General features: G+C 34.7%; 2 protein-coding genes and 1 long non-coding RNA gene across 11 annotated transcripts; all 3 read right to left on the bottom strand.

The window, feature by feature from the left end:
* Positions 1 to 23,214: 23,214 nt before the first annotated feature.
* Positions 23,215 to 28,461, bottom strand: LOC134847630 (uncharacterized). 5 transcript variants are annotated; one of them, XR_010162868.1, is made up of 9 exons: positions 28,113 to 28,461; positions 27,544 to 27,801; positions 26,976 to 27,233; positions 26,424 to 26,666; positions 25,858 to 26,101; positions 25,290 to 25,533; positions 24,724 to 24,967; positions 23,831 to 24,399; positions 23,215 to 23,553 (listed from the first exon to the last, which is right to left on the bottom strand). It is a non-coding gene; the product is annotated as an uncharacterized LOC134847630 (long non-coding RNA). The 5 variants fall into 5 exon arrangements; XR_010162864.1 differs by having other exon boundaries at positions 23,215 to 24,399; XR_010162865.1 differs by having other exon boundaries at positions 23,215 to 24,399; positions 26,990 to 27,233.
* A 5,182-nt stretch (positions 28,462 to 33,643) lies between these two features.
* LOC134848861 (enolase-phosphatase E1-like) lies at positions 33,644 to 56,922 on the bottom strand. 5 transcript variants are annotated; one of them, XM_063866370.1, is made up of 8 exons: positions 56,839 to 56,922; positions 48,937 to 49,165; positions 46,670 to 47,050; positions 45,843 to 46,375; positions 39,442 to 39,681; positions 35,845 to 36,053; positions 35,270 to 35,366; positions 33,644 to 34,733 (listed from the first exon to the last, which is right to left on the bottom strand). In XM_063866370.1, the coding sequence occupies exons 1-8, from the start codon at positions 56,917 to 56,919 to the stop codon at positions 34,668 to 34,670; spliced, it is 1,836 nt and encodes a 611-aa protein (XP_063722440.1). In that variant the 5' UTR covers positions 56,920 to 56,922; the 3' UTR covers positions 33,644 to 34,667. The 5 variants fall into 5 exon arrangements, with proteins under 5 accessions (XP_063722440.1, XP_063722443.1, XP_063722444.1 ...); XM_063866373.1 differs by lacking the exon at positions 56,839 to 56,922 and adding an exon at positions 49,451 to 49,698; XM_063866374.1 differs by lacking the exons at positions 48,937 to 49,165; positions 56,839 to 56,922 and adding an exon at positions 47,419 to 47,724.
* An 11,350-nt stretch (positions 56,923 to 68,272) lies between these two features.
* Positions 68,273 to 71,860, bottom strand: LOC134848341 (endonuclease III-like protein 1). Its single transcript, XM_063865744.1, has one exon. The coding sequence runs from the start codon at positions 71,477 to 71,479 to the stop codon at positions 70,688 to 70,690; it is 792 nt and encodes a 263-aa protein (XP_063721814.1). The 5' UTR covers positions 71,480 to 71,860; the 3' UTR covers positions 68,273 to 70,687.
* Between the last annotated feature and the right edge of the window lie 229 nt (positions 71,861 to 72,089).

The raw sequence follows: 72,089 nt of genomic DNA, 5'->3' as shown, positions 1-72,089 counted from the left end.
TTCAGTTATTAGATATTTGTCAATCCACAATTCTTAATGAAGAATTATCCATAAATAATATAAAAAGCAATGAAAAAAGAAATACAGATTATTTCACAAAAACCCCATATTTCAAACCTACATTCAACATAAACAACTATACAGAGAATCAACAGAAATTTTTAACAATGTTTAACTTCCAACATTCACAAATAACACAAGACGAATTTGATAAGTTAGCCAAACAGCTAATAAAATATTCATCAGTCTATGCAACATCCAAATTTGATGTTGGCAAAATCAGCTCATCACTACATCTCCCATTAAAACCTGACGCAGTTTTCAAAAAACAAAGAGCAAGTAAAGTACCAATTCATTTACACGATAAATTGAACAGATTACTCGATATTTTAGAACAATACAAAATTATCTCACCGGTAAACAAAGAAGAACAACCAAAAGGTAACACATTTATCAACCCTGTTATCATCCTAGCAAAAGGAGAATCATTAAAAATAGTTCTAGACGCTAGATATCTTAATTCACTGATAGATGAATCAAAATGCAATTGGCCTATTGAACCAATACAAGTTATTTTAACAAAAATAAACGGAAAATACTTTACAACCGCAGATATGAATAGTGCATATAATCAAATGCCACTAGATGAACAATCGCGACGCTTAACACAATTTGTTATTGGAAATCAGCAATATGAATTCAACCGCCTATTCTATGGAATATCCATAGGACCAGCAGCATTTTCAGCTTTTATGAGTAAAATTTTTAGACCACTAATACTCAAGAAAAACGCAATCACCTATTTAGACGATGTTTTTATGCAATCACAGACAAAAGAAGAAATGTTCCATGTTTTAGAACACTATCACAAAATACTTCAGAACGAAAATCTGAAGGCCGCCCCCGATAAATCACACTTCTTTTTAACAAGAGTTAAATTCTTAGGACATAATATAGAAAGAAAAACAATCACTCCATTAAAATCACGCATTGATGCTATTCAAAAGCTCCAACCACCAACAAACAAAAAGAAAATCCAAGAATTCCTTGGAATGTTAAATTTTTTAAGCAAATATGTGTATAAAATGCAATTATACCTAAGACCATTCTATAATACACTTAGACAACAAAATAATTTTGAATGGAACACAGAACATCAAGCACGATTTGAAGAAATTAAAAAACTTTTAACTGAACAAATTTCGAATAAAATTCCAGATCCAAATCAACCATTCTATGCAATGTGCGATGCTTCGAATTTTGGCATCGGCGCAGCATTATTACAATCACACAATGGTACAAACAAAATGAACCTTATATCAGCAAATTCTCGACTATTCACTCAAGCAGAGCTACGACTCTCAACTCTAATGAGAGAATGTACAGCCATAATATATACACTAAAAGAATATGAATTTCTGCTACTTGGATCAAAACATCCAACAGTTCTATTTACAGATCACAAACCAATCATTTTTCTCTTTACACAAAAATCCAACCCAAATTACCGAGTTTATAGATTTCAATTAATTCTAATGAAATTCCCAAACTTACATATAGTTTGGACAGCAGGAAAGAATCTTGCATTACCAGACACTTTAAGTCGAAATACACCACTTGAATTACTTACACGTAAAAATACAGTTGAAATACCCAAAAATATAAAATTTTACCTTGCAGAAAACGAAACATCACCCCGACTAGAATGCAAATATGCAGTAAAAACTGACGTTGAACAATCACAAATAAATAATCTACAACACTTCCCACTTTATTTAGATTGCCAAAACAACCACTACGAAGTTGATCTACTTGGAACATCAACTTTTAAACCAATTCCATATTCACAATGGATAAAAAATAACACCCAACAAAAAAGAGATAAACAACACCCGCATAAAAAAGACCTTTTTCCATTAATTGAAAAAGAAAATCTAAGTGATAAAATAAATTTATCAGGACCGCAAACAAACGATTCAAAATACACAGTAAATCAAGTTTTTGACCTCCATGACCCACTTGATACAATTCCTTTATCTAAATTAGAAAAAGAAAACATTTTTCTCCCCCCAACAGATAAAATTACAATTAATACCTTGAAAAATATCAAAATCTTGACCCAATAATTCGACAACTAAAATCATGGCACAAATATAAAACTAAACCCGTAAAGGCAGATACAACAATATTAGGAAACAAAACACTCCTCCGATATTTTCGAAAATTTAATAATACAACAATTAATGAAAACACAGACCTTCTAGAATACCAATTAAATGAATCTACAGTTCCCTGTCTCCCTTTAAGTATGATTCTCATAGCTTTTAATATCTCACATACACAAAACATTAAAGGACACTCTGGATCAGAGAAAACATATTCAAATTTCATACAAAACTTTTATTTTCTCAATTGCACCAATTTGGATAAAAGTACTATGCAATGATTGTATAGTATGTCAGCTAAATAAACCTTATCCAAATCAAAAACATATAGCACAAAAACAAGACTTTAAAGGACAAAGTTTGTACTTTAACCACCGTATTTCATTTGATACAAAAGGACCAATTTCCCCATCATCCGAAGGAAATTCCTACATTATGGTAATTGTTGACGCATTTACACATTATGTAGCACTTAACCCAGTACCACATTGTAACGCTTATTACGCTTACACAACACTTTATGAACACTGGATAGCCAAATTCGGACTACCAGAAATTTTAGTTACAGACAACGGTACGGAATTCATAAATAATGAAATCATCACACTATGTCATTTATATAACATCAAACACAAACCACGTACATCTCACGCACCTTGGACAAACGGCTTAGTCGAAGGTATGAACCGTTCACTACAAGAATATCTTAGATGTATCATCAATGGAAATGATACAAAATACACCGAATGGTCAGCAGATGTAAAACTATTTCCCTTAGCATATAATTCACAAACCACGACAACTTTAGGAATGTCACCATATGAAATGGTTTTTAATCAAAAGCCACGCAAACCAATTATGTTTACAGCAAACTCTCATAAAAATGCACAAAGTCATTGCCAACCGAATAAAGACTCAATTTGTTATAACCTACCTTTACACACACACGATGAAGATCATTTTCATCACCCACAAATTCTTAAATTAGCCTCCGGTACACACACCGAATGGATTTTAAACAGAGATAAAAAAACACAATGAAATTTACCAAAAAGTAACAAAGAATGTTACAAAGGCAAAACATTAATGAACAAAAAAATTCACGCTTTACACCAGCCTCCGATTTAAAAATTGAAACATTTGTTTTAATACCCAATTTTAACACTCAAAAAGGAATCTCTAAAAATTACAACCCCTTCGTAAAGGACCATACCAAATAATTGCCAAGCCCACTGATGTCACATATAAAATCACCGACTCAGACAAAAAAGAAATTGTTCAACATCGAAACAACCTATTACCTTATTATCCAAAAGAATACGCACTACGCGAACTAACTCAATTATATTCTTTCACAGGTTTAAAAGTTATTCAAAATAACCCACATACGGAGAATAAAACAAAGGAACAACATGACATTCACCTCGAAAACCAAAATAAAAAATCAACTATAACAAAAAAAAATACAAAAAAGCTAGATCAAAATATACCTCAAAAAGAAAGAAAAAATAGAAAATTGACAAAAAAAATAATACCTCAAGAACAAATTGACAAATCAGAACATAGAGAGTCATCACGACTTAGAAATCAACCACGTAAAAACTATAAAACATTCATTCCACAATCTAAAATATTAAAGAAAGTCGAATTTCAAAAACAGCTTTAAGTTTATATTTCATAATCTTTGCACCTCTGAAATATTTTGAACTTTCATTTTTCAAAATAACATGCTGACAAACACGCAGCGATTCTAGTTCATAATTAGCCAATAGGATTCATCCAATCCGTCACTTTCTCTAACTCTAACACAGATCAACTAGACGAACGATATAAAACTCCAGGCATATCTATAACTATAACTTTGCGACCTCCAGGTCAAAAATAAGCAAACCACTCCAACTTGACAACTAAAATAAATATCACCATAATATCATAACCCTCCCTTATCTAATAACCCAAAGATCAACAATATTTCCCCAACTCCGATCTCAAATACCCCCCAAACAAATATGTTAAATTAGCCTAAAGCAAAAGAACGACCATTTTAATTAGCCTAAAGTATAAAAATCTCAAAAATACCCCAGATCATTTGACAAATAACAATAAAGAAAAAGAAGACCTCCCAATCACCATAAAATTTGCCCCCAACAATTTTTCACAAAACTCCACCCACTTGTCAAAAAACCAATAAATAATCCGACCACACTTGAAAATTGCCTCAAACAACAAAAAATATTCGATCGAGAAGCCATTTTTTAAATGCTCTTCTCTTGACCAGTCAACATAATTCTCAACATTCTCATAAACTTTTTAACGATATTTAAACTTTTAATCATATTTCTTTTTGATACCTTTGAATCTTTTGTAATAATCTTAATCATTTTTTGCAATATTTTTTAAATTTTCTATTCCATATTTGAACTATACCTCCAACTTTCGAAAGCTATTGACTATATCCACAGGTACGATTCACAAAACTTATCTAAATGATACGAACCATTTTTAGTAGAACAGATATTTTTTTACTATTTGTAATTTTTATAACATTTCTATCATCCCTCATCTTGACAATATGCAAATGTATGAAGAAAGCAATCATCACATTCGCCCTAGCAACAATCCTCCTAATTCTTTTTCTAGAAGAATACTATAATAAACATAAATTTTTCCACTAAAAGAATAAATAAAAAACCATCAAAAATTGCTAACCAACAATCACTCAGTCAGTCTTCACCGACATCATCCCAAGATAACCCAACACCATCTTCAACTACCCAAAACCCCCAAACATCTACACGAATTTCCTTCCAAGATAACCCATATACCTTTGAAGAACGACACGCTCGCTTATCTGAACCGCTAGAACCAGTTCAACGACAAGCACCTCTAAGCGAACCAACATATAACTTATACCCAACACTACCACAAGAATTAAGTAGAATACGAAATCCTAGTCAAAACCAAAACACAGTCGAAATAAGTAGACAAATTATACATCCTCGACGAAACAGAAATTTTCAAACTCCCCGAGTTCATTTTGATATACCTCAATCCCCATCACAAAGTACTCCAGAAAACCCCATTGGTATATTACCAGAAACCCCTACGCTTCTTTCACAACGTAGCACCTCAAGCCTACCCTCAGATTACTTAGGTTCAACACCAACATCTGAACAAATACGTGAAAATCCCTTTAACCCTGCAAACCAAACATCACGACTACCATATTGGACAACACATTCAATCACACAAGGTGAACCCAATTTAATCAATGATCCAATAGATATTTCTACGGATACAACAACATCCTCATCACTACCAGAAACATTATCACTACCATCAACACCATCAATCAGTCAGATTTCACCACCGCCTTTTAACTTAAATTTTCCAAATAACCTCGACGCTAGATACCGAGAACAATCATCAACAAATATTCCTTTAAGACTAGACTGGAATACATTCACAGCACCTCCACCATTATTTGGACAACACCCAGAAAGTAACCGACACCACAACTGGGCACTAAATAGACTACAATATCGACAAGACATCCACGAAGACATTCGTGATCATAACATCCAAATACTCCAACAAAATAGTCTACAATTAAAATTTGAAATCACGGTTAAACTAAACAACATTACTCAACATCCCTACCCATTAAACCCACCAAATATAACAGCTCAATCACTACCACCACCATTTATAACAACTGAAGTAATATACAAATACGACAGATATACAAAAAAGACAATTGGTTACATCACATTTTATAACCCATACTCAGGATTATCATACACATGTATATTCCAAAAATTTTAATTTTTCTCCAACTCCTTTTTCTAGTAACCTCCAATGAAAACATAAACCCTTCCCCCCGCACAGGACCCCAAGATTTATTAGTAACACGTTACGATTGTGAGAAACGAACAAAAAACACTACACAAATATGCAATAAATCAAGTATCACAATGCGAAACAGAACCACAAGCTATTGAAACAACAAATGTAATAGCGACACTTTATTCAAAAGCCCGAGCAACAACAGTCACAGGATATAAATTCACAGCCACATTTTTTGAAAAGAAAGTACATTGTTCACAAGTCTCAAATGGAAATAAAAACCGACTTGACCACGAATCATTCTACCAGAGTAATATCGAACGACTTTTACATCTCAATCCCGAAGATTGTAAAAACGAGTTACTCAGACTAAATATCACAAGAAATAAAAACACAGATAGAAAATTAGTATATTTCCAAGTTTTTGCAGATTCTGTACATCAAGCAGAACTTGAAAGATATCAAGGACATATAAAACTAGATTAAAAATACCCATACAACGGCGCACACGGAAGATTAACTTATGACATACACGATAAACACTGGATACCACACATTGGTATAAATGACCCATCAAATTGCAAAGCAGACACAAAAAATAAAGGATATCAAGAAATCATGTTTTTCGATTGGAAAATACAACTCGAAAAAATACAACTCACACGCGATTTATCTGACAACACAATGATCTATCAAGGAATTAAAATAACACCCAACAAAAAAGAGTTAAACAACACCCGCATAAAAAAGACCTTTTTCCATTAATTGAAAAAGAAAATCTAACTGATAAAATAAATTTATCAGGACCGCAAACAAACGATTCAAAATACACAATAAATCAAGTTTTTGACCTCCATGACCCACTTGATACAATTCCTTTATCTAAATTAGAAAAAGAAAACATTTTTCTCCCCCCAACAGATAAAATTACAATTAATACCTTGAAAAAATATCAAAATCTTGACCCAATAATTCGACAACTACAATCATGGCACAAATATAAAACTAAACCCGTAAAGGCAGATACAACAATATTAGGAAACAAAACACTCCTCCGATATTTTCGAAAGTTTAATAATACAACAATTAATGAAAACACAGACCTTCTAGAATACCAATTAAATGAATCTACAGTTCCCTGTCTCCCTTTAAGTATGATTCTCATAGCTTTTAATATCTCACATACACAAAACATTAAAGGACACTCTGGATCAGAGAAAACATATTCAAATTTCATACAAAACTTTTATTTTCCAAATGCACCAATTTGGATAAAAGTACTATGCAATGATTGTATAGTATGTCAGCTAAATAAACCTTATCCAAATCAAAAACAAATAGCACAAAAACAAGACTTTAAAGGACAAAGTTTGTACTTTAACCACCGTATTTCATTTGATACAAAAGGACCAATTTCCCCATCATCCGAAGGAAATTCCTACATTATGGTAATTGTTGACGCATTTACACATTATGTAGCACTTAACCCAGTACCACATTGTAACGCTTATTACGCTTACACAACACTTTATGAACACTGGATAGCCAAATTCGGACTACCAGAAATTTTAGTTACAGACAACGGTACGGAATTCATAAATAATGAAATCATCACACTATGTCATTTATATAACATCAAACACAAACCACGTACATCTCACGCACCTTGGACAAACGGCTTAGTCGAAGGTATGAACCGTTCACTACAAGAATATCTTAGATGTATCATCAATGGAAATGATACAAAATACACCGAATGGTCAGCAGATGTAAAACTATTTCCCTTAGCATATAATTCACAAACCACGACAACTTTAGGAATGTCACCATATGAAATGGTTTTTAATCAAAAGCCACGCAAACCAATTATGTTTACAGCAAACTCTCATAAAAATGCACAAAGTCATTGCCAACCGAATAAAGACTCAATTTGTTATAACCTACCTTTACACACACACGATGAAGATCATTTTCATCACCCACAAATTCTTAAATTAGCCTCCGGTACACACACCGAATGGATTTTAAACAGAGATAAAAAAACACAATGAAATTTACCAAAAAGTAACAAAGAATGTTACAAAGGCAAAACATTAATGAACAAATAAATTCACGCTTTACACCAGCCTCCGATTTAAAAATTGAAACATTTGTTTTAATACCCAATTTTAACACTCAAAAAGGAATCTCTAAAAATTACAACCCCTTCGTAAAGGACCATACCAAATAATTGCCAAGCCCACTGATGTCACATATAAAATCACCGACTCAGACAAAAAAGAAATTGTTCAACATCGAAACAACCTATTACCTTATTATCCAAAAGAATACGCACTACGCGAACTAACTCAATTATATTCTTTCACAGGTTTAAAAGTTATTCAAAATAACCCACATACGGAGAATAAAACAAAGGAACAACATGACATTCACCTCGAAAACCAAAATAAAAAATCAACTATAACAAAAAAAATACAAAAAAGCTAGATCAAAATATACCTCAAAAAGAAAGAAAAAATAGAAAATTGACAGAAAAAATAATACCTCAAGAACAAATCGACAAATCAGAACATAGAGAGTCATCACGACTTAGAAATCAACCACGTAAAAACTATAAAACATTCATTCCACAATCTAAAATATTAAAGAAAGTCGAATTTCAAAAACAGCTTTAAGTTTATATTTCATAATCTTTGCACCTCTGAAATATTTTGAACTTTCATTTTTCAAAATAACATGCTGACAAACACGCAGCGATTCTAGTTCATAATTAGCCAATAGGATTCATCCAATCCGTCACTTTCTCTAACTCTAACACAGATCAACTAGACGAACGATATAAAACTCCAGGCATATCTATAACTATAACTTTGCGACCTCCAGGTCAAAAATAAGCAAACCGCTCCAACTTGACAACTAAAATAAATATCACCATAATATCATAACCCTCCCTTATCTAATAACCCAAAGATCAACAATATTTCCCCAACTCCGATCTCAAATACCCCCCAAACAAATATGTTAAATTAGCCTAAAGCAAAAGAACGACCATTTTAGTTAGCCTAAAGTATAAAAATCTCAAAAATACCCCAGATCATTTGACAAATAACAATAAAGAAAAAGAAGACCTCCCAATCACCATAAAATTTGCCCCCAACAATTTTTCACAAAACTCCACCCACTTGTCAAAAAACCAATAAATAATCTGACCACACTTGAAAATTGCCTCAAACAACAAAAAATATTCGATCGAGAAGCCATTTTTTAAATGCTCTTCTCTCGACCAGTCAACATAATTCTTAACATTCTCATAAACTTTTTAACGATATTTAAACTTTTAATCATATTTCTTTTTGATACCTTTGAATCTTTTGTAATAATCTTAATCATTTTTTGCAATATTTTTTAAATTTTCTATTCCATATTTGAACTATACCTCCAACTTTCGAAAGCTATTGACTATATCCACAGGTACGATTCACAAAACTTATCTAAATGATACGAACCATTTTTAGTAGAACAGATATTTTTTTACTATTTGTAATTTTTATAACATTTCTATCATCCCTCATCTTGACAATATGCAAATGTATGAAGAAAGCAATCATCACATTCGCCCTAGCAACAATCCTCCTAATTCTTTTTCTAGAAGAATACTATAATAAACATAAATTTTTCCACTAAAAGAATAAATAAAAAACCATCAAAAATTGCTAACCAACAATCACTCAGTCAGTCTTCACCGACATCATCCCAAGATAACCCAACACCATCTTCAACTACCCAAAACCCCCAAACATCTACACGAATTTCCTTCCAAGATAACCCATATACCTTTGGAGAACGACACGCTCGCTTATCTGAACCGCTAGAACCAGTTCAACGACAAGCACCTCTAAGCGAACCAACATATAACTTATACCCAACACTACCACAAGAATTAAGTAGAATACGAAATCCTAGTCAAAACCAAAACACAGTCGAAATAAGTAGACAAATTATACATCCTCGACGAAACAGAAATTTTCAAACTCCCCGAGTTCATTTTGATATACCTCAATCCCCATCACAAAGTACTCCAGAAAACCCCATTGGTATATTACCAGAAACCCCTACGCTTCTTTCACAACGTAGCACCTCAAGCCTACCCTCAGATTACTAAGGTTCAACACCAACATCTGAACAAATACGTGAAAATCCCTTTAACCCTGCAAACCAAACATCACGACTACCATATTGGACAACACATTCATTCACACAAGGTGAACCCAATTTAATCAATGATCCAATAGATATTTCTACGGATACAACAACATCCTCATCACTACCAGAAACATTATCACTACCATCAACACCATCAATCAGTCAGATTTCACCACCGCCTTTTAACTTAAATTTTCCAAATAACCTCGACGCTAGATACCGAGAACAATCATCAACAAATATTCCTTTAAGACTAGACTGGAATACATTCACAGCACCTCCACCATTATTTGGACAACACCCAGAAAGTAACCGACACCACAACTGGGCACTAAATAGACTACAATATCGACAAGACATCCACGAAGACATTCGTGATCATAACATCCAAATACTCCAACAAAATAGTCTACAATTAAAATTTGAAATCACGGTTAAACTAAACAACATTACTCAACATCCCTACCCATTAAACCCACCAAATATAACAGCTCAATCACTACCACCACCATTTATAACAACTGAAGTAATATAAAAATACGACAGATATACAAAAAAGACAATTGGTTACATCACATTTTATAACCCATACTCAGGATAATCATACACATGTATATTCTAAAAATTTTAATTTTTCTCCAACTCCTTTTTCTAGTAACCTCCAATGAAAACATAAACCCTTCCCCCCGCACAGGACCCCAAGGTTTATTAGTAACACATTACGATTGTGAGAAACGAACAAAAAACACTACACAAATATGCAATAAATCAAGTATCACAATGCGAAACAGAACCACAAGCTATTGAAACAACAAATGTAATAGCGACACTTTATTCAAAAGCCCGAGCAACAACAGTCACAGGATATAAATTCACAGCCACATTTTTTGAAAAGAAAGTACATTGTTCACAAGTCTCAAATGGAAATAAAAACCGACTTGACCACGAATCATTCTACCAGAGTAATATCGAACGACTTTTACATCTCAATCCCGAAGATTGTAAAAACGAGTTACTCAGACTAAATATCACAAGAAATAAAAACACAGATAGAAAATTAGTATATTTCCAAGTTTTTGCAGATTCTGTACATCAAGCAGAACTTGAAAGATATCAAGGACATATAAAACTAGATTAAAAATACCCATACAACGGCGCACACGGAAGATTAACTTATGACACACACGATAAACACTGGATACCACACATTGGTATAAATGACCCATCAAATTGCAAAGCAGACACAAAAATTAAAGGATATCAAGAAATCATGTTTTTCGATTGGAAAATACAACTCGAAAAAATACAACTCACACGCGATTTATCTGACAACACAATGATCTATCAAGGAATTAGATTACCCTGTAAAAACGATCAAGGCTATTGTGACCCTCAACACGAACACAAGCAACAATTGTTTGGTTCCCCGAAGACACATGTACAACATTTCAAGTAGCAAAAATACACGCTCGTATGATAAAATTTCACGAAAAATATTTTATACAATCAATTCCATATGAACAAGTCCATCCATCACGAAAACAAAGTTCTAATTTTAGAAACATATACAATATAGAAAATAAATTGACAAGTTTTCAAATATATCAAGAAACAGAACTTGCATGTAAATACAGAAATCCACTTCACAAAACACAATACTCCGAGATATTAGTTGAATACGAAAAAGGATTCGACATGACCACTGGAAAAGTAAAAATCGACCCATACGCCACAGGTCACCCTATAAACGAAGGAACATCATATATACCAGTTGATTTTCAAAAAAGCAAAGGTCAACCTGGTGGACATCTAAAGCCCCATGACACTAGAAGCACACGTTTACAAGAACTATCACTAATGAATAGTACATATTTTGGTAATATCCACTATGATATTCACTTAGATATGAAATTAGACTACACAATTAGCCGCATTTTTCAAGAAATGTCACTCGCTGAATTAGAAACACTTCACCAATTATGCGAATTAGAAAGGACACAAATCCTACAATCACTTGCACTAGCAGTATTAAAAATACCCTACGCAGGATATTTACTATCAGGAAATAGATCAAATTTTTTAGACTATGAAGGAAACATTTTATGGTTTTATACCTGTACCAAAAAAGTATCACCACTATATGTTTTTGAAGATAAACGATGCTATAAAAGAATCCCTATCTTTTATAAGAATAAAGTACATTTCGTTGACACGCTTTCAAGACGAACCTATTTTTGGGATACCGCAGTCCCATGTGGATCAGAAAATAGCCACAATGTAGTACAACTGAACCCTGATGAAGATAAATATTACCTTCTTACCCCATATCCCACATTAATGCAATCACTCAAAAAATTTTCACCTGAAAGCATAAGAGCTATTGCTCGAAACCCAAATATTGACCTACAGTCAATTGGAATATATTCAAAATCCGATATCCAACATCACATTAGAACACAACAATTCCAAGAATTATTAACACAAATGGACACTATACAAAGACAATCAATTGACCAAAACTTACGCAAACTTGCCGAAACCGCAGGATTTGCAGATATTTATACACAAGACTATAGCGGATATTTTAAAGACATTAAAGACTATATATATCTAAACGGTGAAAAATACCGACCACAAGATATCTCACCTATAAATATTTTTAGCTTTGTTACACTCAAAAATGAAATTCTTGATTTTCTAGGATGGCCCTATTACATCTTAGAAAAATTAACTATTTTATACGCAATGTTTAACTTTATAGGATTTCTTTTTTCACTTTTAAAAGGAATCTATAATACATGCGCTATACACATACAAGTAAATAGACAAGCAAGTGTAGCACGCATACTATTTGCAGGGATTTTTTGGAATTTTTTAATCATCAATAAACAAAATTCTTTTAGACGCACAAATAAAAGAATACAACACAAAAATAGCAACAAGACAGAACACATATGACGAAGAACATAACAATGTAGACATAACGCCTACAGCACCACAGTTACCACCCCTACCACATAACCATCCATTATCCCTAGCCCCACGAAATTTTCGAAATTTAGCAATAACACATAATCCAAATTTTAGACCAACCATATCACAAAGTCCCATGCAAGATATAATGACACATCATTCACTAGATGAAAATACATATGAACAAATTATAGAACAACCCCATACCACCGCTTTACAATCTCAAAATAATAATTTTTTTAGCCCACGATGAGCCGACAACTTGGATCCCTACACCGCTCAAATTCCCATCCAACCAACCTCAACACTCCAATTACAATAATTCCACTTTTTGCTTTCCCGCCACCCGATTTCCCAACCAATAATGTAACATCAGGCATGAATTCAGACACTAATTCCCATATCTCAGTTTTATACTCCATTTCACAACTCAATAACCCAAATATTGAAACCCCTGATGAATTTGCAGATTCTGAACCATCTCCATCCAATAATTTTCAAACCAACTCCTCAGTTTTTTCAAAACCCCCTTTTCAACCAATCCCACCAAATAACCCACTCCCATCCATTTCTACACCCTCTTATGCTTCACAAGTCACCCCAACCTACTCTTCATTTCATTCAGATCGATCATCCAATTCTCCAGATACTCCCCAAATCTCCCAGGAACTAGATAATTTTATCACCCTACAACAATAACCCTTCCACCTTGAAAACCCCACTAAAAACCAGATTTCATCCACAATAGAATCATCAAACCCACCTACCCCTACACCCTCTTCAGCTTATACCGCATCATTAGCACCATCATCCACATCCACCGAATCATCAATTAGCACTAATTGAGCTTACCGCACTTTCAAAAAAAAATTCCCAAACCATCCATTTCCAACAAAACCAGGAACAGCCCGTGAATATATTAATCATCCAAATCACACTAACACAAAAGATTTTTTAGCCATCACCTTACCCTCATTTCCACAGTATACTTTGAATACCCCTAACGACACTAACGACACACGTAGTTTTGTAGATGAACAAGTTTTAATGCCTACAATTCATTGGACATCATATTATCATTTTACTAACCCCCTTTGCCTACCTTTATCTAATACTCACATCGATATAGAAAGAAATCAAGATAGGCTATATCGACTCACCACACCACTAACACATAGACAATTTACTTATATAGGATATAAAAAGTCACTAAAAACATACACTGCACCCCGAGCTAACGAATATACGCTAGAATATTACGATCATAACATCATCCGAGCTAACCAAGACCAATTTTTAGATGATGACCGTTTCGCTAACCCACAAATCACAGAAAAATTCTTCATCAAAACACCATATGTATTTACACTCAATATATTTGATCGCAAACTCGATCACATCATTTCTGAAGCACTAACCGACACACAAGCTTACGAAAGTTTTAAAGAAAAATTTCAATTATTTTCACTAACCTTTCATTTCCTTGCACCACATGAACGAGATTTGCACTGCTCACACGACATTATGTTACGCACTAAACAAACCCACACATACACATATTATCGCTTTATACAAAATCACTTTGATCTACACACTCCATCAAGACAACCACACCACCGTTTTCAATTTATTAACTCTAAGTACACTTCACCATTTTTTCTTAACTTCACATATTGCATCAAAGATACTAACCTTCACGGTATTCTTCGCAATTATGATCCCATAACCCAAAAGTATATTTTTTGTCCCATCACGAAGACCTTCAACGCAGAAGAATCCAGACCCTTCCTTATCCCACATGAATTTGTCCAACCTATAGAAATCCCGATATTAGAATTCATTCACAACACTAAATACAATCACAAATTATATAATCTCATCCAAAACACACCTTATGATTTTGCAGTTGGCACTGAAGAACTAAAAACCATTAAAGCACTTCAATTGCTTTGGCCACTGCTTTAAACTAAAAACATCATTCGCATACTAGCAAAATTACTAACAAATTCCGACATAAAACACGACATCTTCCCCCACGGTTTTTTCCCCGACGACTAACAGGTAAGTATAATTTATACTATTCTTAACTAATAAATTCAAATTGAAAAACTAACCATTCTTAATCCATGTCTCATTTAGATTTTTAGTCTTCATCTCACGATCATCTGCAAAATACACAAAAGAAAAATAAAAAATAGAAAATTTCTTCAAATTGTTCAAAACTCTAATAATCTTTTGCACCAGCTAAATTCAATAAAATTCATACCAATGTAGTAAATTAATTTATAAATTATTTCCCTAAAAGCAGTAATTCTAATAATGATGAAAATTTGTAACTTAATTTTTCCCCAAAACTAGCAGTAAAATTGAAATTCTATATAGTAAATTGATAAAACGAAAATGCAGTACTAACCTTTTTTTTATTATTTTCATTCACTCGCACAAGAATTCTATCCAAACTCGCACAGCTCGCCCACGAAGAATTGTTTAAATAATGAATTTCAGTTTCAAGCTTTCACACTCAACAACTCTAACACACGATAACAAGTTTCAAACTTTCCTTTAACCCGGTTGGAAAGGAATTATATACTAAACAAAACTAACCAACGCAGCTTACTAAACACCACAACACATAGAATAACAGCATGACTAAGAAAAGGAAACCAACGGTACCCAAACCGGATTAACCCAGTTTAAAACTGGATAATTTATTCTTTTGAAGACTATTATAAAGTCTAAGAAAGAAATAATAAAACACAAAAAAGTCAAAAGACAAACCCATACCAAAAACAATTTGATTTTTGAAAAAAGGACACAACCAACGAAACATAAGAAAAACCACAATAAACCCAACATAAAAAGTTATCACATAACAGGACCTCTCACAGAAACTGCACGAAATCATACTCCCACTCCTGGCCTAACCCACCAGAGAGGACGTCCTGAGCATGCTCTATAGCCGGCCTAACCCACCGCGCTACATCCACGCTTTGTGACCACACTTCTATTTTTAATAAGAGATACTCAAGGGTGAGTAACTCTTCAAAATAACCGAACTAAAACAAAAAGCTTTTGTGAAAACAACTAATCAAAATCATAATTAAAACAATAAACTAATAAAAATTTTATAAAATGTAAAACATACTTTGCAGTATATAGATCAGCATACAACACCAAAGACGAACATCCAAAGACAAAAGGACACCACTACACTCTAAAAAATATGGCCAACCACAATCAATATGCCGTCCACAATCACAACTCAAAGGATTTAGAGTACAACTTGACTTCGCAGAAAAAGACTTCATTGAACTAGACCAATGACCACCTCGATGTTCAAGTATACGTACAGATCCGAGTAACCAGGCATCCCCTCCACGCACAATCTCCACGCCATTCCCAGACTAGGTTGAACACAAAAGAAGTTCTCTACATGAAACAGAAAAACCTGTCATAGCCAACCATTCTGAAATCAGATTTGAGTTTGTTGCGAAAACCCAGTCGTTGTCATGAGAAGACACAGCGATTGAACCTGGAACTTCTCTCACAAGAAAACCCAGAAGAAATATGATGTTCGCCAAATACCAACGTCCATCATCCATCCTTTGAATTGCAGAAAGACTATTCTAAAAAACTCTGTAAAACCCGGATGGGTGGAACCTGATCCAAACTACATTTTATGATTGGATAAATTGGATATTTTACCACTGTAAAGTATTTAATATTAACCAATCATGATCCATCAAACTAACAACCCACTTATTTGTAAGTGCTGAAATTACTTGTAATTTCAGCACCAGAGAGATTTGAATTTAACTTAGAAATTAGTTGCCTCTCCATGAGAACTTCAGCAGCCGCAATAAACCAGTATACCCTAGATCTATTGAGCCTAGCAGAGACTAGTTAAACAACCTGAGACTAGATAGTATAAGAGCAAGATTAGGATCGGTATTAGACTAAGAAGTTGCACGAATCTATCCGGCCGAAAATAAGATAGCGTGACGAGCAGACGGTGTACCCTATCCGAAATTACTCTATGAGTTAACCACATCGGTCATAACTCAACTTTTGTTTCAACTTTTGTACAGAAGGTTCAAGATTGACTGATATGTTTTTGATTACAATTTTTATCACAAATGTGTTCTAGAAAAACTAGCTTTTTCATCTAAATTTTAGTTAACTTTTACGGACCACTACAAGCTGAACTGTTAAAGCCCGAATGTTGGCCCTAATATTGTTAAAAATCTAACTTTTTTTGCTCTTGAACTGCGATTTATTTTTTTTATTGAAAAAAATTTATAAAGATGAAGAGGAGAGATCCGACTTCCGAAAGTTAAACCCCATCCTCTCAGAAATTCCACCCCTTACCGCCCAAAGATTCTTCTAAGTTTTTAGTTCTAGCTTACATAAATTTATGTTCGACTGTTTCTAATACTTATCTACTGGTTCGGAGCTGATATTTGCCCAGCTATTCTGTATATCAAGGTGTATCAATCTACTTTTGTTTGTCGCCTAATCTAAAGCCCCGGCTCTTTCAAATTTTCGTCTTCTCCAAACTGTAAATTGTTGCCCGTTTCAAACTGTAGCCTCACATGATTTTTATCACGAGACACCACGTGACACCATATCACGTGACATCATAAGTTATCCAGCTGCCATTTTTTTCGTTTCAAAAATTTTAGACCAAATAATTCAATAGATTTTGGAAAATCTACCTCCATAACAAAGTAGAATCGGAAAAAAATATAAAAATTGATGGTCATCATTGAGATAACACCGATAGTTGCCTTTTCATAAATTTGTTTTGTCCGGAAGTTTCAACTCATCTGGCTCACGTGTTTTACGCGTAGCGCTGAACAAATTTATCTGATTATAGAAAAGAAAGAGAAGAGGTGAGGTCTAAGGGGAGTCTTTATCCCCCTTTTCCTCGGACATTTGACCCCTGACTACCCAAAGAGTCCGCTATTTCTCTAGTATTAGCCTAATTCAATTTTTATTCAACCAGTACAATTTATTTTCTAAATGTGTTTTTGCTAAATTTGAGGTGCACCAACAAAACACTTTTCTTTGCTAAAATTATTTGTTTTTTGAATTTTTTTGAAACTTTTTTAAAATTCCACTTATAGGAAACACAGTAACAAAGTTTCAAAACTCTAAATGTTTCTGCAGTTTTTATCCTTTACTGAGAGACTGGCAGGTTGGGCGGGGCTCAAGAAATTTTGCCTCATTTATTTACTCTTTTGTGCACAATTATGAAGTCGAAAAATGATTTTTTTTGCAACTTCGAAGTTTTTATCATACAGTTACGTTGAGTGGAAAAAATGTTTCTCATACAATTCCACTGAATAGGAAAAAGTTAATAATACAATTTCTTTGAATGAAAAAATGCTAGTCATATCATTTTTATACGATTCTTTTGTTTCTTTGGAATGGTATCGAATTCTATGATAAGCATTTTTTCCATGTTATAGAATTGTCTGAGATGCATTTTGTGTCAACCAGGTTTCTCATTCGAGAGACCTTATATCCACCTCGAGGAGGAGGATATTAGTTTGATATGTTTATGACTAGGTTGGCCTGATTCAAAAGTTTATCTGCAGACACATTCCACAAAACTTTCAGATAAATTTTGAACTTGTGCAGCAATTTCCGGTGGTGCATCAACGTGCCGAAAGATCAGTTTGCCTAAATTTTTTAAAAGCAGAAAAAAAACAGATTCAAACGTAAATTCACGAAACAATTGAAATAACTTTCAATTAATACCTTACAATTTTACTAATAAAATTAGGTTATTTCAGCAAAACAGAGACAAGACTAACATAGAGTGAGACAAAACTCGTTTCGTTTGCCTAAGTTCCCGCCGAAAATAATTAAAACAATGTCAAGCCAGAAAGGTTTTGCTTTATTTCCCGTTTTTTAACCGCAGGCTGTTATTTCGGGGCGTTCATTTTTCACCAATAACCCTTATCAAAAAATTTGATTTTAAAATAACTGTTTTTTGAAGTGTTTGCCCGCTTACATTCCAGTGTGTTGGAATCAGGGCTGTCATATTGTTATGTATTTGAAAAAAACGGAGGAAAATTGAGGGTGCACGACAAAAGAGCGCGTATCAAAAGAGCGCACATTTAAATGCCAAAAGAGCGCGTACCATAAGAGCGCGTTTTAGTACCAAAAGAGCGCACTTTCAAGTACCAAAAGACCGATTGAATATGCTTTAGTGTTGATCAAAGATTGTTAGAAATTCTTTTTATTATGTAATAAGATCAGCACCATTATTTGCTTTGCAACGATCCGACATTAAATCTAGACACGATCCGTATAGTCGATCCGAGATTAATTGGTATTTTTTCTTTTTGTGTTTTTGTTCATTCATTCAAAATAATCAGCGTTAAAATTGAAAATTGTTTATCCCGCCTTTAACAGATTTGGTTGTACAAAAATTTTGGTACCTATTTTGCAATCTCCCTTCTGATTTTTCTTAAAAATCAATTTTGACTTTCGTGTGATGTAATTTTAAAAAATTCTATAAAATAATAACTAGCGCAAAAATCTTCTAAAAATTCTTCCAATAGATCAAGTGATCAGAACTTAGGTTATTTCAGCAAAACAGAGACAAGACTAACATAGAGTGAGACAATACTCGTTTCGTTTGCCTAAGTTCCCGCCGAAAATAATTAAAACAATGTCAAGCCAGAAAGGTTTTGCTTTATTTCTGAGTGGGTATACTCATTATGCATGGCTAGATCTGTACGTGAAGTTTTTCTAAGATTTGTATAATTTTGGTAAATTTATCCAAAAAAACGAAAGTTGAGTTAAAAGATCAAAAATCTTGTATGTGATGGTTATGTCTAGGTTTTGGTTTACGTTTATTGCAACAGTTTTCCCATTTCAGCTAATATCTACAGAACTTCTAACTAACACGGTCGAAAAAAAAACAAGATCAATTTTTCCTTACAACCACGGTTGCTCAACACACTTACGCTTTAGCTGGTTTATGGTGAGTTTTTTTCAGGGTTAAATTGAATGTTTATTTAGTCTTAGGGGCTAAAATGAGGATAAGATAAACCTCATAATTGTCTAATATAAAAACTGTGTCTTGTCCTACAAACATGAGGGATAAAATACTGTTTTCTTGAAGCCAAAAAAAATTCTGAATTTTTTTTGGCTTCTGAATTTAATCTGAATTCAAAAAAAATTGCATTCTGAATTTAAGCTGAACATAAATTAGATCATGTTTAAAGTTTAAAACCATTAACAAAAATGCGAACTGATATGAATTCCAATATGATTTGAAAATAAAACAAATAATACTTTCGAAACGAATTTACAGTTTAAAACCCAAAATCCCTTGGCTTCGTTGCATGAGCAGGTAAGGGGCTTGAGCAGGCAGGTTGGTTGTATTGTCGGTGATTCTGGTAGGGTTGGCTATACTGTCGTCGAGCCAGGCAAGATTGAGCAGAGTCAAGGTTGGCTGTTCTGTTGCTGTTTCTGGCAAAGTTTGGCGATTCCGTCGGTGATTCTGGCAAGGTTGGCTGCAGTGTACCGAGCTTTTGAAAGGAATCTGAAAAGACTATGTCCCACTCCTCTTCTCTCGCCAGAGATCTATTCCAGTGTTCTGTTGCAACTAGGCTTTCCAAGAAAATTGGTCAACTAAAATTTCGGCCAAGTGCACGCCGATCAAAAAAGAATTTTGGTTAAAACATAAAAGTTTTAAAAAATGATTAATCAAGGAATATCGTTAAAAACATAAAAGCTAAATCAAAAGATGAACAAAGTTGCTCAAATAACACTTGAGCAACCTTGTCTCCTTATTCAAAGCGCAGTTGATTGAAAAGTAGATTGTCTCTCCTGGCTTTTAAGGTGACTATTCTTACACCTATACCGTAAAAGACAACTTCTTTTTTACGGCATACGGCAACCAGTTTCATATTGGCCTCGTTTTTCTTCTGGATGGCGTAGTTCGCTAAACAACCCACTGAAAATTCCACTTATGAATTGGGCAATCCTCATTTGAAGCGTCGATCAATCGACTAGGACGATCCGCAACTTCCGATATGTATTCAATAAAAAATCCTGGTTTGAGGCAGTGCTGGTCGGCATTGATTTTGGTGACTCACCACCGCTCTTTCTTGAATGATTGCAAATCAATCAAATCTACTAAAAAATATATTCATTTTTTTGATTCAAAAATGAATTTTTATTATGATATACTTATTGAGTCATTTAAATTATAAGTACCTCTTCCAAAGACGAGAAATTTGACATCACATATGCCGACCTAGCTCTGGCTCAATACACGACTCTGCAACTCTTCCTGAACCTCATATGAAAAAAATTTTGTCGTTGGCGGTAAGTTTCAGGCTTCTGGATTTCTCAAGTAGCAGCAACTTTCTCTTTGATCCATCATTGAGCATTTTGATCACATGGTCAGCCTTTAGGTCATGGGTTGCATTTTGCTTCATGTAAAAGTTTGTAAGTGTACTCGAAAACTCATGAGATGTCATCTACAGAACGAAAATCTGTGGAAGCTGCCCCTGGCGAACGTAACGTTGAGAATCCTGTCGGGATTGCACTGCCAGCAGAACCTCCTCGTACGTGTATCCGTTCAATTTCTGTTGAACTTCTGAAGCTTGCTCCTTCAGCTTCTCCATCTCGAACGTAGGGTTCGTAGACAAAGGCATACGCTTTTCAAATTTACTTGTGAGAGAGCGCTTCGGCTGTTCCAGATTTATAAAAATGCTGATCTATAAAAATTGACTATGGTTACATGAAATTCCATGTCGGTTTCCATTATGATAAATAAATCTTTTTGGAAGAATTATAAAGTTTATATTGATCTACTTGGGGTTTGAATTAATCGATAAGTGGATCCCCAAAACAGCGCGTTCTTAAGTTATTTGGCCGATAACAGTTGAGTCGTCACCAAATTTTTGGTGTCCCGAGAAGACCGCTGAATAAAATAACTCATACTGCTCATCTTCAAATGGGGTCTGGCCCCATATAGTACAATATCATAACCTTTACAAGCCAGACTGGAATTCTGTGGGAGACGCGAGAAGTTGACAATATAAATTAGGTAATCAAATTGAGTCATCAGTATTTATTTTTATCAAATCAATATTTTAGATTTAAAAAGTTACCAAGAGGCTGATAGTTCTATGCTCAGCTCAACGGTAATGTGTTAGTTGCTTTTTTCCTCTATTTTGACAAACACCTGGACGACAGCCTGCACCGTGGTTTTGGTGATCATTTTTTGAGTGTCCCTGTGCATGTGAACATAAATGTGACAAGGGCCCTGAACAATGTCAATTGTTCTGTGTGGGTCAAGGTAACCGTTTCTCATGTCGGCGCAGTCTTGTCGACAGTCTGTAGAATGGTTTTTTGGGAATCTCTTTTGTTATCGGGTTTTTGGCTCGGGAGATTTTTCCAAGTTACGAAAATTAATATGTTTTAGTTTCGATATTTATTTTACCAAAATCTTTTATGCTTGTATAACGTGTTTAGTTTTGAAAATACTTCTTAAGCTTTCTATTTTGCCTACCCTATCTGGTTCTGCCTGACACTTTTGCTGCATGACTCATAAATATTTAGACCGTACGGCCGAATATTTTTTTATGAGTTTGAATCAACTAATTGAACTGTTTACTGTTTGTTGTTGTGAGTGCTTGTTATTAATTGAGCTCTTTAAATTAACCTTAATTTGCATCACTCATTTTACTGTATGCAGTTGTATTATGGTCTGAAAAACATAACGGCCCGCCAATGTTGCTCATAGAGAGTAAATCATCTGTTTAAAGTAATTTGTTCTTAGGTAGTAATTTATTTAGGGAAGTAATTTAAAAATTCGTTTTAGATAAAAATTAACAAAACTTGAACTACTACAGCCAAAAAAAAATGTATTTCCTTCAAAAACAAAATTATGTTCCTGAAAAGATTGATTTATCAAATTATATGTTCGCAATTTGAAAATACTTGAAAAAAGCTAAATATAAATATTTTTATTTCAATTGAAATGATTGAAATGAACTGTTAAATTTAGATGAGTTTACTTCATAGTTTGTTCAATATGTTCAATTTGCAGGAACTCAGATTGATGGCAAGAACTGAGATCATATTTGGGTTGACAGGAATTGAGATCAAATTGAGGTTGATGGCAGGAATTGAGATCAAAATTGGGTTGACAGGAATTGAGATCGAAGTGGTATCGGAATTGAGATCGAAGTTTGGTATGTTTGACAGGAATTGAAATCGAAGTTAGGTTACAGGAATTGAGATCGAAGTCAATTTGACAAGAATTGAGGTTGACAGGTGTTTCGACTGGTAGCTGATCAACGTAGTATTTGAGATTGAACTTGCTGGTGACCACCTATAATTAAAAGACATAATTTAAAACGTTACTACATGTAAACATATATGTAAAGGGAATACCCAAACAAAATGCGGATAACATTTATAATTGGCGGATTCCATTTACAATTTGAGGATTCCACTTACAGTTGCGGAATCCGCAACAGCTCAATTTAACCATACAAATGCCTTATTATTTGTTTGTGGAGTCCACAACTTGTTCTGGATTCCGCAAATACAGTTTTAGGTATTTCACTGTGGAATCGAAAACAGCAGAAAAGATCAACAAAAAGTACCAATGTTGCTGATTCAGCGACAAATCTGATTTGACTTGTTGGGGATTCTTCTTACTATGCACAGAATGCACAGTTCGGCATCGTAATGTCCGCAATAGTAAACAGGGGACTTTAATTAAATTGACATAATACCAAAGTTGAATGTTTTGATTATGCCTAGGCAATAGTAGGTAAATCACATTTGTAGTCATGCAGATCAAAAACTATGTAATGGCAAAAAACTTCTAAGAGGTTGTTTAGTCTACAAAAATAATCTAAACAAGTTTGTTGCGAAATACTAGAGGAAAAGGTGAAGTTGAGGTAAAATTGAATTTGAGAATGATTTTCATTTCCTAAACTTAGATCGCTTTCCGTCACCATAGTTGTAATAAGGTAGTCGCTTTGACGTTAAGCTGTTTTTGATTTCACAATTGGAGGACAGCATAGTGGGTTCAATTGTCGAGGGTAATTCGAGTCTGTACAGATAGTTGGGGTTCCATGTCAGTTGGGATCCAATCGAAGATCTCTTCAACTCCAATAGTATTATCTGCCAGACACCAGTTTCCTCTTGGCAACTCCCCATGGCCAATCTAGTAGAGCATTGGCTTGTAGTAATTGACTTTGCAAAATTTGACTTCACAAAATGTAGTTCTTGACTTTGCAATTCTTCCCGCATTCTGTTCGATTGCGGGAAGAATACTTGACATCCACAAGTGGGATCCAACAGATAAAAAGAGGAAGTGGTTTATTTCCTAAAGGTCAAAGTGTGGACTTTGTGAACATGAAGAGGGCTCCTGGCCATCAACTGCACAAAAAAGTTCAAAAATTTAAAAAGAAAAAAGCAGATTTGAAGTAGAACATTCAGATTTTTTCAAGTTTTGTACGTCAAGAACTACAAACCAATGCTATACTACAATTTTTTCAATGACCATAAAGCATCAAAAGAGGTAAGTAGACCAAAGATATTCATTAATAATCCTTAAAGCAATTTTAAAAATTATTAATGATTGCAGTAATCAGCCCACACTCCTCCGAAACACGAGTCTGTACAGATAGTTGTGGTTCCCTTTCAGTTGAGATCCAATCAAAGATCTCTTCAATTCCAATAGTACCATCTGCCAGACAGCACTTTCCTCTTGGCAACTCCCCATAGCCAATCTAGTAGAGCATTGACTTGTAGTAATTGACTTTGCAAACATTGATTTTATAAGATGTAGTTCTTGGTTTGCAATTCTTCCCGCATTCTGTTCGATTGCGGAAGAATACTTGATATCGACAAGTGAAATCCAACAGATAAAGAAAGGAAGTGGTTTATTTTTTTAAGGTCAAATTGTGGACTTTGTGAACATGGAGAGGGCTCTTGGCCATCAACTCCACAAAAGAATTCAAAATTTCAAAATGAAAAAAGCAGATGTGAAGTAGAACATTCAGATTTTTTCAAGTTTTGTACGTCAAGAACTACAAACCAATGCTGTACTACCATTTTTTCAATGACCATAAAGCTTCAAAAGATGTAAGTAGACCAAACATAATCATTTATAATCTTTCAAACAGTTTTAGAGATTGTTAATGAACGCAGTAATCAGCCCACACTCCTCCGAAACACGAGTATGTACAGATAGTTGGGGTTCCATGTCAGTTGGGATGCAATCAAAGATCTCTTCAATTCCAATAGTACCATCTGCCAGACACAATTTTCTTCTTGGCAACTCCCCATAGCCAATCTAGTAGAGCATTGGCTTGTAGTAATTGACTTTGCGAACATTGACTTTACAAAATGTAGTTCTTGACTTTGTAATTCTTCCCGCATTCTGTTCGATTGCTGGAAGAATACTTGATATCCACAAGTGGGATCCAACAGTTAAAGAGAGGAAGTGGTTTATTTCTTTAAGGTCAAAGTGTGGACTTTGTGAACATGGAGAGGGCTCTTGGCCATCAGCTGCACAAAAGATTTCGAAATTTTAAAATGAAAAAAGCAGATGAGAAGTAGAACATTCAGATTTTTTCAAGTTTTGTACGTCAAGAACTACAAACTAATGCTGTACTACCATTTTTTCAATGACCATAAAGCTTCAAAAGAGGTTGGTAGACCAATAATGTTCATTAATAATCTTTAAAACAGTTTTAGAGATTCTTAATGAAGGCAGTAATCAGCCCACACTCCTCCGAAACACGAGTATGTACAGATAGTTGGGGTTCCATGTCAGTTGGGATCCAATCAAAGATCTCTTCAATTCCAATAGTACCATCTGCCAGACAGCAGTTTCCTCTTGGCAACTCCCCATAGCCAATCTAGTAGAGCATTGGCTTGTAGTAATTGACTTTGCAAAATTTGACTTCACAAAATTTAGTTCTTGACTTTGCAATTCTTCCCGCATTCTGTTCGATTGCGGGAAGAATACTTGACATCCACAAGTGGGATCCAACAGATAAAAAGAGGAAGTGGTTTATTTCCTAAAGGTCAAAGTGTGGACTTTGTGAACATGAAGAGGGCTCCTGGCCATCAGCTGCACGAAAAAGTTCAAAAATATTTAAAAAAAAGCAGATTTGAAGTAGAACATTCAGATTTTTTCAAGTTTTGTACGTCAAGAATTACAAACCAATGCTATACTACAATTTTTTCAATGACCATAAAGCATCAAAAAGGTAAGTAGACCAAAGATATTCATTAATAATCCTTAAAGCAATTTTAAAAATTATTAATGAACGCAGTAATCAGCCCACACTCCTCCGAAACACGAGTCTGTACAGATAGTTGTGGTTCCCTTTCAGTTGGGATCCAATCAAAGATCTCTTCAATTCCAATAGTACCATCTGCCAGACAGCACTTTCCTCTTGGCAACTCCCCATAGCCAATCTAGTAGAGCATTGACTTGTAGTAATTGACTTTGCAAACATTGATTTTATAAGATGTAGTTCTTGACTTTGCAATTCTTCCCGCATTCTGTTCGATTGCGGAAGAATACTTGATATCGACAAGTGAGATCCAACAGATAAAGAAAGGAAGTGGTTTATTTCTTTAAGGTCAAATTGTGGACTTTGTGAACATGAAGAGGGCTCTTGGCCATCAACTCCACAAAAGAATTCAAAATTTCAAAATGAAAAAAGCAGATGTGAAATAGAACATTCAGATTTTTTCAAGTTTTGTACGTCAAGAACTACAAACCAATGCTGTACTACCATTTTTTCAATGACCATAAAGCTTCAAAAGAGGTAAATAGACCAAAAATAATCATTTATAATCTTTAAAACAGTTTTAGAGATTATTAATGAACGCAGTAATCAGCCCACACTCCTCCGAAACACGAGTATGTACAGATAGTTGGGGTTCCATGTCAGTTGGGATGCAATCAAAGATCTCTTCAATTCCAATAGTACCATCTGCCAGACACAATTTTCTTCTTGGCAACTCCCCATAGCCAATCTAGTAGAGCATTGGCTTGTAGTAATTGACTTTGCAAAATTTGACTTCACAAAATGTAGTTCTTGACTTTGTAATTCTTCCCGCATTCTGTTCGATTGCTGGAAGAATACTTGATATCCACAAGTGGGATCCAACAGTTAAAGAGAGGAAGTGGTTTATTTCTTTAAGGTCAAAGTGTGGACTTTGTGAACATGGAGAGGGCTCTTGGCCATCAGCTGCACAAAAGATTTCGAAATTTTAAAATGAAAAAAGCAGATGTGAAGTAGAACATTCAGATTTTTTCAAGTTTTGTACGTCAAGAACTACAAACCAATGCTGTACTACAATTTTTTCAATGACCATAAAGCTTCAAAAGAGGTTAGTAGACCAATAATGTTCATTAATAATCTTTAAAACAGTTTTAGAGATTCTTAATGAAGGCAGTAATCAGCCCACACTCCTCCGAAACACGAGTATGTACAGATAGTTGGGGTTCCATGTCAGTTGGGATCCAATCAAAGATCTCTTCAATTCCAATAGTACCATCTGCCAGACAGCAGTTTCCTCTTATCAACTCCCCATAGCCAATCTAGTAGAGCATTGGCTTGTAGTAATTGACTTTGCTAACATTGACTTTACAAAATGTAGTTCTTGACTTTGCAATTCTTCCTGCATTCTGTTCGATTGCGGGAAGAATACTTGATATCGACAAGTGGGATCCAACAGATAAAAAGAGGAAGTGGCTTATTTCTTAAAGTTCAAAGTGTGGACTTTGTGAACATGAAGAGGGCTCTTGGCCATCAACTGCACAAAAGAATTCAGAATTTTGAAAAGAAAAAAGCATACGTGAAGTAGAACATTCAGAATTTTTCAAGTTTTGTTACGTCAAGAACTACAAACCAATGCTCTACTACATTTCTTTCAATGACCATAAAGCTTGAAAAGAGGTTGGTAGACCAAAGATGTTCATTAATAATCTTTAAAACAGTTTTCAAATTTAACATGAAAATTGTATGATAAGCATTTTTTTCTATAGACGTCAACCCGGGAACACTCATGATAATTTTTATTGTCGCTGAAATAATAACAAAGATTTGTAATTTCAGACTTGGTTCGGATACCGCTTAAATATGCAGTTTGGACCAAGACTAACTTGGTTTTAACTATTAAAATTGTATCTATAAGCTGCAGCAACATTTAGAGAGAATAAAGAAAAATTATTTTGATTTTATTCTCAGCTTTTTTGAAAACAAAGTACAACAATTTTGAAAACACAATAAACCACTTTGTGAAAAAGAGTCATGTTTTAACTCCAAATCTGACCATATACCAATTTTGTATGCCACAGCACGTGCCTCACATTTCTGCATGTTTTAAACCTCTGGTTAATTATTAGTTAAGTCTTATTTTCTTCTTGAAAAAACTAATTGTGAACTGCTACGGTTATTTTTTATACCAAATCAGAAAGTATCATTTAAATAATGGACAAAAAGCTCAAAATCAAATGCCGCAAAATAACATGCTGACCCAAGTTGCTTGAACTGCGACCATGCGAACAAAGTCTACAGCTTTTTCAAGACACTATTAAATCAAACTTCTCTACATAACACCAAACCGAAAAGTACAGAAACTAACCCGTGCTTGAGAGTAACTTAACTTGCAGACATGGCCACTGGAAAACAATATCGCTGACATACGTTGTACAAGGCTTACAGCTTTTATACGTTAAGCCATGCCAGTCGTCAGACAACTATGACCCAGCTAGGAATGCCTAAAACATGCCGAAATTTCAGTCATTTTAATCGGACCTGCAAAAGACGTTTATCACGTTTCTAGATAAACCGTTCAAAAACCGCTCAAACCGCCCATTTTGAAGCAAGATTTTGAGCGTAATTGTTTAAAAAACACAGCTCAAACCGCTCAAATTTTGCTTCAAATTAGGTGAAAAATCTCGACTCGGGTAGTTATTATTGAAGTTGACAGCACTCATCATCATATGATTCAGCAACTGAAACAAATCAATGAATCACATCTTAAAATTAGTAAAATTTTACTTCTTTTCATTTGGTGAATGTTGACATTTGACCTAGATGAATATCGTCTCGAGCACATTGTGCAGCGATTTTGACCCTACGGTTCAAAATGAACAATGGGCTAATACTTTGACAGATTTGGTTAAACTTTAAGCAACGAATAATCTGTCGGACCAATTTTAACAAAAAAAACATATGTTCTTTAATTCGAGTTTGTCATGTAAATTGTTTTACTCGTACAACGCCAAAAATTAAGACTCAATTTTTTTCGATTTAGTTGTCGGCAACTTTCTATTTTCTTAAAACAAGCAAGACAGTGTTGTCTGTAAAAAGAAAAATTCGTCATTGAGAGCGATATTATTCAGCAATTATTGTAAAATTCTTACCTAAAGTCATAGTGCTTGCATGGCTTAAAATAAGGGCAAAAAACAGCGCATTTGCAATGGTGGCAAAAAGTAACCGAAAATTTGATCGAGTAAGCAAAGCTAGTCTTATCACTATTCCATTGATATCTTATCAAAATTTTCCATTTAAGCAAGCATTTTTTCTCTTGTCGATTTACTTCGAAATGATCCAATTTATGCTAAACAAACGTCTACTGAGATTCCCGTTGGTTACCGGTACAAAAAATTTGAACTGTAAATTGCTGAAAATTTTGAAAAGCACAGTTTATAACTAAATTGGGGTTAAAACTTATTTAAGGGAGAAAAGGGATAATTTATAAATTGGTCAAAACGGGGATCCCCGACTTGCTCCTTGATAATAGAAACGACATAACAAGATTGTTTGTATGCGGACAAAACCTTAAGCATCTGGTTGCCCATAAAAGTATCTGAAGTAGCTTTTTCTTGAAAAATGATACACCGAGGCAAAGCGAAGATTCGCACTACTTGCGATAAAGCAGGAAATATAAGTCGAAAAAAATGAAAAATGTAGAAACAAAACTAGATGAACTAAAATTTTCCTTATTCTTGATGAAAAACAACTAGAAGCCAAACAAAAACTGGAACTACGTGTTTGATATTATTGAATTTGTTATACTGATGCGGCACGAAATGTGTGATTTTCAAATTGGACGTTGCCTAAAACCTCTGCTAAAGAAAATCTTAGGAGCATAACAGCCCTCTTGAAAAAATTATGGAGTAATCTCTTCTTGATAAAAAAAGTTTCGCAACCGGGTCTTCGATTGAACGTCTCAGATTTGAGGTAGCTGCTAAATAGTTCAAAAGTTTTTAAATAACGAAAATATGACTATCAGAAATCCATAACACTTTTTTTGCAAAAAGCAGGTAGTGGCCACTGAAGTAGAGATTGCTGCCAAATCTCAATTGAACACGTAACCTGAGAATTGGCACGATAGTTTTCGAGTAAAGTCAAAAAGTTTCCAAAAAGCGGTCCAAACTTTAAAACTTCAAGACCATATATGGGGTTACGCTTTCTACCACCCGTGTTTCGATTAAACCGATCATGTCATAATTGGCTTCATTTCAGATTTGAAAAAAAATTCTGAAAAACGGTTAAAAAAAGTTATGACTTTCGAAGAGCCATTTTTTTAATGAAAAAAATTTGGACCTAGTCGCCTCTGCAAAGGAATTTACGACAACCCGTTTTTTGAATTGAGCCCGAAATCTCTGATATGGAAGTGTGGAAGAAAAAAACGGTCAAAAATTCAAAAACTTGACTGTTCCGAGCGCAATAATTGTTTGTGTAGAAACTTTATGTGTTGCCACTAATGCAGCGGAACCTCCAAGTGTCCATTTCGCCATTGAATCCACAATAGCTGATTTGTGAGGTTATTTTCGAGAAATGTCAAAAGTTTCAAACAAACGATCAAAAAACCTTATCGGCCGAACACAATTAAGCGTAGCCGCTTATGCAAGAAAGTTTTTTAAAGTCCGTTCTATTAAATGAAACAAAAATCTCAGTTTCGGGACGTTCGTTTTTCAGAAAACGAAAAAAAAAATCAAAAACATGTGTGAAGTATTCCACACACTGACTTTATTGGTCCAGTTAAAAGAGCTAGCGGATTATGCAAGCACACATGGGAAAACTAAAATTTTGATAAAAATGTGAAAAAAATTCCACAGTTTCTCAAAAAAAAACTGAAATAAAAACACAATCCCCCAAATTTTCATATTTTTTTTCCATCAAACAATAAATCTAGGCGATAACGCCTAGTGAAACATTTGAACTATAAATTAATAAAAATCAAAACTTACAAAGTAGAAACAAAGCCGATAATCTTTGAACAGACACCAGTTGAGCAAAAAAAACTTGATTTCACAAGAATTTTCAAAAAAAATTCAAGTCCCCCCTAAAACTATGATGAAAAACACTTCCACCTACTATAATAGTTAGTTACAGCGCAAGAAAACTTTGCTTAGTTACAGCGCAAGTGGCAACTAATCCGACAAAACATGAACAAATAATTAAAAAGTTGACGAATCAATTTCTACAGTAATTTGTTTTTTCAAATGATTGCATGCTCAAAAAATAATACAAGGTCTGACCGGTATTCGAACCCCGGACCTTAGGGTGCAAAGGCAACGGCAAATGAGAAAAATGTTAAGATTCAGTGATAAAGGAAGATGAAAGATTGTAAGAAAAATTGTTTTCGGGAAAAACGTCTGATCTCGATTACATGACACCTGTTTTCAAAAGTGTAAGAATTTTTAAAAAAATCAAATCTTGCTGAAATTTTTGCAGAAATTAACACATCTTGAGGCGGTCCTTGGAGCAATATATTTTTTTCCTAAATCAGTGTTAAAAACATTTTGAGTCGGATATTTTTTTACAGTGCGTGCTAATAAATATAATAAAACTAGCGCATTTATTTTCAAACTACCAATACTTTAAAGAAAGTCATTATGGATGAAATTTTATTTGAGTTCTCAACTCAGCGCATTAATATCTTTCAGACTGAGAATTTCCAAAAAAGCTAGTTCAAAAGCTTATTTAGGAAAAAAACAAAACTGCTCATATCAAAGCGAGTGCCGTTTATGGCTGATTAAGTAGCTTTATTATTGATAATAATCTCATTATAGCAAACCTATTTTTATTAACAATTTTTAGACCTAAAATTTTTTTCCAAATGAAAATGTTGCTAAATTATAATTCGTAGACTGTCAAATTGTTTAAGAATAACCACAAGCTCAAAAATATTGTCCTTTTTTTGCTAGTTGGAACAATAAAAAACACAACTACATTTATTCTATCATTTGATCAAATTTTTGAACAAAACAGCAAGCATTTATTTAGTTTCACTTCTTTAAAGTTTTTGTAGCTTATCATTTTTTCTTAGTTTTGAAGCGCATAAACAAATCGAAATGGCTGCACTGGTATTTAACTGTTATGCGCAATCACATGACTTGATCAATACGCTCCAATCTTACAAACAAAAAATCTTTTTTGCAAACAACCAATACTGCATGACAGTAAAATCGAATACAAAGACAGTCGGTTGCTGTGCTAATAGCATAGAATGTTCCGACCACATTTAGAAAAAAAGTTCAAAAACTTTCAACAAATACTGTGTTTTTTTTTCTTATGAAAGCGCCCATTAAGTTTTCTATTAAATTTTCATTGTGAGACCTACTCATTCGCAATTCTTAGTTTTTAAACGGTTGTTCTCAACACTGGATAAGCATATAGAATTTTTTGAAGTTTTTCAAATCACAACTTAAAGGAATGTACTCTTGTTTATAGTCCACAGAACCTTTCACTATATTTCCTAGAAATAAAGAGGAGATATCAGAAGCCCTTAACAGGCCTGTCTAAGGATAGTCAACTTGTGGCCTTTCCAGTCATATTCTCGAAAAATTTTCAAAAATGTTTAGTTTAAAAATGGCCTGAACTTTCCCTCAAAATAGAATTTTTCTTTGTTTTCAATGCCATGGAACTTTCTGTCATCAATGCTTTGTAGTTTGCAAAATTTGTTCATTTGCTACATACTTGAAATGAAAACAATGGACTAAATATTAGTGTGGAGCAGATTTTTCCTCGATTTTTGGTACCTCAAGTAACAATGAGTTTTCAAGTGCGGTGTCATTTTAACGCCCTTTTGATGGCGATTCGCAATCATAAATAGCTTCAAAAATTTTTCCTGTTTCGAGAGAATTCGTCTACCTTTCTTGCATTTTTCAACTTACACTCAGGAAGTAAGCGAGGAATTTTTTACGTAAAAAAATTTGGTGAATTTAGGTGAAATTTAGGAGCTATTTGTCTTTTTAAATAGTTTTACCTTTTCATATTTCTGAGAGAGGAACGATTGGCGCTACTTACACAGCATCCTTCTTTATTTGAATATCTTAAAATTAACCTTTTCGATAATAATAAGCTCTCCAGACAAACAAATATCTGAGTATTTATCAACTTGCTATCTTTTCTGCCTCAGAAAACTATCAAAAAAGAGTTGTATTATTAAAAGCAAAAAGATAGATATTTAATATTGAACTTGTTCTATTCCAATTTCATAGATTATTTGAAAGACTGAAATCTCACATGCAGAACAAGTTCACAGAATCTTCAAGAGATATTTAATTTACTAAAACATTAAAAATAAGTTATTGGTTGAACCGCGTTGCAAGCGAGATATCGAATTAATTAATTTAACCCTGAATAGAACTACTAGTGATGATTAATAACAACAACACCATGGCAATAAGAATGAAACAATACGATTACATAATACATCACAATTCCTAATTTCAAACAGCTGCTGAAGTTAACTTTTAAGGGGCGAGCGACCTTCACTTCGAGTTTTCGAATGTACAAAAAACGCTAACTGCGATGAAAATGTTTCGTAAAAAATGTTGAAGCGTCTATTGCGATTTTATTTTATTTCAAATGAGAATCTATTTGAGAAAATTACAGGTTTAAAATCCGATATCAAAAAATTTTCAGTTAAAAATTTTTAAAGGTAAACTTGACAGCTTGGATTTGTTTAAACTTAATAATTTATCTACTGCACCTAAGCGAACTACTCACCCAGCTTTGCTGTAATTAAATTTGATTCAATATTTAGGTAAGGTTGGTTAGTCAGAAAAGAAAACAACACAGGTTTGTGTGATAAGGAGGGTCATTAAGGCAATTCAAAACAAATCAACACAATAGAAATTCAGACAAATCATTCTTTGTTGGTTTAATAATGAGCAAAGTGTAGTATAAAATATCAAAAGTAGATATAAAAAGATTAACAGTTTCACTTTTAAATTGAGCCCAATTATGCCCATTGTGCATACATCCATCTGATTTACATCAGGGTCCAGAGTTGCAAACTTCAAGTTCATTCCTACCATAATAAGCAATGCAAGACTGTTTTCGTTTTCGGCGCCAATAGAATTGTTTATTGAAAGTTTGATTTCTGCAAAGTTCCAGCATTGATATTTTCTGTTTAATTGTTGTCGATTTGGGAAGAGCCGTTTTAGGAACTGAGTTCTGGGACGACGCTGATTGCATTGTGCTTGTCGCCCTCTTTGTCTACGCATTTCTAAAACAAAACTCATCATTATTTCAAGCATCAAGTCAGGTCGGAACATTCTGTGCTATTTACACAGCCGCCCGGTCTTCTTCCTAAACTCTGGAAAAAGAGAATTCCAAACGTTCGCAAACTACTCTGCGTCTGATGCTCATTATTTTTTTTACATGGCAACCTTTAAAACCTATACAAGACAAATACACATTCAATTTTAGTCCCATAATTCTTCATCGGTGGGTCAAATCGGTTCCAATAAGATAGTTCTCCGAAAAAAAAAACATCTCAAAGGCTTTTCAACTAGTTCAACTACCTGCTGATGCACATTTAGTGATAACTCATAGATGGCCTTAAAGCTCTTTGAATTTCTAGAACCATTTATGATTGGCACTTTGTTGATAAAAAAATTCCTCTTTGAGAAAACTGAATCAATAGGTAAGTTAAAAAGTGAAAAAGTAAATTTGAGAGCCAGAACAAAATTTAAAACTATTCCTGGAAAAAAATCATTGCGACCTCATATAATTCCTGAAATTAGTTTATATAAACGATACCTGTGAGTCATTGATTTGCCACTCTCCGTCGACAAAATACTTGTACATGTAGTCTCCAGCAGTCAATTTCAATGAACCCTTGAACACTCCGTCTTCACTAGAGACATACAATTACATCAAAAATACATAACTACATATAATACAATTACATCAAAAAATTACGGGTCATTATTCGTTAATTTCAAAAGCACTGTTGAGATGAATCTGCCATTTTTCTAGAAGTTTGCTTGGTTGCCAGATTTTTGATAGTCAAAATTTTCCCAAAGGCTTCCCTTCGATACTAATTTAAAGCATCCATTTGTAAATTCGCCGTTAGCGCCAATGTAACTCTTTTTGAGGTGCGGGCACCCACCGAGAAAAAAATTCCTTAACCGCAAACCTTCGGAAAAATGCTCAAAAAAGTCATGAAATTGACAACATATTTTGCTACTTTTTTGTTACCTATTGTGCTACAAATCGGACCATTGTAGGGCTCAGACAAAGCTTTAAAAAAATTCACTGTTCTACATTGTTTGTATATTCGACTTTCTATAATTCGAAATCATTTGTGATTGATGAAGTGAGTTATATCAAACCTCTTGTTGAGCTGGAGTTCCTCCCAATTGTTGAAGTCTCCTCTCACACTCACTTTCTCAGCTTCGCCTGTCCAACTGAACTCAACCTCTTTCTCTTCGGCACTTGTCTCTTCCTCTTTCTTTGCGGCTTCTTCTTCTTCTTCTGCGCCACTGTGTCCATTGACCTTTGGCGGATCTTCTTCAGTTTTTACTGCTTCCTCCTCAGCAGCCTAAAATCACACATGAGTCACCATCGTAACCTCACTTAACTAACTTCTGCAACGAAAAAAAGTTATATTTTCCAGTCCATCCAGTTATATTTTTCCAGTTGAAAATGAGCAACTCAGTTATTGTTGACCAGTAATTTCTACAAAAAATCTACAAGAAACTTGAAAAATACTGCAAAATTAATTAAGAAAATGAAAAACTGTAAGAAAGAACAGATGGAAATTTGTTCCTAAGCTTAGACCGTAATGCTAAGCTCTGGATTACGTGCTTTATTGTTATAACACTGAATACAAAAACTTAAGACAACAATGACCGACTTTGATCGAAAAAAAAATGAACTCGTAACATCATAAAGGCTTTTGCTTGTGTAATACTTAGTACCTTCAGTACCTTAGTCGTCTTCACCTCGTTGACAACCTTCTGATTCGATTTGGCAGCAATTTTCGTATTTTGAGCAGTTACCTCACTTTCATTATGGGACCACCGATTCCTCAAATTGCCCTTCTTTACTTTCATCACACTTTTAGTTCCCGCTTTTACATCTTTATTTTCACTCATTTCCACGTTCACAGGTTGTTCGAATTTCTCTTCGTTCGACGTAACAGCCTGTTCGGAACTATTTGCCTCTTGCCTTGATAACCCATCATTCTCAATTGACTTTTCGCCCGCCTGCCTATTCAATCTACTTGCTTCGCTCAACGCCCACTGATCACTAAGACCTACGACCATTGATGGTCTTCGATCCACTTTCTTAATTTCTTCCTCATCAACCGCACTTTTCGGAACTTTCTTTCCTCTTTTGACCTTGAAGTCGTCTTCATCGGCAACATTTTCGTGTATATCTCCCGTGATTGTGTGCATTCGAGTCATTACCGCCTTTTGCCTTTCTGGCGTTTCATACACGTGCTTTTTCTGGACAATCTTCAATTTGTCCACGCCTTCATCGTGATCGATTTCGAGATGCTTTTCCTCTATTACGTAATACGAATCAATTGGTTTCTTTTCAGGCCAGCTCGTTCCGACTTCCTTTTTAGGAGAAATTCGTTCAGCTTCTTTCTCTTTTATTGCACTTTTGATCACTTCCTTAACTTCCGATGACAGAAATTGATTGAGTTCATCTTCAGTTAGAAACTGACTCTAAATTGAGAATCAGATTCAATTTTTATGATCATTTTAGATCAGTCCAAACTCCATTCCAAATCCACACGTTGAAGTTTTCAGAGACTAACGCGCCTGTTATTTGCAGTACCCAATGTGATATGATGCAATACATGGTGAAAGTTAGCGGCAACCCAAAAGTAAACAATAGCAATTAATGAGCGTGTCAAAAAAACAACGACCAAAACAGAAATTCCTATTGGAATCAGACGAAAGTAATAAACCGATACAAAACGAGAGGAATACACCAAAACATGAATATGAAACCGTTTCGAGAAAGCAAAATAAAAAGTCTGTTAGTCAATTGAAAAACGAATAAAAGCAAAGCGAGAACCAACACCAATTTCTGCATGCCTCGGACCAAACCTTATTCCCCTCTCTGTTTTCCGCATTGTCCACAGAAACTGACATTTTTTGACCAGCCTTGCTTAAGGCCCACTGATCATTCAGTGTAACGGTCATCGATGGTCTTCGATCCATTTTCTTCATTTCTTCCTCATCAACTGCCCTTTTCGGAACTTTATTTCCTCTTTTGACCTTGAAGTCGTCTTCATCGGCAACATTTTCGTGTATATCTCCCGCGATTGTGTGCATTCTAGTCATTACCGCCTTTTGCCTTTCTGGCGTTTCATTTATGTGCTTTTTCTGGATAATCTTCAATTTGTCCACGCCTTCATCGTGATCGATTTCGAGATGCTTTTCCTCTATTACGTAATACGAATCAATTGGTTTCTTTTCAGGCCAGCTCACTCCGACTTCCTGTTTAGGAGGACTTCGTTGACTCTAAATTGAGAACCGTATTCAGTTTTTTAATTCATTTAGGGATCAGTCCAAACTTCATTCCAATTCCACACCTTGAAGATTTCAAGATTTATCAGAAGAACCCAATGTGATATGATGCAATAATAAAATTAGAATCTTAGTAGCAAACCAAAAGTGAGCCAACAAAACAACATAAAAATTTGGAAAAAAAACCCATCAAGAAATTAATGAGACAACCAAAAATTTAACTAAACAGAAATTCAAATTTAAACCAAACGAGAATCATGAACCAATCCGATATCTCTAGAGGAATACGTCAAAACAGACAAAACACGAATGATATGAAACCGTTTCAAGGAAGCAAAAGAAAAAGCCTTGTTAGTCAGTTGAAAAACGAAGTCAAAGCGAGAACCAAAATGAAATTCTTAAGCCACATGCCTCGGATCAAACCTTGTTCTCCTCTCCCTTTTCAGAATTGTCCTCGGATACTGACACTTGTGGAACTGCCTCGTTTAGAGCCCACTGACCATTCAATCCAACTGAAATCGATGAGTTTCGATCCACTTTAGTAATCTCTTCTTCGTCTACCGTTCGTTTTGGAGTTTTCTCTCCCTTTTTGATCTTCACATCATCTTCATCTTCTGTATGTTTGTGAAAATCTCCAGCAATTGAATGCATTCGAACCATCACAGCCTTCTGTCTTTCTGGTGTTTCCTTAACTACGTGCTTCTGGACAATTTTCAATTTATCAACGCCCTCGTTATGGCTTATTTCCAAATGTCTTTCTTCAATCAAGTATCCCGGATCGCCCCTGGAGTTTCCAAGCCATTTCCCTTTTCCGATAGCCGCTTTCTAAATTGATTTTTAAATTTATCTTAATTCATTGAGCTTGCGATTCGACGTTCAAGTAACTGTCTGATCTCAGTGGTTGTGAGTTGGATTCTTTAGGCCATTCGCAACTTCGGTTAGTTGGGCCCACAAAACCTTTGAGATGCGGTAAATCTCGTGTTGAGGCCGATGAGAAGGTGTCCAATTAAGCGATTGTTTATTAGTTCAAAAGTGCATAGAGCGAGATGCAAATGTTAGCTAATAGCACTCAATATTGCAGGTCCTTAAAATTTCCTCACGAATGCTAAACTATTCTTTATTCTTATTTTAGCATAAAATTGGCATTGAAATTGAGCAAATAAAAAATCAATTAATTGTACCATTTTTCAGAGAAAAACGTTTTAGGTTTTGTTTGTATTAAATAAGATGAAACATTCTGTGATACTTCAACAGTAATCGGTTCTCATATTTCATAGCTTGGTTTGAGCCCCACGCATAAAGCACAAAGCAAAACCGAGTAAAACAGGTCAAACCGCCAAGATATTTATTTTCACATATAAATCTGAAAATCTGATCAACAAAAATCAAGAGAAAAAAATTACTTCTACAAAAAAATCGGGCTAAAATTGGGAAAAAACTTACCTTATCTGTCTCCTCTTTCGTTTCCTCTTCGGCCGTGGTGGTTCCATTGACTACAGTCGTTTCTTCGGTTGTCGTCGTTTCTACCTCCTTTGGTTTATCGGAAGACTCTGTTTCTACGGTATTAGTCGTGGTTTTTGTAGTTTCCGTCGTTCCGTCGCTAGTCGAGAGAGTGGAGGTCGTTATTACTGTTGTCTTCACGACTGTCATCGAGCTTGAACTCTCCTCTGAGGTGACAAGATCCTAAACAACTCAACGTTTAGATACAGCAAATAAGATTTCAGCTCACCTAACTTTACATTATTCGTTAACTTAGAAAAACTCTATTTAGACATTGAAAAGTGAAAATTAATAGGGTAGAAAGATTTATCATAATAGCTCATCTTTGGACAGCATTGACCGCTGTAAACATTGAAACGCCCAAGAAACTCGCAAATAACACGCCAGGAAATCGCAAATAAACAACTAAACCATTTCACAAAATCATCTTAAAATTCATGATACACCCATTTAAAATCATTTCAGAAGATTGATTGACAGTTGAACTTGTTCACATTGGTCAGTCCTTCACGAATTGACCCTTTTCTGACACGGGTCAAAGTCTTCTTAACTCGTAGCAAACAACCAATGCGGGTTACCAAATACTAGTCAGAAATTATGAGACTAATAGCCGTTTTACTTTGCAACACTATCGGATCATCATCGTGACTTAGTTTAGTTTCTTAAACTATTAAGTTTGACAGAAACGAACATGACAATTTCTAACATGACAGTTTCTGTACTTTGAACAAACCAAGCAACGTCAACATGGCGACAAGGACTATCTCGATTTGGAACAGCCCAGATCTATTGAATTGTCAAAACAAAAACACAATTCTAGCAGCTGTGATACATCACTGTAGTTGAGCAATCAGAAAAACCAAGATGAAGCGATTGCTACTTTAGTTAGTAGTTTTAAAGCACAAAAAAGAACAAATAACGCTATTTCCGAAAAAAAATACAGCATAATTTTTCCTCGTGAACCCATTTTTTCTAAGTCAAACCAATCATACTAGTACCAGAACTTCAAAATCAGAAATAATTTGAGCCAATTTAACGTTTAATTGCAATTTTTGAAATTGTTAGAGAAAAGCACCCGAATGTCCATCTACGTGGTGTGTTCCGAAAGATACAAATCGAATTCATGTGACATGTAAATTGTTAATGAAGCTGATAAAAGAAGATCAAACAGTTCTCGTTTTGCTTTGATACATTTGATTTAGTATCCAATACATGAAAAAAAGAGCAATAACACTTCGCATACATAAGCGTTCAAAAGAACAGACAAGAATTACCAGTTGCTAGGTGTGGGCCATTTGTACACAACGCTCCAACAATTGTTTTCATAGCAAATAGAACGGAATTTTCCGACAAGGGTATTTTCAATAAAAGAAGTTGAAATGGCGAAAAAGAAATTTTAAAAAATATAGCCAACAGATGGTTGAAAAAGTGTAAAAGGTTACAGATTGCGAAAAAAACTGATGGAAAACTTTTGAATAATTTTCACTTTCGAAACTTTAAAAACCATATCACATTAGAGCTCTTTGAAATTATAATCGGCACTCCGTTTCTATTTATAATCGGCTTTTTTTAATTATCCCATTTCGCAAAAACTGGAGTAATAGGTTATTAGTTTATTCCAATGGAAATTCCGAAAAATTAAGTCCACTTTGAAAGAAGGAGTCATTCACGTTTTTTTGGGACCTTTACACTTTTGTTCGATAATGAAGTTTGCCTTTCTTTTAACAAAGAAAATGAATTTTTAAAAATTCAGACCGCGAAAAATCAAATTTGAGCGTTAACAAATTTGTAGACATTTTCCTAAGAAAACAAGGATACCCGGTTGCTGTGCAAGTAACAGAGAATATTCCGACCACACTGATCAAAAAATTTGCTGTTATTTTCTTTTTCTTAAAATTGGCAAGCAAAATAGGACAAAAAGTAAGAAACATCGGTAACTATAGATAAACTACGGTTACAATGGGATGTCAGCCTCTCGTCTAATTTAGTCAGAAAAACGAAAGATGCAGACCATATCAGCTTTTCTACAAAAAGGGTAAAGCAGATTACGCATGAAAAATCGAAGCACCATGTTAGTTTTAATGAACTATCAACCTCACCAAATCAGCAGATTAGTTTTTGAAAACAAAGGGTATCTTTCCAAAAAAACGGGCAGATTTTCAAAAATTGGACAATTTCTAAGGACGCTTGTGCAGGTAAGATTCGCATAACTGATTTTTTTTCTTTCGGTTAACCCCTTAATCTCCAATTTGGCAGGGTAGTTTTTGAGAAAAGTCAAAAAAGCTTTTAAAATTAGCCAAAACGTCAAAAAACGGAATTGTTTGAGGCCATAACTTTGTTTCTGCGGAATTTAAAGTATAGCCGTTTGGGAATAGCCGTTTTGTTTGAAATCTCTATCTCAGATTTGAGCATTTAAAAACTGAGAAAATGAAAAAACTCAAAACCAATAGGCCAAACAGACTAGCGAAATATGCAGGCCGAAGAGCAGCCGGTATTTTCATTGGTTCCATTTTTTGTTAAAAACGGTAGTAGTTTTTGAGAAAAATTGAAATTTCTGCGAAAAGTGCAAAAAATTTCCAAAGCGTCGCAATACAACGAAATCAACAAATTCCATACATTTTCATCATATATGTTTTTTCGGACTTGACCTAACACTAGCCAAAAACTAAGCAGCAACATATGCCATTAAATTGTTTATGCTTAAATAGGCTTAAACTTGATTAAATTGAAATATTTGTTTGCGACTTAGGTTTAAAACAATTCTGCTAATGAAACACTACGCTTTGCTTGTGTAAAAATTCTTTTTTCAACTTTTTTGTAGAAATTGTTTCGAATTTTCAAAAATGGCGCTAACAACTTCCTTGTTCGCTCGAAACTAGACCAAATATCAAAAATTTTGAACCGGTTCTTCTCGACACTAGGAAAAAATTTTCAAAACTTTAAACTGTTCGAATCACGTCTGAAAGTTATTTAATTTGATATATCACTCGAACCATTACGATGATTATTTGTGGTAGAAAAATTTTCCACCTAATTTTGCGTGGAAAAAAAACCATCCGAGTCCATTTTCAACAGTCGGAACAAAAATCATCGGTACCTATACAAGAGTATGATTGTATGCTTATATGATTGGTTTTGTATTTTTGAGAAATACATTTTGTCGCATTCCTATGGGTTGACGTTGTCTCAATAAATTTCATTCAAACCTTGTAAAGAATTGCCCTCCCCCCATCCCCCCTATTGCAACAGGGGGCGGGCGGAAAAAGTAAACAAGATCCTCTTCTACTAAAAAATAACTCTATAACAGATATTTCAAAAACGGGTACTGCGCAGTAGTCAGTTATTGCTAAAATTGTCCTTTTGAAAAAAAAAATCGCTTTTTGCTTTAGCGCACGCGCTTACTTCACAAAACTAGTATAAATTAGCGCTGAAGGCGCTTGTAGAGAAACATTTTAGACTTCGTCGTCGAGAAATATCTGTCGTAAAATTGTGAGGAATTTTGGAAAAAGTTGGCAAATAGAATTAAAGAGGGGTGGCTGGGGCGGTCGCCATCTCCAAGTCACGCAACTGCCTGTTTATATATTTTAATAGCAATGACCGTTAATATGAAATGAAGAAGATAGGAAAGATATCAAACAAAACTGGTTTCGATTCTGTTAAGTTAAGTTTACAAATAGATGTTGATCGCAGCAAGAAGACGTTAAAAGCTCTCGCGCACACTTACAATTCCAGTGCGACTTACATATAAAACCGAATTTGCAAATGCCCACTCTTTTTTCTGAGACCATTGGCAAGCTATTAGGTCATAGCTCAATAGAGCCTCCTCAATAGCAGAGTAAACTACTTGACCTGCGAACTGGTCCAATGTAGTATGGCCCTAAAATTAACTAAAATACTAAGTAAAAACTTGGGTAAAAGTGAGATAGAGTTGTCGCAAGAAACTATCCGAGTCCCTAATGTAAATTGAAGGCCTCAAAATTGTTCAATTTAGTGCTTTGGCGATTTCAATTAAAGTATCGAAAAAATTTGCGCGAATGAGGCAGGTTATTTACGTTTCAGAAGTTTTAAGTTTCAGACCGGCGCATTTTGAATGAATTATTTGGGGTATTTGCTCAGAATGAATGTAATCTGGACCCCTCTTTCAGCTTGGTTTTTATCGGGACCCCTCTATCACAGTTGTACCAAAAAATTCTGCTACAACATACTTCAGCCAAAATCAACATTAATAACGACTTTTAACTCATTTCCTTTTGATGTTAAATTTACATTAATCTGAAAAGCGAAAAACAAAGCCATCAAGAAAAACTTCCTTATTCGCTCGATACTAGACCAAAAATCATTTTGAATCATTTTTTCGGATCATGTCATTTTATTATTTAAGAACGGAATTGGTCTTTGAACTTTAATTGAACTTACCAATAATCAAATTTGAACGAACAACTTCTAGGAAAAAATCAATACTTTGGCTACTGGAGAGCGTTACTTCAGCATTAGTAGAAAACTCATTTCAGAAGCGAGCTTTAGAAAACAAATTTAAAAAAACTCAATTTTGCATTGGTACCCAAAAAAACTAGATGAACAATTAAGCCCAACACAAGCCAACAGACAGTTGAAAAAGAGTCAACGAACACAAAAAATCCTGACTCGTTTTTAAATTTTTCAAATTTTATCACAGTGGAGAACACGACAAAAAGCAGCTCTATTAAGTAAAATAAGAAAGGAAAAACAAACCTCGAAATATTAAAAAATCGACAAGGTGTCGGATTTGATCCTGCGACCTAGAGTTTTTGAGCATCATGCACTAACACTCAGCCACGGACGCTTAACAATTATATTTATTTTCCAATAACACAGATCGTGATTATAGCAAAAATTATTTGCCAGTTAGGTAACAAAAATTATATTTGTACTAATACACTATGCTCGCAAGCTCGCTAGTAAAAAAATATATGGCCTTCTAATTTCCAGAACAATTTAATAAAAGCCCAATTTGAAAAAACTGGATCAACAGATAAAATTTCTATTCCGCTGGAAAATCTGAAAATTAAAACATACTTCCGAAACTAGAAGTCAATCACGTTTTTCGTGTCCTTTACACTTTTTCTGCTCTTAAGTGGATTTTGCCTTCCTTTCAACAAAGGAAATTAAAAGAACTTAAAACGAAATCAGAAGTCAAATAGCGAAAAACAAATTTTAACGTGAGCAAATTTTTCCTAAAAAAACCAAAAAATTCGCCGAGATTTATATATGGGTATTCACTACGTTCATGACTCTTAATAATCATTTTCTGACCTTTAGGCTTTTGCTTTTCGATGGTCGTGTTGACTTTTGTCTTCCTTTTAACAATGGAAATAATTAAACTTGAAAAGAAGTCAAACCGCAAAAAAGAGCAAAAATAACGCCACGAATTACATAATAGTCTTCACTGCGTCGTACATTGACTTTCAGATACAAACCTATTTGTGCATTAAAACTCACGTTATTTGAATTACATGTTTCAATCATGTCCTTTTAAACTTATTTATTACATGTAAAAGACTAAGCGAAAACAACTAAGTACCAAAAGCGAGTGAAATCCAGAAATCATAACATATAAGTTGCAACGTAGACAGGTCGTTGCCTTTTCTGTCCTGTCAAACTCCAAACAATTTTGTTGAGTTATGATCCTGGCGAAATCTCATTATAATCCAAAACAACCAAGAAAACGAATAAACCATTTTGAAAAAACTTCCCAGCAAATTGGCACTGATTGTTCCAAACAATGATTACTCCGCGACGCTACATAAACATATCAAAGATCAAAAATTTCCTCGGGATATTCCTTCTATCCCTTACGTTGTCCCTTTAGAAGTACAGTTCATGACAAGATCCGCTTTGGGCCTGATTTTTTTTGATTAATTACGAAGTTATTATATTCCTTAAATAATAATCGCCACTATTGTGATATGATCGCGCAATCTTAGAGCTAACAACTATCAAATAAATTGTAATAATTTCTTTTCGAATAGTTTTTGCCCTTGCTTCTCAAAACGTACAATAATAATTTGCAATAAGAAAATATTGCTTTGATTGCAAAACAGGTTCACTTAAGAAGCTTTATGAATTTTAAATTAAATTAAATACTTTCACGTTCAAAATGGAAAACACATCAAGGTACAATAAGTCATTTAAGAAATCTACATTCACAAAGCATATGGATGGAAATTACACTTTTTTTTCAATAAATACATGCATCAAACTGACATAATGTTGCATGCAGGTATAAAATAGAATCGAAACATTTGCATGTATAAAATAGAAATAATTGGGTGTTTTAATGGAGTAGAAAACTAAGAACTACTAACATTGCAGGTAGTAGTAGTTTTCACTCCATTTTCTTCCTTCTTTTCCACTTGTTCAGTAGTCTTGCAAGACTCTTCCTCTGGTTTGGGAGCCTCCTCTTTTGGTTTCTCTTCTTCGCCTTCCTTCTTCCCTTCTGGAACAACAACTTCTTCACTTTTGACCTCTTCCTTTTTCTCTTCTTCGACAACTTCTTCCTTTTTCTCTTCTGCTTCCTTCTTGTCGTCTGCCTTCTTTTTCGGCTCTTTGTCCTTATTCTTCTTCAGGGAACTCAGGAGCCCCAGGAACCCGCCCTTTTTCTTCTTCGGTTTTGTTTCTGTCGACTCAGTTGCAGTCGTGTTTGCTGATTCGGCTGTCGTGTCGTTTGCAGCTGGAGTTGTTGCCTCCGATTCGCCTGTCTGTTCCTTCTCGCCTTCGGCGTCGTCAGGAGTGGAAGAGAGAGGCAGCGTGGACGCTCTTTTCGTCTTCACTTCTTCGGTGGTTTCCGTCTCCGCGGCTGGCTCTGGAGTTGCAGCAGTTTCTGTTTCAGGCTTCGTTTCTGAAGCAAAAACAAAATGATCAATTTTAACTTTAAAAAATCATTTATCACGAATTTCAAAAACATAATATCAAAAACATCCAAATCCAATATCAGATCATATATGGTGTCTTACTATTTTGAAAGCCAAATAAGAACGAAAAAAAAATTAGTTCTATCGATCATTATCTAATGCTGGCACAAAACCCCATAATAGAAAGGCATATTTTTTGCTGCAACTTAATGCTTGTCTCGTTCTTTCCATTTATAATTCTTTAATTGTGCGTGGTTATGTTTGAGTGAGTTATGATATACCTTGGTCACTGGTAGTAGCTTCGGCATCTTTAGGAGTTTTTGCGTCATCCTCTCCCACTTTCTTCTCCTCGGCCGCTTTCGACTCTTCTACAACCACGGGCTTCTTGTGCTTCGTCAACTTGGAACCCAAAGTCCCCAGAAAACTCTTGCTTCTAGTCTTCTTTTCCTTCGGCTTCTTCTTTGATTCGGGTTTCTTTTCTTCTTCCGAGTCTTTCTTCTCGGCTGAAGTTGTTCCTTCGGCTTTCGCAGTTTCTTCTTCGGCTTTGGGTGATTCAGCGTCGGTTTTCGCCACTTCTACCGTTTCGTCTTTTTTCTCGGCGGATTCAGCAGATTCTTTCGTTTCTGTTGGCGTTGGTTTCTCTTCTGTTGATTGGGCTGGGGCTAAAATTGAGGAAAAAAATTATATAACAAAAAACAATCGTATTCAATATATTGGATAAAAAATCTTAAAATAAATCTTTGAGCTCAAGTAAATTATACAAAATTAATCAAACGCGTACGCAAGATTAATGTCGCGACCAGGTTCAGTTGTTTTGTTGACTATTTAACCCGAAAATTTGAAATTTAAAAAAATTTAGGAAAGATCGGCCAAAAATGGATTTGGCAAAAATCAACAAAGAAATTTTCCCAGTAGCAGAAATATTTTAACAAAAATATGAACGAAAAACACCAATTTCAAAATTAAATAAAAAAACGAATTAAAAAACGCCCAAATTGGTTTAAGTTACTAAAAATAAACAATGACTAACCCTCTCCATTTCTCATAAATTTCAATTTCAAATTCATCCTTGAATAAAATTTGCAGCTAATGCAAATGGGAAAGGAAAAGTAGCTAGATAAACAAGGCAGGATATGCTAAATGCAGATAGTTGTAAGGAATATATGATATTTTTACACAAGGAAGGAAAAAATAGCACCTCGGAGACTTGGAACTTTTAACAGAGAAGGAGAAATAAGAAGCGCAATGCACTGTTTTGGGAAGAGAGCTTCCGTCTTTTATTGCCAAGTATCGCTACGTGCTGCAACTGTAATATTATGTATATGTGCAAGTGCTACGGCGGTGAATAGTTGTTAGTCGAAAAATAATCTAATCGCGGGGGACAAATGAATGGGACCGCAACGCATACACACACACACAAAAATACACTTAGTATCTGACTGCGTTATGTTTCGAATGAGTGAGCAACCAGCCAGCAATCTATCGCGGAAATGCAAAATAGTCAACAGCCTAGCCTCTGGGGGGAATTTTTACTAAGGGGGATTTGGCCTGCTGATCGTGACGGGAGGTTACGCTTTGAATGGCTACAACAACCAACGCTTGTAAACTGAATGTTGTTATTGTTAACTTGTGAAATGTTATCTATGTTTTTGGTCCATACGTCGATCTTTCAAAAATGGCCCAATTGTTTAATCATATTCCAACTCACTTAATCGCTTCCGGCTCAAAATTTAATTAATAGAGCATTTAAATATAACTCGAAGCGTGCAATTGTAAATTCTATGCAATATGATATTTTCCAATTGAGTCCATTTATACTCAATTGCTATGACTAATTAGCGAGTGGTCACACAAACTTCCCTTGTGTATTACTACGCTATTGAGCTGGCGCCATAGGAAACGTTGCAACAATTGCGTATAATTGGCACTATTCACCTCTAAAGACCATTGAATAGGACTCTAAATTGGCGCCAATTCTGCCTTAGAAGTACAAAGTGGAAGATAAGAGTTTCAAAGGGACTACTTATCTATGCAACGTAGTGAACATCTGCTGGGATTAAGATAACTAACCAGGTGATGATTCAGATAAGAGACCAAATGAAAGATGGTTTTTTGACGGTATCAAAAATGACCTCAACCAATTGCACCTCATTTCATGCATTTAATGTTGACCAGTTTACTGCGCACTAAGACTCCAATAATAAATAATTTGAAGGGGAACTTACGCTAAAAAACGCTTTTGTCATGTTTTGACTGAAGAAAAAAGTAACAGAAAACTTTGATCAAATTATAGATCAGGAAAAGGACTTTGACCAAATTAATAACCGCACCCCCCTGAAAAGACTAAGTTAAAATCCTCCACCCACTATTTTAATTGGAATTGAATTGCTTAACTATAAGTTTATTCTCAATTTTCTCGCAGGAAACTAACTTAGAACCCAGTTAACATTCCCGACCCTGAAAAGCTCTAAGGGGAAATCTGTAACTTGGTGCGAGTAGCACTTGAGGTCAAATTAATCGTTAATCGGGTTCAAAAACTCGGGCCCACCTGATTCTTTGGTGGCTGATGATTCTGCATTTTGGGAGGGGGGAGGGGCGGAAGACGATGAAATTACTGCGGAGGTTTCTTCAGGAGCAGGGGGAGAAGCAACTGCTGCTGCTGCTGTAGTGGAGTCCTTATGTTCGCTACTGTCAGCCATATTCACCTCTTCCTCTGTGTCTTTGACGTTGTCCAATGGCAGAATTGCAGTGTCCAATGCTAGCGTCGAATTGCACTTCTAAAATTATGAAAACACAGATAAAAAATAGTTTTTGTACCAATGTGGCAGTCACAATCGAGAAACACAAACAAAAAGCAGCTCAAGAATGCGGGAGCGAATGAATAAAAACAAAAAATTGATTCTGCAGCGCATTAACAATTAATGGTATCATTCAAAACCCAGCGTTTTTATTTACAAAAAACTTTTCACTCAGAAAAAAAACAACAATATTACTACTATAAAAAACCAAGGCGTTAATTATTAATGTGGAAATCATTACATAAAAACTTTTATTCCACCAACCTTTTTAGAGGGTAAGGCTAATAAATTGAAGTTGAGATCAAACGCCTAAGAGTTCACAGTTTGTTCAAAATCAAATACTTCAGCAAGTAGAGATGCTCAAAGATCTTGGAGGATAAGTGGTATAAACAAGCGAACTCTTGAAATTTAGAAGCCCAAAGAGCACAACGATCTGTCTCTCCAGCTAGTATTTGGGATAAAAGTGACTTGCGCAAAAATTTGCAATTGAAGTTGAGAGCCACAATTCTAAGCGCATGTTTGAAATACTATTTGGGTGCAAATTTGACTTAGCTCAGCAAACATGTCTTCGTTTCCTAATAAAGTCTATTTGACAACAACTAAAGGTCAAAACCAGCCATTGAAGCGTGAGTGCAAACCTATTTAGATTGCATGCTTATATAAATAATCAAGAGTGATGAATACTTCATGTATTTAGGGCCTATCAAAGTTCCTTGTTTGCCATATATACCCATTACATTCATTCATGGGTCATCCGCAATGACGCAAAATTATAATTTCATTCAAATAAAACAATTTAGCAACAATAAAATGTTTGGCTGAAACGAAGGATCAAGGTTCTTGCAAAATGAGGGATCAAAATTGTTATTGTACTCAGAATCATAAAATAGTCTAAATATTTGGAAAATTTTCAAGGTATTTTTCGAAATTCTAAGAAAAAATAAACTCGTTGAAACTTTCTAAATTTCAAGAATATGTTACAATCAAATTTTTTAAATAAAGATTTCCCAATTTAAAAAAACTAGATCAATAGGTGAAATTTTTATTCCGCTGAGGTATCTCATAATTAAAGACCAGTTTCAGAACTAAATTTAACACAGAGGCGAAGCTCTGCTTCGCAAACAGAAGCGAAAACATGCCAAAAAGCAGCTTTATAAAGTGAAATAAGAAAAAAAAAGAACAAAAGCCTCGAATTAGTACAATTTTGCAACGTATCGGATTCGAACCTGTGACCTCTAGATTTGGAGTCTCACGCCCCGCCCTCAAGGCCACAGACGCTTTATTATCGGTAAACACTAGTCACGAATAAAGCAGCTACATATGCTAAGCAGCTACATATATTAACAAACTGCCAACGCGATGCAGCAAAAGTGGCAACAACAAATAGACACAATGTGCATGTAATAATTTCGAGTATAAGAAACTGAAGGCGTCCACAGAAACTATGCATGTAATAAATTGTAAAGCATTAAACCGAATTATGCATTTCAAAAAATTATGCATTTCAATTTATGCATTTCGATTCAAGCTGGATAGTGTTAAGTGTAGATGCAGTCAGACGAGAAAAACCCATGACTCGATTGGGCTCAGGTAGTAGATTACTGTCGTTAGTAAGAGTTTTAAGGTAATTAAAAAGTTTTGTATTAATGACGGCTGCGTTTGAACACTTGAAAAATTCTTTGAGAACTTTTTTTTAATCTGGCCTGTTGATTAAGTTTAATTAGATAGAGAGACCTAAAAGTAGTACAGCAAGGCAGGAGGTAATCCGGCGGAGTAAAATTTCACTTGGGGAAAATTGTCATTGCTCGTCTTTTACGCGTGGACAACTTTAGTTTTGGGTGGTTTATTTGTTCGTATCGTCTACTTGTAAAAGTTGACCCAGTCAAACAAGGGGAATAATGAATCTTAAATTACTTGTCGCCCAACCTTTGAGGGGTATGGTTTTGTTTTGGCCGAGAAGTAAATATTCTCATTTTGCGCATTTTTCTGTTCAAATGTGCGGTCCAATTTAGTTATAAAAATGTATAACCCGAAAAACAAGCATTAAAATTAAAAAGTAGTGAATTTGTTCCGTCTCCAAATTAAGTGCACGGACAAATGTCCTGTACAAAAACGTAGGACCAAAAAGACATTCGAAACAAAAAAAAACTATGTGCCTGTAACGATTCATAACTCCACTTTGAAAATTAATTAAACGGCAAAAACGTAATGGCGCGCAAACGTTCGTAAAAAGTACGAATGATGTTGAAAAAAAAACAAAAGAGTGAATAAGTGTCGGACATCACTTCGCTACTCAGTCGTTAAAAAGCCCTTTAAAGCACGGCATTAAAACTTCGTTTAGGTATAATTTGACTTTGTTATAACATGGCGCGATTAAAACTTGGATGTTTAGGATTAATGAGATTATTTTAATTTCGGTTCTAACATTTGAGATTTTGAAGCTCAAAGAGAAAGTCCAACCTGTGATTGTAAGATTAATATTAAGCTTTTATTCTAATTATAATTTTTGTGTTTCGCCGGGATGTTTAAGGGTGGATGTGACTTTGGGTTCCAAAAAAAGGAACTACCGTTTATTCTGGTTGCGAAGCTCGTTTCGGTACATCACCAAGACTTCGCATTCGGAAAATTTAGCTTAGAAGAGCAATTGAGGCGATGTCATTTTTCACCAATTTCCTCCGTATCTGGGAACACTTCACAGAGAGATCGATTGCGATCAGTTGAAGCTGGACAGAAATAAGTGTCGATTCAGACGGAAAAACCTATGACTCGATGAGACTAAAGTGGTAGATTACTGTCTTTAGAAAGAGTTTTTGAGATAAGTAAAAAGTACTGTATCAATGGCGGCGGTGTTTGAACTCTTGAAACACTTTTTGCGAACACTGAGAGTTGTACGGCAAGAGGTTTTTGGCGGTGTAAAAATTTAATTGGGGAAAATTGTCGGGGTTTTTCAGTAAGTTGGTTCGGGATAAGGACTGTTTCACTATCCTCTATCCTCTTCTAACTATTCATTAGGGTTTATTGAGTCAAACAAGTCGAATTGTAAATCTTAAAAGATTTGCTGCACTATCTTTGTGGGCGATGGACTTGTTTTGGCCGAGAAATTTTCTCGTTTTACGCATTTTACTGTTTAAATAAGCCGTCCAATTTAGTTTTAAAAATGTATACCCCGAAAAACAAGCATTAAGAATTCAAAAGTGGGAAGTTTGTTCCATCTGCAACTTAAGTGCACGTACAAAATGTCATGGACAAAAACGCAGGACCAAAAAGACATTCGAAACAAAAAAAACTATGTGCCTGCAACGATTCAAAATTACACCTTGAAAAATAAACAAAATGATTGAACGGCAAAAACGTACAAGCGCGCAAACGTTCGTAAAAAGTACGAATGATGTTGAAAAAAAAGGATGAATAAGTGTCGGACATCACTTCGCTACTCAGTCGTTAAAAAGCCCTTTAAAGCATGGCATTAAAACTTCCTTAAGGTATAACTTTACTTTGTTATAACATCGCGCGATTAGAACTTGGATGTTTAGGATTATCGAGGTTATTTAAATTTCGGTTCTAACATGTGATTGTAAGATTAATATTAACCTTTTATTCGAAGAAAAAGCCAAAAGAATGCCGCGAAAAGCAAAAAAAGGCGACAGTCTCCCACTTTTCCTCCCTTTAAGCCTTGCTTGAAAACAAAAAAATCTAAACCTACAGATAAAGAATCTCACGTCTTGCCGCCTGCGCCATGTCCTCTTGCATTTAACAAATCACTAGCCACTAACTAAGCGGATATCGAACCCAAAATGCTATTTAACACATGCACTGCAGCAAAAGTGAACAATTATAATATTATATATTTTTATTTGCGACTTGGATTTAAAAAAGAAAAAATGTGTGTATTGGTATGATAACATTGCAATTGCTTGTGTAGTAGCAGATAGTGATTTTTGAATAAAACAGAAAATTTTTGATCCAGACTGAAAAATTTTTGATTTTCTGCAACCAATTCTATGACAAATATCAAACAACTTCACAAAATACGGTTAGGAAACCGCAATTCAAGTCTTATATCACTATGCAACCTAACTTTGAAAACATAGCTAACAAACAATTGGAAAATGAATGCAGAAACTGAAAAAAAAAACACTTAACTTTTGAAAAAAAAACTTCAAATTTCGAAATTCAAGTATAAAATATATGGCCTTTAAGCTCTTTGAATCGCAAAAACCAATAGCCAATAACGAATCTCTTGTGCTTCGAAAACCGTATAAACTGCTTATATATAAAATATATCCAAAAACAAGGAAATGGAAGCAACTGTAACAAAAGACGCAGGTATCTAACAACGCTTTTGATTTCAAAAATTGAACGATAAAAAATTTCAACTTAAACGTGTTCTTTTTAACTAAAATGGTCAATTCTCCAAAACTACTGAAATTCTGATCTTCCCTAAAATGGCCGTCAGTGTACAACAGATATTTTCTATATTTAATAATTTCATAGCCAAAAATATAGCCAACTGACAGTTGGAAAAGAGTAATGAACGCAACAAAACTGAAAAAACCGACTTGTTTTTTCAAAAAAACTTCAACTTTTGAATTTCGACGAAAAAATTAGATGCCCTTAAATCTCTTTAAATTTGTAGAACAATTTATAGTGGACGTTTTTGTTGTGAAAATTAACCCAATTGGAGCTTTGGCTGATTTAAACTTTTTTTTAAATCAGGTGTTTTGAAATCACAATTGATATTTGACACAGAGGCGAAGCTGCACGTCAAATGCCCCGACGACAATTATACACGTATGAAAATCCAAGAGAAGTAAAAATTTTTTAATACTTATATTTATATTCTGTAAATTTCCTGTTATCTTTATTTTCGCAACTAGTTTAATTAAATTGCGAGTTCAGTCTCTTGTTGCTACATTTGCAAATTTCGTGTCGAATAGTCTCAAAAACGAAAACATTCAGAAGAAATGTAAGAATTCAATTCAAATAACCAGCAAAGAGGTTTGATATGAGGCCACAATTGATCCTCTATCAGCCTTTCTTGAAGTACTTAAAATTGCGCGAAAACCTATGCAAGTAATTAGAATTTGGGAGGAAATAAGCAGATTTGAAATAAAAAAATTTACTATAAAAGAATAGGATAAATTTACTATAAAAGAACTTCAAACATAGTCAACGGATAGTTGGAAAAGATTCAATGAAAGCAAAGCAACAAAAATTGACTTGTTTTGAGAAAAAACTTCATCTTTCGAAGCGCAAGAAAAAATATATAGCCATAAAGTTCTTCTGAAATTCTAGAACAATTTATGATTGACACTTTTTTGATAAAATTACCCCAATTTAAGAAATCTGAATCATTAGTTCAAATGTATATTCCGCAGGGAAATCTGAAAACTTAAATCCATTTTCGAAGTTAAAAGTCGATTACGATAATTTGTGATAAATATCGAGACGAAATTAAATCGAAACAACCGAGACAATCACCCGATGCCCATAGACACTTGTAAATACGCTGGTAAACCAAACTGGCCTTGTACTGGAAGAAGAGTCAGCGTGGGGCAAAAGGAGCTAAGACCGAAATAAACCCGCCGGGTGCGGACTTATTTACAAGTAAGTTGAACCAAAATGAAATTTTTGAAAGTAAGGAGGCTCAATTATCAGTCGAAAGAGCAGATAAACTTGTTTTAATATACTACAACGCTGCTTTACTTGATAATACTGATTATAATGATTATTTAGCGGATTTTGAGTTTGTATAAAATGAGTGGTCTTCAAACTTAGTTATCAAGCAGACTCTGAGTTTTTGAAACCTGAGTTTTTGAAACCTACTAGTAAGTAAAAGTAACTTACTAGTAAAAAAGTGTTAACTTACCAGTAAACGAATTTTACTTACTAGTAACTGCACAACCCTAAAACCCGGCCTTTTACACGAGGGTCCAGTGTTCGAACCCCAATTCGGCCATGCTAGAGGGTTCCAAATTTCATCCGCTCCTCAAAATGGGAAGGGCTAGGGAGAATAAAATACTTCACGTACACAAGGAAAAAAGGCTTGCCGTCAGACGAGCGCGTAGGGCCGGGGTACATCAAAAAGACTGAAGGTTACTAAACAACTAACCCCTGTTTAATAGCAACCACCACAATTAATTGGGGCAGTACAACAGTGCCGAAGTACCACAGTGCCGAAAATGAAAACTTTGTTCAACAGTGCCGAAAATGAAAACTTTGTTCAACAGTGCCGAAAATTTGAAAAAATTTCAACATATTAAGTGCGGCAATCAAAAACTAAACGGCGATCGCTTACAATCTTGAGTGACACTTTAAGATTTTGTGCGAGAAAATTTGCAGCTTACACGTTTTGGCGCCAAAATAATTGTTTAATTTGGTGGCGTCCCTCATGCTTGAAGGACCGAATGCTTGAAATTTATTTTAGCTTACTTTCAGCCAATCAGAATTGAGTATTCAAAATCTCAAAGTAAATCGTGAAAATCTCGAAGTAAGAAAATAAATCCAGGCCATTAGTGTTAATACTGACCGATTAGATAATAAGCAGATGAGTTTTCAAGACTGAAAATTCTTATGAACTTGAACTCATAAATCTTGATGATTATCTGACTAGTATTGCGGTTCTAACCCGCAATTTGTAATATTTTTGATTATTTTCCCTAATTTAAAACATTTTCTGTCAATATTGACTTCGATTTTGTGAGAAAGGCATTTAGCCAATAGAAACGCTTAGCGATTTTGGTTGGTTGAAACTTTTCAAGCATTCGGTCCTTCAAGCATGAGAACCCTCCCCGTTTAATTTGCGGCTGCAGACATTTTGGCGCCAAACTTGGACTGATTTTCTTTGTTAATTAGCGTCAGTAATTTCCCGCTCTTTAGAAAATGCGTTGAAATTATTCTGAAATTTTCCCGTCTTTTTCGGCACTGTTGAACGCCCCCCCCCCAATTAATTTTACCAAAAAGTAGCTTTTAAAACACTTTTCTCTAAAATAATTATGTCTTTACAATAGAATTAATATTCATTGTAGAAATGAAGAGCTACTGTAATTCAAAATTTGAGTTCAAAAATAAACCGGTTTTTCTCGACACTGAGAAAACTTTCTACAAATCGTAAGCTGGAAATATTTCATTCAGGGTCCTACCTAACAGTTCGTATGACAAAGATGATAGCTATAGTTGCTCAGACCGGAGTGAATTATGATTTAACAACCACAAGTAAAATTTATAGCGGGTTTTGGTCAATAGGAACAGAAGACAACAAATCAATGACAGACATAGTTGAAAGCAAGTACTGACACATTGTTGGAATGATATCAAAAAGTCGTTTTAATGAGCGCTTACTGAACATACCAAACGGTTCCAAAGCCTGAACAAAATTTCTAACGTCTAAAATGCTACCATCACTAATGCATGCATCAAACACATTTCAGAACAAATTCTTGTTAAATAAAATCAATTGTTGCCATTCAAACAGTAATAAAAATGAATCTAAGTGACTTTCATGAAACAAAACCTTTACACTGCTGACTAGAATTGTTTGTTTTTCTTTTAAATTGATACTTGCAAGCATCGATCTTCGTTTTAGTCACGGTTTGAATAAGTTTCTAAACATGTTTGATCAAACTTAAGACGTCGCAGAAAATTCATCTTACCTCTGTGTACTTTTCTGAGCTCACTCCGCCATTGGCGGCCGCTTCGCCTACGTCAAAATTCTTGCTGTGAGCTTTGCCCATAGTAAGTCTGAAATCAGTCAATCATAGTGACAAGGAAACTGTTAAAAGGTAAATGATTGATTAAATACGGCAATCCAGCTATTTCAAAAGCACATATGATTCATGATAATTTTACGCTCTATTCAAAAGTGTAATCGTTTCAACTAAAAACTGACAGATAATTCCATAATGAACAGATGAAGCTGAGTTTCACATAACTTGCAATGAGCAAAGAGAAATCACATCGCAGACTGAAAACAAATTACAAACAAGACTGCTCGTATCAGGGCGAAGCCCTGAATGTTCCGACTGCCTTTTAGGGTTTATGGAGCAGCAGTAATAACATAAAAAAATTAAATGAAATAAAATAAAATGAAAACTTTTTTTTCTAAAATTTGAAATTTTTAATGAAAATCATCCCCCCACACGCCATATAAAGTACAAAAGGATAGATTTCGTTCCTTGCAACAAATCAATTATGGCAAATAAGCTTCGTTCAACCAATTTGGAACGATTTATAGGACGGATTACATCTCCGCTTACGCGTTAATAGCGCGAATTATATCGCTCGTTAATTGTCCCAAATTGGTCAAAATGGCAATCTTTAAACCCTCATAACTTTACGAAAAATGATCACAGGTGAAATATCTTTTCAAATTTAAGCTCAGGACAACAATACCTTTTGAATGATATAAAAAAACTCCGTCAAAAATGGCTAGTTAAAAAGTCGAAATTTGTCTGAAGAAAAAAAAACCCACCCCGAGCACAAATATTCCGTTACTTTCGTATCGAAAGTCGGAACAAAAACTGTTAAATAATGGAATGGAAGCATAGAACATTTGAACGCATTCACAATTCAAACCTTTTTATGAAAACCTTGAATTATGCAAAAAAAGCTATCCACAACAGCAGCATCAAAACTTTCGGATAATTTAATTCATATATAGTGTAACTTAGAATTCAAATGAAACCGGTGACTCTCATAGTTTGACACAGACAAACAACAAGTTAAAGAGTAACAGAGAATATTGTTACAACTCGGACGAAAAAAAAAAACGTGTTTGAAGTTTTTCAAAGAGGTTCTGGTGGGCTTGAATTTTGGCATTCAAAAATTGGTGTCAGAGTCTTATCAATCTCAAAAGTACTACCCTTTTTGAGAGTGCAGCCGACATCCATTAAGCTGAAACTTTAGTAAAAAAACATACCACGATAGATATATCAGTAGCGTATGCAAAGTAGATAAGAAACCGGCTGAGGCTGGAAGTACTTTTTTGATATTTTCTAAGAACACATAGTCAAACGAAAACGGCCAAATAAGAAATCGAAAGAAGCAAAAATTGCATAATTCACAAGTTGATGGCTTATTATCAACTAAAAAAAATGGGTCAAGAAATTTAGACACTGAAAATAACATAAAAAGCAAAATCTTGAAGGTCCAAAAGCGATGCACAGGTCCAAAATTTGAGCGAGGTGCAATTATGATAACATATATTTGCCGTGTCAGATTTGGGAGGGTAGTTTTTGAGAAATAAAGTGAAAAATTTTCAAAAAACGGTCAAAAAATCGAAACTTTGAAAACCCCATAACTTCTGTTATAAAAAATATTTGGGCGTAGCTGTTAATTTAGGGGAGCTTCCTACGACTCATTATCTCCATTGAACTCAAAAATCTAAGGCCATAACTTCTCGTTTAAAAAAAAAAGAAATACGCAGAGCCGTTCAGGAATGGGAGAATCCTACAACCCGTCCTTTCGATTGAAATCAAAAACTCAGATTTAGGAGAGTAGTTTAGTAAAAAGTCTCAAAAATCGTTCAAAAATTCAAATATTTGACTTTTTCGAGGACCATAACTTTATATGTCAACAATTGGGTACAGCCTCTTAAGCACGGAGACTTTACAAAACCTGTTCTTTCCATTGATCCCATGAAATCAGATTTGGAAGAGTAATTTTCGATAAAAGTCAAAAAAAAATTGAAAAAAAAAACGGTCCAAAAACCAAAGTTTTGACTTTTCCGACGGTCATTATTTTTGTATTCAACTATTTAGTAGTAGCCGCTTATGCAGCGACAAACTGCTCCAACCATTGAACCCAAAATCTTCAAATTTTGATGGGTGATTTTCGAGAAAAGTCAAAAAGTTTCGAAAAACGGTTAAAAACTCGAAAGACAATAATTGGTCGTCAAAAAAATTGGGCGAATTCGCTATAGCAGGGGAGCTTCTCGTTCTATCTATTGCATCCAAAATCTCAAATTTTGGAGGGTAGCTTTTGAAAAAATGTAAAAAAAAATATGGGTAAAAAATCTCCCCATACTATTTCGAAGTCTGTGAAAGTGAAGTAAAGGTAAAAAAAGACTAGGGGATTATGCAGGCATACACGGGGAAGAGGGGAATCTCAAAAAAAAAATGAAAAACCCGATTCCGTACAATTTAAAAATACCTGTTTTTTATCAAACAGTAACTAGATAAATTGAAAATTAAACCCACAGAACTTAAGTCGACAACCATGAAGCCGAAAACTCATCAGCAGAACTACATTCATACAAAATTTTGATTAGTAACCGGTAATTAAATATGTATTTTCATGAAATTGAGCATGTCAGCATAATTGATTCAACTGACTTCGTTAAACTAGTTGTTAACAAAAATAATTTAAAAAAATATTCCGATTTATTAACGTTTGCTAATCGCAAGCGTAAAAATGTTTTTAATTCAATCAAATAAAATTTGGAAGATAACTTTCGATTGATTCAAATATAAATATTCCGGAAAAAAATCAAAAAACAAAGCAGAAAGAAACAAAAACGCAATCAAGATTAGAGAAATAAGAAAATATTAGAAAACGAATGTGAAAATATTAAAAGTGTCAAAAAAACAAAAACTCAAAATAAAGACTTGTTTTTAAAAATCAAGTATGATGAACCAGAGTAATTTAGCAAAATAATTCCAAAAATTAGCGAATATCAACTCTAAATGACATTTCAAAACGAAAAACTCTTTTCTTAGTTTGATTTAAAAGCACTTCAGACATTCTAATTCATGGGCACATTAAAAAATACGCTACTTCGGCAATCAGCAACGGCTACAAAAAATGAAAACAAAATTTTGACAAAAAAAACACTATAAAAATTAACGATAGATTGCAAAATACTGATGAACTCAATTACCTGCACTAGAAACATGATGATATCAGCAAAAATTTTGTCATTCATGTTTTCATTTTTGGGGAGGGCCTGCGAGGTTGATTAAGATTTTCGAAAAACTCTTCAGAGTTGAATCATTCTTAGATTTTATCGACCAAAAAATACCTTGAAAAGGCGAGAATTAAGGTTAACCGATATCCAGCTCAGAAATCTACCAATAAAAAGATGACTCCAAATATTAATTTAGCAAGAATCCTTCCTTACACTGGGCATTACCAGGACCACGTTACCGCGTATTTGTTGCTTAGTCACTGAGCAAAAGCGAACAGGAAAAAGAACGTAAATTACTTATCAAAAGGCGCGAACTTGAAAAAAATCAGAGAAAATCCAGCAAATCTCAGAATTCGATATCTTGAACTTTACTGCAATAACGAGAAAACACAAGTTCAGTGACTATTACTAGAGCCAAAACAACACTATCAGCAGAAGTAACTATCTTTGTGTCTACTGAATGACCAGAGGAGAAAACTTCTGTCCATTCAGTGTAATCGAATTATTATAAAGTGCTGTGTATAAAAGAAACTTGGCTGATCTCCAATATTGCAAATGGATAACTATTTTTTCTTTTATATTAAAAATAATTCGATCTCCCCTCCCCCCCCACCCCCCCCCCCCCCCCACCCACTGAGAGCAATATTTCTCCTCATAGAGGAACTTTTATGTGTATCAAACTCAAAAACTTTACAGAACTTGAGCTTCCTGACAAGCATTTAGGATATACACGGGGAAGAGGGGAATCTCAAAAAAAAAATGAAAAACCCGATTCCGTACAATTTAAAAATACCTGTTTTTTATCAAACAGTAACTAGATAAATTGAAAATTAAACCCACAGAACTTAAGTCGACAACCATGAAGCCGAAAACTCATCAGCAGAACTACATTCATACAAAATTTTGATTAGTAACCGGTAATTAAATATGTATTTTCATGAAATTGAGCATGTCAGCATAATTGATTCAACTGACTTCGTTTAACTAGTTGTTAACAAAAATAATTTAAAAATATATTCCGATTTATTAACGCTTGCTAATCGCAAGCGTAAAAATGTTTTTAATTCAATCAAATAAAATTTGGAAGATAACTTTCGATTGATTCAAATATAAATATTCCGGAAAAAAATCAAAAAACAAAGCAGAAAGAAACAAAAACGCAATCAAGATTAGAGAAATAAGAAAATATTAGAAAACGAATGTGAAAATATTAAAAGTGTCAAAAAAACAAAAACTCACAATAAAGACTTGTTTTTAAAAATCAAGTATGATGAACCAGAGTAATTTAGCAAAATATTTCCAAAAATTAGCGAATATCAACTCTAAATGACATTTCAAAACGAAAAACTCTTTTCTTAGTTTGATTTAAAAGCACTTCAGACATTCTAATTCATGGGCACATTAAAAAATACGCTAGTTCGGCAATCAGCAACGGCTACAAAAAATGAAAACAAAATTTTGACAAAAAAAACACTATAAAAATTAACGATAGAATGCAAAATACTGATGAACTCAATTACCTGCACTAGAAACATGATGATATCAGCAAAAATTTTGTCATTCATGTTTTCATTTTTGGGGAGGGCCTGCGAGGTTGATTAAGATTTTCGAAAAACTCTTCAGAGTTGAATCATTCTTAGATTTTATCGACCAAAAAATACCTTGAAAAGGCGAGAATTAAGGTTAACCGATATCCAGCTCAGAAATCTACCAATAAAAAGATGACTCCAAATATTAATTTTGCAAGAATCCTTCCTTACACTGGGCATTACCAGGACCACGTTACCGCGTATTTGTTGCTTAGTCACTGAGCAAAAGCGAACAGGAAAAAGAACGTAAATTACTTATCAAAAGGCGCGAACTTGAAAAAAATCAGAGAAAATCCAGCAAATCTCAGAATTCGATATCTTGAACTTTACTGCAATAACGAGAAAACACAAGTTCAGTGACTATTACTAGAGCCAAAACAACACTATCAGCAGAAGTAACTATCTTTGTGTCTACTGAATGACCAGAGGAGAAAACTTCTGTCCATTTAGTGTAATCGAATTATTATAAAGTGCTGTGTATAAAAGAAACTTGGCTGATCTCCAATATTGCAAATGGATAACTATTTTTTCTTTTATATTAAAAATAATTCGATCTCCCCTCCCCCCCCCCCCCCACCCACTGAGAGCAATATTTCTCCTCATAGAGGAACTTTTATGTGTATCAAACTCAAAAACTTTACAGAACTTGAGCTTCCTGACAAGCATTTAGGATATACACGGAGAAGAGGGGAATCTCAAAAAAAAAATGAAAAACCCGATTCCGTACAATTTAAAAATACCTGTTTTTTATCAAACAGTAACTAGATAAATTGAAAATTAAACCCACAGAACTTAAGTCGACAACCATGAAGCCGAAAACTCATCAGCAGAACTACATTCATACAAAATTTTGATTAGTAACCGGTAATTAAATATGTATTTTCATGAAATTGAGCATGTCAGCATAATTGATTCAACTGACTTCGTTTAACTAGTTGTTAACAAAAATAATTTAAAAAAATATTCCGATTTATTAACGCTTGCTAATCGCAAGCGTAAAAATGTTTTTAATTCAATCAAATAAAATTTGGAAGATAACTTTCGATTGATTCAAATATAAATATTCCGGAAAAAAATCAAAAAACAAAGCAGAAAGAAACAAAAACGCAATCAAGATTAGAGAAATAAGAAAATATTAGAAAACGAATGTGAAAATATTAAAAGTGTCAAAAAAACAAAAACTCACAATAAAGACTTGTTTTTAAAAATCAAGTATGATGAACCAGAGTAATTTAGCAAAATATTTCCAAAAATTAGCGAATATCAACTCTAAATGACATTTCAAAACGAAAAACTCTTTTCTTAGTTTGATTTAAAAGCACTTCAGACATTCTAATTCATGGGCACATTAAAAAATACGCTAGTTCGGCAATCAGCAACGGCTACAAAAAATGAAAACAAAATTTTGACAAAAAAACACTATAAAAATTAACGATAGAATGCAAAATACTGATGAACTCAATTACCTGCACTAGAAACATGATGATATCAGCAAAAATTTTGTCATTCATGTTTTCATTTTTGGGGAGGGCCTGCGAGGTTGATTAAGATTTTCGAAAAACTCTTCAGAGTTGAATCATTCTTAGATTTTATCGACCAAAAAATACCTTGAAAAGGCGAGAATTAAGGTTAACCGATATCCAGCTCAGAAATCTACCAATAAAAAGATGACTCCAAATATTAATTTTGCAAGAATCCTTCCTTACACTGGGCATTACCAGGACCACGTTACCGCGTATTTGTTGCTTAGTCACTGAGCAAAAGCGAACAGGAAAAAGAACGTAAATTACTTATCAAAAGGCGCGAACTTGAAAAAAATCAGAGAAAATCCAGCAAATCTCAGAATTCGATATCTTGAACTTTACTGCAATAACGAGAAAACACAAGTTCAGTGACTATTACTAGAGCCAAAACAACACTATCAGCAGAAGTAACTATCTTTGTGTCTACTGAATGACCAGAGGAGAAAACTTCTGTCCATTTAGTGTAATCGAATTATTATAAAGTGCTGTGTATAAAAGAAACTTGGCTGATCTCCAATATTGCAAATGGATAACTATTTTTTCTTTTATATTAAAAATAATTCGATCTCCCCGGATGATCTTTCTGCGATAATTCAAGAACTGTGCACATTCACAGTCGCATTCTCTCGGCCAAATATTTAAGAAAATTTAGCCAAGGCTCAACAAATCCAGAAAGCTGGAAGCAATCCATAGTTGTCCCTATACATAAGAAAGGTAGTACAGAATCAGTCTCCAACTACCGGCCAGTCTCGCTCATTAACTTGGCTTCAAAACATTTGAGTATTGTTTTTCTTAGCTTTTTATTATCACCTATATCCTTATTTTGATAACGCACAATAGAGGTTTCGAAGAAGACGCTCTTGTATCTTACAGCTTTTCAAACATCTAGATCTTATATACCAAGATATTGAGCAGAAGAAATCAGTTGATGTGATATACCGATTTAAGAAAGCGTTTTACAGAGTGGACCATGATCTTCTAGTAAGAAAACTTTATTTCTATGGAACTCGAGGATAACTTCTTACCCTAATTGAATCATATCTACATTATCGCCCTCAGAGAGTAAAAAATTAATAATTCATTATCACTTTGTTTTCTTGCAGGAAGTGGGGTACCTCAAGAAGCCACTATACCTGCTGCTCTCGTTTATCTAGTTCGTCAATGATATGCTTGAAATTTACACAACCAGTGAAGCAGTGGTAAACGAAACGCAGATGACGCAAAATTTTTGAACTTTACTATTGACAATGATGTTCCAAAAAAATTTAAATTATGTATTTTCATGTACTATTTATAATCGCACCTCATTTAATACAGAAAAACGTTACTATGTCTTTCAGAAATCAGAACTTCACACGTATTGATTCACACCTTTTATCTGCAGTAATGGAAATCTGTCGCGGAAACCTCATATCGAAAAGGTAATAACCAAAGCGAAAAAGGTTATGTTTAAGGTGAAACGAAATTCTCCTAATATTCCTGCTTATATCAAGTTAAATATAAAAAAATGGCGCTTCCGATTATGACTTACGCTTCTTGTGTGGAGCTGAATGAAGAATGCATGAGAATGCTCGAATCAGTACAGAAGAGACTTTTCTGCTGGACTTGTCCAGATCTAAATTATCGTCAAGCACTGATACTCTTCAATGTTCTTCCTTTAACCTATTACTTTCCGTTAATATTTGATTACTTTTTCTAAACCTCTTATCATTTATTTTGATGCTAATTTAGCGCAATATTTTTTTGTACCTTCTATCTTACTTAACCCGTTCTGCTGCCTCCGATATGTTTCAGTGCGAAAGACCCAAAAACAAGAAATGTGAACATACTTATGGTTTCGCACCACCAGATGGGCAAACTTACTTTCTGTTGACACTAGATGCATTGTTGACTTCAAACACCGCTCATTAAAATGGCTCTGGGAAACTTGCAAAAGATGTCATCAAGAAAAATTGACCTGAACATGGCGTGCTCATTAAGACTGTACAAGAAACAACTGTAGAAACATTATCAGAAACTGAATAAGCTCTGACATATACTCGAGGAGGAAACTCCTTGTGTAAAAGCCACCAAAATCTTAATAAGAAGGAGAGCCTGTAACTGCAAGCAGCACAGAATCTTCCGACCACACGCATAGAAAAATACATAAAACTTCTTTTCAAATTAGTGGCGTTTTTTTTCTGCATCGTGTGATAAAAAGATGTGAACGAAAAAAAGAACTTAGGCATATTTGAGAATCATAGTAAAAAAGTCCATTCGGAAAACAGTTTTTGAAGGAAATTGACTAAAAAACAAAAAAAAAAATTGGAATTTTTAACCTTTGTAACAAAAGACACTATAAAACATGAAAAACTACTTTTATTTGAGTACAATTTAGTTTTCACGGCTTAAAGCAAAATTTAAATAAAATATTATAAGCCTACACGCTCACACCATATTAGTTCGAAATTAGAACAAAAATTCCAAACCGGTTTCAAATTTCTCAAGTTAAAACAAAAAACTACAGCACACCCAAATACTAAGTTCCTCTCCATCTTTCACATGTTCGGAAGAATTAAAAAAAAATAGGGCAATAGTCTGTGATTCGAAGGAGACAGAATGGGAGGAAGTTTCTTGTGAATTGAGTGAGCGGGTTTGTTCTTCCGAGTTGAGAGCGATATAGGTAGCCGTTCTTTCGTCCGATTTCAGTAGTCCTCTATCGTCTTCGGGAATTCTGTAATTCCAGAGGGAACTGTGAGCGTTGGCATGGCATCGCCGAATACTAGTCCTTTTGAGTCAAGTATTAGGTGGTATAAACCTCCTTGTTAGCCTTGGGGCATGAGTATCGAGGAATTATGTAGAAGTTAGTCAAGGAGATTTCTCCATCTTCAGTGATGGTGTTTAATTTCTGAGATTCTAATTGGAGTTGGGAGTGCGGTTTCGCAGGGAGTAGCTTTGGCTATTGCATATAGGAGTCCTCAAACGTTTTTCGAGGTCGTTGCAGACAAAATTATTGTTAACAAGAAAGGGAATTTTGCTGTTGCTAAGGATCTTGATTGTTTCTACGCAGAGGGCAAGATCAGGTGCCTTACCACCGATGCCGTTGCAATTCCATTCCAACAAACTAAAACTGTTAGGAAAGTCATGGGGATGATAGAGTTATGTGGACCGTTTCTCGCGGATTTCGAGTAAGGAAATTGATTGTTTTGAGTATTGAGTGTAGCGGTTTGGTGAAGGGAAGTTCTTTAGTGACGGTTTGTGGTCTTTTGGACCGGGATTCTGGTTAATGTGGAGCGTCTTACATTGAGATGTGGACCGGGAAATGGGTTGCATGTGATTGTGATGTTGGCGGTCTAGTGTGAGTGGGAGATTGAGTAGGTGGTCAGTCGATGAGCGGTGTTGGGTGTAGAGTGACCGGTGCGTAGGCGTCTTTGTGTAATAGTTTGTAGTAGTAAGAGTTTGTGCAGTAGGAGTGTCTGTGGTGTTGTTAAAATGAAGCCGCTGCATTTCAAATGGATCCAACCGCAGCAGTATTGTGAGCGGCAGAGCAGAACATAACATGGTTAGCATTTTTGATCACTGATGCCTGGGTTTGGTTAGATTTCGGACAATAAGTAGTAATACGAGGAATTTCAAGCCCGTCCTGAACTTCTTCTGATCAAAAACACTGATTTTCTGTTCACTCTGCGCCTCTTGAGAGATCGGAGGCGTTTGTAAATGTGTGCTTGCAAGTTCAACTTGGAATCGCCTTCTCAGGAACCATTGCGGATTCTCGACTCTAACACTCGTTGTGTGCGAACCAAAAGACGCAGTACCCAACCCATATCAATATGGAAGAATATAGAGCATAGCAAGAAAAATAGCATAGAGCATAGCATAGTAAAAATACATAAAACTTGCTAAGTACTTGATGTATTAGTCCAAAAGGTGGAGGTGAAAAATTCCCAGTACTGTTTCATCAGTCTTGTTCCACAAACCTTATATGGCTTTCACCAGCCGTTATAATGATTGTTAGTAGACTACGACTTGAGGTCGACGATTAAAAATCCATTCAAGGCTAACCAAAGTAAAAGTAATAAATTAGCAACCGAACACAAAAAAAAATAAAATTAGGCTCTTAATGTTTTCTATAAAAAAAAACAAGAATAGCCGGTTGCTGTGCAAATAGCACAGAATTTTCTGACCATATACTTCCAAAATTACATCCAATTTTTTTAAATGTTTTTCTTAATAAATGTTTTTTTTTCGTGGTGTGATCAAAGGATTTAAAAACTTGAAATATAGATATATTCGACAGCCACAGAAACGTAGGCATATCAGATTTTGTCAAAAAATGGCTAAAAAAACATTGTTTTGAGTTTTTGAAACTTTTTTTATTCACAAATGGCGCTTAAAACTTCAAAAATATTTTTATTAAGTTTTATGGCTGATCCTTCTTTGATAAGCCTGCTCGTTTGCTTTAAACGCTCGAAATTGGCTGGAACTAGAAATTGTCCAGCATCGAAATTGTCTAGTATCGAAACTCGAAATTGTCTGGTATCGAAATTTTTTAATCAAAAATGGCGCTAAAAACTTCAAAACTATTTTTACCTAAGTTTCATGGCTTATCCTTCTTTGATAAGCCTGCTCGTTTGCTTTAATCGCTCAAAATTGACTGAAACTCGAAATTGACTGAAACTGGGACAAATTTTCGCAAAATTTCAATGTTGTTCAAATCAGGATTGAAAGGGCTATAATATGAAATATCACTCAAAGCAATTGGATGATTAATTGTGGTAAAATATTTGGTTGAAAAACAAAGAAGCTTCCTCGCTCATCTTATTCGCTCAAAACAAGACCAAAAATCAAAAATTTTACACCGGTTCTTCTCGACACAGAGAAAATTTGTTCAAAACATTTTCATGTCGTTGGAATCACGACTGGATGGGCTTCATTATGATTCATCACTCGACCCATTCCGATGATTAATTATGGCACCTGATTTAGCGTGCAACACAAAAAAACTACAACACACCCAAATACAAAGTTCCTCCCCATTTTTCAAATGATCGAAACAAAACGGATATAAATCAACACGATGTATTTTCGGGTTATCAACACAAACTACAATCATTGACACTTAACACCTGCAAGAGTGAATTGTTATAAAAGCTAAAACAATGTAAAAAATTGCACTGGAAATGAGAATTCAGCCACTTATTGTCATTTGGTCTGAAAACTGAAAATTTCAGACTAATTTTGTCGAAACTGGGACAAAGTTGTATTTTTTGATGGAATCCGAATCACGACCACTAAGGCTTCAATTTTCTACACTAATTGACCCCTTAGGATGGTGGTATCCTTGAGTTACATCTTTTACGATAGTTCCTAAGCATTTCTTGAACGATACATTCCGATACTTCGGACGAACCTTACTAGCAATTGCTTTCATGCACAAAAAAATACATCGGCTCTTGCGGTTTCTACTTTGCCGCCGAGTATTAACTATCCATTGAATTATTTCAATTTTGAGCTTGCTATCGCATAATATGCAGTAAAAACTTAAGGATACTGCTGTTGTCGATGTACAGCAAGATGACGGGACATGCTATCACACCGTCTCTTCTGAAAATATAGTGGTCTAATTTAAGTTGATACATTAACATTCTGGTCATAATTATTCTTAAAAAAAAACTAAAAGAAACGGTAGTAATAATGGTTTAGAAACTTAGAACCTACGTTGCTTCAAATAGATCTTTAAACGTAAAAAGAGCTTCCGAAACCATGTACCAAAACAGCGACATTTAATCTAACCGTGAAGATAAACTGGGCTCATCATCAGGGGTTCCTATTTTAAAAAACACGCCATATCTCGAAAACCAAAATCATTTGAGCACATGAAATTAGAGGGAGATTTGTTACCCTATAATGTACCCTGACAGCATCTCACCATAGGGTTGAAAATTTTACTTTCTATTAGTTCTTTTTAAAAGTGGCTAGATTTGTACCCTGACAGTGTCCCCTGACAAAACCTCACCATTATGTTTGAGAATTTCAATATCGGTTTTTTCAGTCAAGTTTTTTTAAAAAAAATGGAAAAAATCGCCAAATCTCGGGAACCAAAAGAATTAGAGCAGTCATAATTGGAGGCCGGATAAGGACGCTGAAAAGTATTTGACAATACCCCGCCGTAAGGCTGAGAAATGCAAGTTCGGATATTTTTTTTATATTCAACTTTTTTGCAAAACATTTTAAAAAATCATAATAAACGCCATATCTGGAGAACGAAAAAGATTTGAGCAGAGATATTTGGAAGCCAGATTTGCAACTTCTGAGTGTTCCCTGAGACCACCCAGGGTTGAGAATTTCGAGTTCGGTTAGTTTTTTTATTATTTTATTTTTAAAAAAATCATAAAAAAACGCCCTATCTCGAAAACCAAATGAATTAGAGCAGTCATACTTGGACGCCATATTTGCAACCTCTGAGTGTAATGTGACAGCATCCTACCATAGGGTTGAGAATTTCAAGTTCGAATTCTTTTTTTTTATTCGTTTGTTGAAAAAAATATATTGGAAAAACAAAAAAAACGCAATATCTCGAAAACCAGAGGGTTTTGGGCAGTTACACTTGGCCACCCGATTTGCAACCTCTGAATGTAGCCTCACAGCGCCCCATTATACAGTCGAGAATTTCATGTTCGGTTAGTTTGTTTCATATATAACTTTTAAAAAAGAAAAAACTTTAAAATCAAATGAATTAAAGCAGTCATACTTGGACCACGATTTGCAACCTCTGAGTGCACCCAGACAGCATCCTACTTTAGGCTTGAGATTTTCAAGTTCGGCTAGTTTTTTATATGTTAATTTTGTTTAACAAAAAAATTTAAATCATAAAAAAGCCTTATTTCGAAAACCAAAAGGATTTGAGCAGTCAAACTCGGACGCCAGATTTGCAACCTCGGAGTGCACATTGACAGCACCCCACTATAGGGTTCAGAATTTCAAATTGAGCTAGGTAAATTGTGAAACAAAAATTTTACCGTATTTAGGAATACAGCGAAGATAGGAAAACAGATTTTGCGCTCCAACAGATTTTGAAACGTCGACTTGAGTAAACTTTTCAACCCTTGCAAGATTGTGGCCTTTTAACAGACCAACAATATAAGGACTTTTTAAACGTGTGCCAAGAAAAAATTTTGACTGCAGAAGTATTGTTTCAAAATTTTATGACTAACCCAGAACTTCCATATCCCATTTTCGATTATCAAGACAAAGCTGAGTCTACATCCGCCTTCCTGTGCGGTCAAAGCGTTAATCAAACTTTAAAAAAATGGCCGCCCGTGACAACAAGGAATAGCATTGCCAAAACTTTTGTGGAATTTATTGAGTTTTTGAAATCGTTGAAATACTCTTTACCCGTTATAATACTCCAGGTAATCGCAAGGGTAATGAATGTACGATTTCATTTATACATAACAACAGAAATTTGATTCGCGCAAACAAAGGTTTGATGCGCTCTTGAGTTCTTTCATTTAGTTTTAAAAGCAGATGGACATAGGTTGTTTATTGCACATTCACTGCATTTGGGCTTCTTTGGTAGACAAACAGTTTGTCCGAAACCGACCAACATATGGTTGACCTCGCCCCAGTATTGTTGTGGAAGCCAACTTTCCAGCTCTAGTCGCGTTTGCTCTGGAGTTTTGGTAGGTTTCGGCACCCATTGCAGTCTATTGCTAATTCTGTGAACATGCACATCTACTCCTATTCCCACTATCTTCTTCCATGCACAGCTCATGGCAAGATAGGCCATCTTAGGGCCTACACCGGGGAGAGCAAGTAATCCCTCTAAGTCAGGAGGAATGTCAGAATTGTACTGACTGCAGCATATCTCAGTGGCCTGCTTGATATGCTTCGCTTTCGTTCGCCAAAAACTGACAGGCTTGATTAAACTTCCCAATTCATCTTCATTGGTACTGCTAACTCTGGTAGGAGTAAGACCGTGCTGCAGCAATCGTTCCATTGCTGCATTGTTAACTTCATCTTTTGTTTGACTGGACAGCATGAGAGAGACCAAAACGTGGTATCGATTGGTTTTTTCATCGTAATCTACGCTTCTAATAATGTCACAGCCCATTGTATCCACAGGCGCTGCAACTGCTGATCTCATTCTAGAAATTCCACTATATAGATCCTGCCAGTTACTTGGCGTCCACGCTCTTTCAACTGGCTCAATAATCTTGTCTTTGACGCTGCATCTATTTTTAACTACGAAATTGTGTTCGGAGGCACTTACAGGCGACAATTTTCTAGCCCTTTTCATGATCAGGGCAAATTCAATAAGCCGCAACCAACCGCCTATTTTTTGAAGTTTATAGTCTAGTCTAGTCTTTTCACATTGAAATGCGTGGGTCACACTCTTCAAGCCGCAGCTGGTGTTTTCTAGAGTTGAAGGTCAAGTGAACGAGATCATCTGTGTACGTCTTCAGTATGTCTAATGGAGGCTGACTGACCACGACCACAAGAAGATTTGAGCCTGTTGATATGGGTAGAATCGCTTTGGCTACTGATTCTTCTCAGGTGGTGACCCAAAAGAATTGTTTTTTATCGTATTTGAGAGATTTTTATATGATTAATTAGCTGTGGAGATAACGTAAGCAAATAGTCTGGTCGGGAAGTCCACTTAGACTCGAAAAACATGCACACATCTGCATTTAAATGGACCAAAAAAATGATAAGCTTAACGAAGAATCTCATTGAAAACAATATAAATGTATAAGAACTCTACTTAATAATAATAATAATAATTCTAAAACAGAAATAAGGGCAAACGCCCAACGGATATTAAGTTTTGCCAAAGATCATTTGAGTTTGTGTTGGTTTCTACAGCTTTTGACAGCTTCGAGATTAAATTCCGATTCGAAATAACTGTT

The sequence above is a fragment of the Symsagittifera roscoffensis genome, chromosome 6 (genome assembly GCF_963678635.1).
Source record: "Symsagittifera roscoffensis chromosome 6, txSymRosc1.1, whole genome shotgun sequence".
NCBI classification, from domain to species: Eukaryota; Metazoa; Xenacoelomorpha; order Acoela; family Convolutidae; genus Symsagittifera; species Symsagittifera roscoffensis.
The sequence above is the reverse complement of the archived record's forward strand: the minus strand, read 5'-3'. Positions and strand labels throughout refer to the sequence as shown.

Coding starts and splice junctions, on each gene's coding strand:
- LOC134848861 (XM_063866370.1), bottom strand. CDS start 56,919: ATGGGCAAAGCTCACAGCAAGAATTTTGACGTAGGCGAAGCGGCCGCC. Junction 47,051..48,936: donor ATCAGCCACCAAAGAATCAG/GTGGGCCCGAGT, acceptor CCTCAATTTTAG/CCCCAGCCCAATCAACAGAA. Junction 39,682..45,842: donor AAACTACTACTACCTGCAAT/GTTAGTAGTTCT, acceptor TGAGTTGTTTAG/GATCTTGTCACCTCAGAGGA.
- LOC134848341 (XM_063865744.1), bottom strand. CDS start 71,479: ATGAAAAGGGCTAGAAAATTGTCGCCTGTAAGTGCCTCCGAACACAAT.